Genomic DNA, 72089 nt, shown 5'->3' on the forward strand with positions numbered 1-72089 from the left:
ACATTTAACTTTTTATTTGATTGAATCAAACTGTTCAAATATTTTACCAGAAAAAGCCTTTCTGTAAAAAAAAAAAATATGTGTGCCAAAAAATATACAAGCAATTTTAAGTGGTCTTTTAATGAATCGATTTACATAAAAGAATCAATTTAATTAAAATCAAAAATGTTTTTTAAGAAATATAAATCATGATTTTTTTCCACCGTACTATGAAGACAATGGAGTAGGGAATGATGGGAGGAAAAAATAGTTCAAATTTTCACTACCAGATGGCACAGAGGCTCTGAAGTAACAACCAGTAATTAGTGTGTCAGTATGGCAGTGTTCAATATGTATTTCATCAATGTGAATGGTGTTTGATTGTGCACCAGATTTCAGTGCCACATTTCAACCTGGTGGTGAAAATTTGAACTATTTTTTTTCGATAGCATTTGCTTCCCAGTGATCTCCATAGGCCCTATACCGAAGTTTCACTGCAATCCGATGATTTGAATGGGCTCCAGATGGTTAAGAGTACGGCAACCTGATAGAAAATGTTTTTGCAGATATCATAAGAAGGCATATTCATGTAAACATTATTATATATTTTTAATGCAGCAAAACTTGTTGAAAGTTAGACCAAAAGTAATTGCAGAATTGACAGAATGTGCATATTGCTTAACAATGCGGATACACCAAAAGTAATTTAAAAGTACTTAGACTGAAGCTTCTTCACTAAATGATTGCCCGTGTTTCTAGAAATCACACATTATCTTTTGCAAACCACACTGAATATAACTTTTTAACATGACCATACACCATTCATTGCATAGCAGTAACGTCATTGCTTTGTAATCAGGGAGTCCCAGGTTCAATACATTGTGGAGGCACATTGCACAGTGGTTTGGATCCCACTTAAACTGTATGTCCAGTCCCAATTACCCTATCTGCATAACAGTGGACTTAAAACACCAATTCAAACTCGTAGACCATTCAGTGTGCCTTGAAAAAGAAAACTTACTTTTTTGAAATGCTGTAAGGATGGAAAAGATAGGATTGCCCCGGATAGGAACACATGGAAGGCTTATGTTGCTGCAGCCATAAACCTTTGGGTTTGAGAAGACTAGAGAGTTAGTTTGAAATGCTGGCAACCATCTAGTGAAGAAACCCTAGACTGTAAATACTTTTGTTATGTATTAAAGAAATTTAAATTGCTCTTGCTTCAGATGAAAGGATTTTCCTTGGCATTTTTCTTAACGATTCTGGTATGCTCTAATTCTGCCATGTGAAGAAATTTTATAGAATATTACAGATACAATTCAACCCAATTTTCTTAGCATCTTCCGTAGCAGAGCCAATCAGCTGTAAGTCACAAGTGCAGATGTAATAGCAGCTGCGTGTAATGTGAGTCAATCAGCTGTAAGTCACAAGTGCAGATGTAATAGCAGCTGCATGCGATGTGAGTCGATCAGCTGTAAGTCATAAGTGCAGATGTAATAGCAGCTGCATGCGATGTGAGTCGATCAGCTGTAAGTCACAAGTGCAGATGTAATAGCAGCTGCATGCGATGTGAGTCAATCAGCTGTAAGTCACAAGTGCAGATGTAATAGCAGCTGCATGCGATGTGAGTCGATCAGCTGTAAGTCATAAGTGCAGATGTAATAGCAGCTGCGTGCGATGTGAGTCAATCAGCTGTAAGTCATAAGTGCAGATGTAATAGCAGCTGCGTGCGATGTGAGTCAATCAGCTGTAAGTCACAAGTGCAGATGTAATAGCAGCTGCGTGCCATGTGAAAATGTATCACTTTACATTTTAGAAGCCGATAACTATTCAACCAAGAGGAAAACTGTTTCCTATGAAATTTTATTTACAAATAAATAGAGCTGCTTAAATACATACGTACTTTAAAGTGCATACAGTACTTCTGCAGCAGCATGCATAAAAATCAATCACTTAAAAACACACAGGATGTAAGAGAAAATTAATGAAAATAGCCATGGACAATTTGCATGGTAATACTCTCCTCAATTAGTACTCTGGCAGTTTGTTTCTTTATACAGCATATTTGCAGAAGACACAATTCAATCTTCATGTGTATTAATATTCACTGTATAAAACACAGCTTATTACTAACTTTGTTGACCCTGTACATATAATTTTGACATACAGCATATCACAGAAATTGGAACATTTTGTTTGTAATATTTCAAACTTCATGTTTCTATCATCAGAGATTGAAGGAATCACAAGCAGTTGATCAACAAATTCATTAACCTTCCGTAACCTGCACGGCGGCACTGTGTGTTGCCTTTTTTGAAATTGTGATTTATTTTCCTTACCGGCGCAATAATGGTCGTGAAAGCACAAGGTAACTTATCTTCACTATTCCCCCAAACATTGATGCCTTTTTTCTATCGTTCTTTGAGTTGCTTACATGCCTCTGAACTGACCCGTCCCTTTGGTGGCACTCAATACCATGCACGGTAACGTTTCGTATCTTAAATCACGGCACGCCAACTATAAATTTGGGGCAAATAAGAACAACAAAACCATGGTACGTTGTTCGGAATAAAAAATAATTGTATGCATAAACCATTGCAGTACCCATATGAAATGTCGGAGTTGTCAAAATAACGATATTGACACCATTCGGTTCCTTATATTTGAGTTGGATGTCTTTTCTTACATAACCTCATAAGGGTACGAGAAACAGATTGAGATTTGAACATTTTAAAAATATTTTGTAAGTTACTTCAAGGTGTGTGTTCTATATTTGTTTGATTTTTCTGCGAGTAAGTAAGATTTTGACAGTTTTGGAACAAATAGTTCCTTTCTATAAATTAATTTGAAAAATACGTTGAAAATTTTGGAAAAAATAATTTTCATTTTTTTAAAAAACATTATTTTTGAAAAAAATTTGATTTTGTGTGTTGAGTTAATTTTTTAGTGCTTTCATTATATGGCAAAGTATTAATTACTTTTAGAATAATATTTTGGTGCATTTGCTTCAAGAGTCTTAGCTTGTAATTCTGACACTCATTTTTTTTTTTACTTTTCTTTTAATACCTGATAAAAATGTCCGAAATGGACATGTTTGCGTTCATGATTTCCAGTAAGTGCTAGTGTAATTCAACCCAATTTGAATCAAATAATTGACGTAAATAACGCCTGATTTGACGCGGGATATCTGTGCTACTAGAGGATGCGAATGACTGAGGGTTAAGTAAATAGGAAGTGAAAATTTGAAGAGAACAATTGTTGCCGAGTCATGTCTTCAAATTTACACTTCCTATTTAATTGACTAAAGATATGCATATTTAGTTTTTGACAGAAATAACATTGCTGTGATGTTAATTTTTCTACCAATTTCTCTCCCAGAATACTGCAAAATTTGAATATTTACAAGCACAACACTTTCTGAAGTCTGAATTGTCCTGTGCAGTATGCAAAAATTGACACACTACGCAGGACAAACTTAATCCATAAATCTACTATTGCTATGAGTAAATACTGTAGTTTTAAAATAATTTTATCACCTACATGCCATTTTACATACTGCTTTTGATCCTGAAATGTGCAGTTTTTTTGTTTTTTTTTTACCAAAATCTTGATCTTTTATTCGCCATAAATATGTGGCTCTAAAAATTACAATTTCTCAAGAAAGACATTCTATCAGCTTCTTCAGGCCCTATTGATGCAAAAATGAAAAATGAACTTGTCTGAATTCAGCCAGGCTACCTATTTTGAGAATAGTAATACCTTAACACATTGGATTCATTGCTGATCTCGCATGTAAATGAATGTTACCATAGTATAGTTCAAAGTGAAGTGCAAAACATCATTATTCTGGACAATGTAGCACTAAATAAAACTATTAAATTAATATACTGCTTCAAAGAATCGCACGGTGCTATGGAGCCCCTGCAAAGATTTACATGCAACTTGTCGGGCACTCTTCAAATATGCTTTATATACTACTGTAAAAGTCAGCAGTGCATAAGGGCTAAGTCCATTAAACATCTTAAAAAGGAACTTGATAACATACCAAATATTCATAAGAAAAAGGTATTAGTTTGTGGAGATTTCAATCAGGCATGTATCTACAGCTTGACCACAAGGAAAAAAACCTTCCGTCAAAAGTGTTCGTGCATCTTCCCTGCCATTATTAGTGCTCGGGGTAATGTTGCCAGGTCAGACTTGAATTAATCGGGATATTATTCCTTGGGAAACCAGAAGATCTGCTACAAAATCCGATGATCTAATAGCAGGGGATGAATGACGTTCTCAGGGGGGGGGGAGCAAGGGGACGTCCACAGATTTTCCAGCGAGGGGAAAACAATGTATTTTTATCAGGTGCATAAATAATGTTGCCCCCTCAGAAAATACCACTTGAGATAAAATTATCACGTTCCTACATGCCTATTATAATAATGGATGTAAATTACTGTGACTGAAATCAACTCATACGTGTGAAATAATAGGTACTTTTATGGCAACATTCATTTTCCACAATCTTTCAAGTCAAATGCTAATAACAAATTAATTTGCCTTCTGCTGGTGTTCGGTGTACAGCTATCGTTAGGGGTGGGCACGCATCCTGCACCATAATGAGAAAATGCATTACGTATGTGAAATATATTTGGTGAATTAGACAGCATCTCTTCCTCAATAATTCAAGATAGCAACGCTTATGCTAGGGTGCCACCTATCTTCCCCATCTGATAGAAATACACACAACACCCACACACATATATATACATACATGTATAAAATAATTTGCCCACCCTACGAAGTCAGTGTTTCTACCTAGTAAGGCAAGGACGTTTCACTGTGTCTGTGTCACTTCATCCATTTAATCAATTTTCCATTCATCCATATTGTCGTACTTACCCGAAAAGGCACAAAAGCGACATAAAATAACTAAAATAAAAATAGATTTTCGGGTGGGATAAAATACAACCATCTAAAAATAGTAATGTAGTAATAAAATAATAATAATGTCCTAGCACAATTGAGTATAGTTTGGCATAATTTCATAGTTCAAAGAGCACTTTTCATGGCTGAGTGGAGTTCCACTCAACCTCTCCCCGCCATGTTCAAGTAAGATGAGAGCAGGAAATGTGTTTTTGAGCAGGCCGATGGAGGTTCCATGGCAATAGTTTATTAAGGAATTCTCCCGAGAAATCAATAGGTCTGGCAACACTGATGTGAGCTGCATTGAAGGCTCCTTCCCCCATCCTTTCCCCCCACCTGCCAGTGCAGTGAGGTTCTATTATTATTAATAAGATTGTTTATATTAAAATAATTATAAATTAAATTAATACTAATTAGAATACATAAATTCATATATTATTATTACACGATTAGGTAAAAAGACTGTATAAGAATAGAGATGTAAACAGTGCATATTCATTACGTAGCTAACCTGTAGTTAAGATCGGAATAATTTACATAGAAACAAGTGCCCTGTCAAATGAAATTATGTCAAATAGATGAATAATTGAATATTGATCGAGTAACAAAAATGATGTTACATGTAGTTGGTAAAAGGTAAAGTGCTCCCCTGTGCATAGCACCACGCCATGAAGGCGTATAGGGGGTGTGGGGGTAACGCCCCACACTTTCTTGATCCGGTCGTGAGTGGGGGTGATGTGATCAGCATCACGCCCCTGACCGCCTTTACCCCCCAGGGTTTCCCCCAGGTACCCATGTTATTCGACGCTGGGTGGGCGCCGGGGCCGCTTCCAACGTTAGAAAAGTTCCCGGATTTGAACCGGCCGGGGATCGAACCCGGAACCTTTAGCATGGTAGTCAGACGCGTTACAGACTGAGCCACCGCGAGAAAAGTTAATTTCTGATTAAAATTTTATTTTGAGTAGGCAAATGATCCAAATATAATTCTTGCCCTGTAAAACGTTCAGAGGAAATTAATAACCATCAATTATGCAACAAATGCTAATATTTTCATTACTTCATTTTAGTACTTGGCGAGTCTTTCGGGAGGTCCGGATGCCTGGACCTCCCCTTAACCTTTAGACGGCCGAGCAGGTTTACGAAAGTAACCCTTTTCTGGCCCAGGCTTCTCAGCAGGAATTTTAAATTTGAACACTCTTTGGAGGAAAATTGTTATAACTCGGGCAATATGGGAGGAATCTACTTCGGATAACTTTTGTTTTGCAGCTAAAACATCAGCGCATGCAACAGTGTACAATTCAGAACAACGAGGAGAGGGTGAGGTCAAGAGGGGGTGCTTGCGTTAATTTTCTTCTGCACCCCCTATCCAAAGCTATATTCTACCAAAAACATTACCTCTTCCAGTGTCATATTATGGCATGTCATCTTAAATTGAGGGCCAAATGTTAGGTACTGAAGTGAGACGGCTGTTATTATTTACAACAGGCAAGCATGGATCTTACTCGAAGAGATTTGCCATTTATTTTCCTCTACTGTCGGCATTCTATAAAGATCAGCGGCTCTTGTCTTTATTTCTTCAGAATTGTTGTTAAGAATGATTTCTTCTTGTATTTCAAGTAGTCTGTGTTTTTCGATATATGTATATAGCTCAGTGTCAGTTGTTGAATGTTTTTCTTTGCACTGCTGATACATGGTTTTATTGTCCGCCTACTTGTTCTTCCTCTTTTCAAGTTGCATTGGAACAAAAATTTCAGTTGCTTTCAAGTGTCATCAGGTCATTCCTGGGAAATTATTTCTTGACAGTAGTCTCGTTGTTAATTGGTTCTATTTGTTCTAGTAAACATACTAGTCAAGGAGCTAACATCTGTAGGGTCTCTAAAATCGAAATTGGCACAACCCACACTACATCTAAGGTTTGACACCACAGTTTGGTAGAATGGGTTATATATGAACACCCTAGGTAGTATGTCACGTCAAATTGTGGTATCATTAGTTTTATGGATGCCATTTTGTGTTGTGATTATGTGACTTCTGTCACGTTCGGGAGTCGTTTGCTTAAAATGTGCATAACTCCGGTTAGAATGGAGCGATTTAAATAATATTGACACCAAATGAAAGATAATGAAATGCTCTACAGAAAAGGTTTGATTCACATTCTATGTAGATGCGTTGGTTTTGTTGTAAATATAGATTTTAGCAACATATTCAATAATAAGTATTACAGTTCTATGACTTTCTAACCTCAGCCTTTTGTTTTCAGCATTCCTGAATTGTTGAAGTGACAGCTATCCAAATCAAAATGGTCACGTTACGAATAGGTGAGCCAACTGCAAGTCTTGTACCATCCCCTGCAAAACGGAAGAAATATACAAATTTTGATCAGTGCATCATATGCCGGATGAATAGTGATGAACGTTTACGAAAACCACGAGACAGTTCTTTGAAAATTCCGAAGTCTGCTTTGGAATTATGTCACCATGAAGCTTATCAGCACTTAAAACCACACCTACACCAACTCTCTGACCTTAACATTCAGTGGCATTTAACATGCTACGAATCATGCATTAGCAAACATAACCTAAGTTTGGTTACATGACGACAATCATCTGCTACATGACAGGTAGATGCAGATGATGCTAGTATTAGTGGATATAGTCATTCATCGATGGTCTCCCGATCTGAAGTAACAGGCATCGACTGGCCAAAGTGTTTGTTTTGCAAGATTAAGGAATTGGTAATTGCTAGTACATTTGAAGCTGGCAATGCAATCTACCATGCTGCTGATCAACAAGGAGATGAAGAGATGTTGGTACTGTTTCATGGAGTTAACAAAGATATAGTAGCTGCAGAAGCGAAGTATCACAAAGCATGCTATTCTTCATATGTCAGCAAGACAAATCTTCAGTTTACTGGATTCAAAGAGGGATCACTGGAATCGACGTATGCTTCAGCCTTTAAGAACTTATCTGCTCAGAAAACAATGGATATTTTAGCCAGAAAGGCCTTCAATTTGGACGTGTTACTAAGAATGTACAAGGAACGTTTAGAACAAAACGGTGTGGACTCTCAATCATACACGAGGCCAAAGCTGATACTTCGACTGAACAAGCATTTTGGTGAGGGAATTGTTTGGCATCAACCATATGACAGCTCACAAAAAGGTATCAAAGACAAATACAGAAAGGTCCATTTACCAACCTGAAGAAGTAGCAATCCAACACAGAGACGAGCGTAAGAGACTACTGCATCTAACAGTTACAATGATAAGAGCGGATATTGATGCTAGCAAAGGCATAAGTATTAAGCCCCCGGATGTTACTGAGCTGACACTGGCAACTTCAAAGTCTCTCATATGGAATAGCTGGTACTGGTTGTTGCGCTTGATAGTTTGTAACCCTCAGAGTGAAGATGACGAGGCTTCTCCACAATGTAGAAACAAGGCCGACGAAATGTGAATTCTCATGTTAGACCAGGATGTTGTTCATTGCGCCTCTCGTGGTCGCATTAAAATGCCTAAACATGTAAGTTTGGCAATGTTAGTTCGCCATCTAACAGGTTCAAAACAGCTTGTAACTATGTTGAATAGAATGGGTCACTGCTTCTCATATGATGAAGTGCAAGTTATAGATACCAGCCTTACAAAGGAAATCCTAGCTAAATCTGAGCAAACAGGTGTGGTTGTTCCAAGTAGCATCTGCTCAGGTTCCTTTGTACAAGTAGCTGACAATAATGACATCAATGAGGAAACTATACGGAATGAACACAACTCATGCCACCACGTTAGTAGTGTACCAGAGAGGTAATTCGGTCCAGTACCACAGCAAACAGTTCATGCTGATCACACAAAGAGACAACGATCTGTTGAGTCAAGAGGTCGTTGCCAAGGCCTCTCTGAACTTTAGTTCTTCTGGGAGGCGACCCACTACTCGAAAGTATGAGGGCAAAATCTTGGATGAATGGTTTTTTCCTAGGGACGAACAACATTCATATCCTTCACAGATGAACCTCGCATGGGCACTGGTTCGTCTATGTCCAACTACATTATTCGAGGTTGAAATAACTCCCCCAAGTCCAAGTGCACAAATAACGCCAAGTTGGAGTGGCTTTAACGCTATTGTTCATACCTCCACACCCGAACCCACCAAGGTTGGTTTCTGCCCATGTTACAAGGATCGCCAACGGAATACAGTACAGTTTATACTGTCATGAAGAATGTTGAAGCTATGATGAGCAGTCTAGGGCAGAAGGATAGTGTTATAACTTTTGAACTTGCTATCTACGTGAAGCCCAAAGAAATTCAATGGCGACGACCGGAAGAATTTGAAAGTTTTGTGATTCGCTTGGGTGGTTTTCACATAGCTGTAAATTACCTATCACTAATGGGAAAGAAGTATAGTGGCTCAGGGTTGGAAGATCTACTAATTGAATCTGGAGTTTATGGTAGCAGTACAGCTTCCTTGCTTCTACAAGGAAAAGTCCTACAATCGCGTAGTGAGGGCACACAAACTAATTGTGGAGGCTTTCTTTCGCCACCAGTGGGCGGAGTTTGCGGATTGGTTCATAACAGATGAAAGTAATGTTCTAGGTTCAAAAATTGTTCCAGAGTCATAGACCATCTCTACCAGCAAAGCATAAGAAAAGGGAGAGATGTTCAGCATGTTCAATAATGTAGCTTCGGATGGCCCCACCTTATCTCCATCTTTCAAAATATGGACATCACTAATAATTTCAATTGTTCCCTTCGAGATCTTGGTTGGAATTTACAAGGCCTGGAAAAACAGCGTGTAGAGAAGCACTACAGGCAGGTGGAAATGTTATGGAGACATTTGAGAGGCTAATGGTGAAGATACTGGAATTAGGAGTTAAGTTTACAACTTTCAAAGACGAGGCACGTGCGAAATCTGAACTATTTACCTTTTGGGATGACTACATTAGTATGCTTCAGCTGCTACTCCAATTCATCAGAGCGGAAAGGACAGGTGATTGGAAACTCCATCTTCTTGTAACTGCTGCTATGACACCACACTTCATCGCAATGGACAGGCAAAACTACTCCCGGTGGCTACCAGTCTACATAGCCGACATGAATCTGTTATCTGAAACTCACCCAGCTGTTCATAGGGAGTTCATCTACCTGTGATGTAGCAGGTGATTGTTGTCATGTAACCAAACTTAGGTTATGTTTGCTAGTGCATGATTCATAGCATTGATGAATGCCACTGACTGTTAAGGTGAGAGAGTTGGTGTAGGTGCGGTTTTAAGCGCTGATAAGCTTCATCGTGACGTAATTCCAAAGAAGACTTCAGAATTTTCAAAGAACTGTCTCGTGGTTTTCGTAAACGTTCATCACTATTCGTCTGGCATATGATGCACTGATCAAAATTTGTATATTTCTTCCGTTTTGCAGGGGATGGTACAAGACTTACAGTTGGCTCATCTATTTGTAACGTGTCCATTTTGATATGGATAGCTGTCACTCAACAATTCAGAAACGCTGAAAACAAAAGGCTGAGGTTAGAAAGTCATATAACTGTAATTCTTATTATTGAATATGTTGCTAAAATCTATATTTACAACAAAACCAACGCATCTACATAGAATGTGAATCAAATCTTTTCTGTAGAACATTTCATTATCTTTCATTTGGTGTCAATATTATTTAAATCGCTCCATTCTAACCAGAGTTATGCATATTTTAAGCCAACGACTCCTGAACGTGACCGAAGTCACGTGATCACAACACAAAATGGCATCCATAAAATTAATGATACCACAATTTGACGTGACATACTACCTAGGGTGTTCATATATAACCCATTCAACCAAACTGTGGTGTCAAACCTTAGATGTAGCGCCGGTTGAGCGAAACATTTTTTTAGACATTAGCTCCTTGACTATACATTTCAGACTTTTACGAAGGGGCAACAAATTCGCGAAGAAATGTTATACTCGTAATTCGTTGTTGGGGACTACGGTCCTAGGGATTTTAACTAAGAAGTTGCTGCGTACTTAGCATTTTGTCCTGACAGCACAGCATCTGGCCAGATGGAAGATCATGTAAAAGGAACACATATGAAAAGAGGGGTAACAAAGCAACAGAACATTTTCGCAGTCCAAAAAGAGTGAATTGATAATTGCATGAAAGTGACTGTATAATTTTATATTTTGCCGGCCCCCATGGCAGAGTGGTTATCACATCGGGCTATGATGCCAGGAGTCCCGGGTTTGAATCCAGACCTAGACATGGATGTTTGCGAGTGTTCATTCATCAATTTCATCATATCATCATCACACATTTCCATCTTCGCAAATTAGCCAAAAGTGGCACAAGACGCGAAATAAAATAAAGCAATTTCATATTTATTGTGTTATTTTCTTTTTCAAATTGCAGAACTTTAGGTTGTGTAATAGCGATTTCTTTCAATGCACACCAACTGAACACTCACCAGTTGTTGTCTGTCACCTATACAACGTATTTGACATTTGATTAATAACTGAATTTTGTACCTCAATTGGTTGTGCCTTGTACGTAATACCCGGTGGAGGCACATAGTGGTTTGGATCTCACTTTAAACTGTAAGGCTAGACCCAATGTGCCTATATGTGCATAAAGTGAACTTAAAACAGTGGATGTCAATTATAAATTGTACATTTCAGTCACAGTCATTTATATTAATTATTACAAGAACGTTGCACGAACATGGTAACTTCAAACTTTAGCGAGGGTAAGCAACACTATTAGTGGGGAAATATACCTCGACCCCTCTCTGTGAAAAAATGCCTTGCCTCTCCATGGAAAAAATCCTGCAGTTGTCCATATATGTCATTGGCCTCCCTGGAACAAGTTGTTCTTTCCAAATTTCCAAAGGTGCTAAAATCAGGAAAAAATGAAGGAAGTCTGTAGTATTCTTCAGTTTTATTAATTAGCATATTACCCGCTGCTGGGCACGACCCCCCGAAATATCTGGAGTTTGCCCCCTCTTTCCTGCTATTTTGGGGAGAGGGTGCAAACTTTAGTATTCTTTTCAAAGAATGGACGTTTCCAAAGAGAATTAAACATGTTTCATGTTCCTGGGTGCCATACAAGTTGAATAATAAGCCAAAATGTGAAACTGTTTTTTACGAAAAATAGGTAATTTGCATATTGCTCAGAAAATTGTTATAACTCTGACACTATAGGAGCAATCTACTTCGGATAAGTCTTGTTTTACAGCTAAAACATCAGAGCATTCAACCGTGTACAATTAAGAACGCCGAACCGAGGGGGGTTAGGGGGGTGCCCCCCGAATTTCAATGAAAAAAAATATCTGGAGTTTGCCCCCTCTTCTCCTGCTATTTTGGAGAGAAGGTGCAAACCTTAGTATTATTTTCAAAGAATGGACGTTTCTCAAGAGAATGAAGCATGTTTCATGTTCCTGGGTGCGATACAAGTTGAATAATGAGCCAAAATGTAAAAAACTGTTTGGAAATATGGCATGGATATGTTCAGAGAGGGGGAGGGGTCATCAATGTGAATTTCCCAGGCTTGCTCCAGACCTGTGTCAAGAGTTTCGACTCAAACATAAGAGTATGAAGGTGCAAAAAGCACATCCATCTCCTAATCAACCATATGGTATCATCGAGCCAGTATACGTCCTTCCTGTCCTTCAAAGCCATATGATTGAATTATAATCCTTGTCTTCCAATAAGTTCAGAGGAAATTAAAACAAGGGCTAAACAAAAATATTTTTTTTCATTATTTAATTTTAGTACTTGATAAATCTTTCGGGGGGGGGGGGGGAATTATGCAAATAAATAATACTGTACACCCAACGGCGAAAGAAACAGTAGGCGAATTGTCCATCACCATTTTCATTCGGTCTGAATTACACAATGTGATGACAATGAATTGAAATAAAGATGTAAATAAGCAGAGAACAATGCCTGCTTTGAACCAACATAGTTTCATTTCTTAAAACAACACAGGATGTAGAATAAAAAAAGCAGTGAAAATAGCGGTGAACAATTTGCCGTTCACTGTACAACCAATAAACAATGAAGTGACGTGTTGTACCTTGTCACCAGAACCATGGACAATACATCACAGTCTGAGCAAATGAATGGCCCTTGATCATCCTTAATGACTCCCAGACACACTACCTGAACGAGTAACAAATGTCACATTTGCAAATGTCCTTCAAGATATATTCCTACGTAGGCCATATTGAGTCTACCTTACATAATGTTCGTTTTTCCTTTGTTATAAACAGGACTTTAGATTAAAACCTAAACTAAGTACGTTGTTGTAAAGCACAAATTATGAGCTATCATAATGTGTACTTGAGATATAAACACCTATCACTTGAAAGATATAATAAATAATAACTTACAAAAAATTAGATAACATAGAACACAATCACGAGGTCCAGCTATTTCACTTCTTTGTCTTGAAGTTATAGCAGTATAGGTACAAGCAACAGGTTCAGTCATGTCATTCAGACAGTCTAAATGAAATACTAATGTTATGTGTTGAATTCACTTCGTAACTACTTGAAAACAGCAATTAGGCCATATTGGGTTCACATACCTTACTTTAATTTACTTCAATTTTTGTGCCACTGTTGGAATATGGCCTAATTGCTGTTTCAAAGTAGTTACGAAGTGAATTCAACACATAACATTAGTATGTCATTTACACTGATAGAATGACATGATTGAACCTGTTGGTTGTACCTATAGTGTTGTAACTTGAGGACAATGAAGTGAAATATCTGTACCTCATGATAGTGTTCTATGTGATCTAATATTGCATAGGTAAGTTATTACTTAATAGGCTACATCTTCCAAGTGATAGGTGCTTATATCTCTAGTACATATTATGATAGCTCATGATTTGTACTTTACAACAATGCACTTAGTTTAGACTTTAATCTAAAGAAAAAACGGACATTATTTAAGGCAGACTCAATATGGCCTACATAGAAATATATCATAAAGGAAATGTGCAAATGTGGCATTTGTTACTCTTATGTTCAGGTAGTGTGTCTGGTAGTCACTAAATGTAACTTTTTAACAAAATATTCACTGTACCCATGTTAGTATTATTTGGAACCGAGTCCAATTATCAGTAAATGTCCAGAAATGTTCCCTCTTTGTAATCTTATTAGATTTACCTTCCAAATTTTGTACACCATTAGAAACAATCTCAAACCTTAGGTAGGCCATATTGAGTTCAGGCACCTTAAATCAATAATATTGATAGAACAAGGAATCTGGTTTCCTTGAATGATTTTAATTCCTGAAGGTCCTGCATAGAGAAACTTCCACATACGTCACCACTATTAATAGAATAATCTTTGTATATATGGTTTATATGGAGTTATAAAATTCCAGGTAAGTTCCTTTTTATTGGGTAATGTGAGACTGAAATACAGTACTATCACGGTTGTAGTCTGGTTTTCGCTTTCTAGACCTGATAATTCTAAAATGTATTAAGGTCTTAAAACTGTTGAAGTTGTATTAACTAAATAATAACAGAGAACTAAATAATTCACCTTTAATATAATTAATTGTACTATGCAACATTAAAAAAGCATGATGGTTGTCTATTTGTACCCTAATCTAGCCAATGACTTAAAAATCACCAAAATATGCAAAATAAAATATGCTCTTATGACCTAAAATTGTACAAAATATGCACCATAATTTGAAAAATATGCCCTTAGAACTGGACGATTTCAAACATCAATATCTTTTTTTTTTATTACTAAAGTTCGTGTTTTAAGTCCACTTTATGCACAGTAAGGCAAATCGGGACTGGTGGACCTACAGTTTAAAGTGGGATCCAAACCACAATGTGCCTCCACCGGGCATCGAACCTGGGATCCCTTGATTACAAGGCGATGATGCAACCACTATGCCATCGGGGAGGCCACGAACATCAATATCTAAATGTCTAAATGCAGATATATATTTTCAAACTATTTTTAGCCTGAGTTGCAATGCACAATGGATACTCGAGTGAACATGGGATTAAGAACGAATCCACTTCGAAAATGGCTATATTTCTTGAAAAATATGCTTAATATGACCGAAAATCCATCAAAATATGCTGTATCAAGTAAAAATGGCCAAATATACCATTAAAAAGCACCTTAATTTATTTTCTTCATAATATGAATTTCTATATGTTTAGGGAACACATCACCACTACCAAAAAAAAAAATGCTAAGTCATGAAAATTCTAGCCTGAGTAATTACATATTAAATTCCTTTCTAGATACATACCTTGAACATGGAAATGTCAACAAATTTTGTAACTGACATCACTTTGTACAAGTTTTATGTTACATATTTTTACATATTTGCAGGATATTACATTTTTTTCATATTTGCTAATTTACTTTACAAAAAACAAAATATTTTGCCAATTTTTTCCTATGTACATCCTTTTTCCTATATTTTCGATATCTGAAACATCAAGAAAATTTGTATCTCATGTGATGTCATATTTTCTAATCAATGAGATGCATAGTGCTTACGGTCACCTAAAATTGACTGCCATGTCGAAAGACAGGCTGAAGAAAAAATAATACTCGAACTGTTATTTATGGAAAAACCCTGGAGTTTCTCCTGCCCCCCTTTCTGGTTACATATTTTCGTTTCGCTTTTAGGTTTAGGCAAAGCACCTAGAAACTTAGCATCGGTGGACATCCTGTACTTAGCGAGTTACACAAAGTACAAAAGTAGCTATGAATTTTCAATCGATTGTTCTTTCTGTAGACACCTTTTTTTACAATTTGTTTCAAAAGTTACTCGTACATATTTACATATTCTACAATAATTTGCGACGTGAAAAGTAATTAATAGTTAACAAAATTGGTTTCTTAAATATGTGCACATTGCTGTGCTTTTCTTGAGTTTATAAATTTGATACAAATTTTAATTTGAACAACTTGTCTTTAAAATTACGTTGTATATGTTCACATAAAATAAATATCTAGCAGAATTCTTTGACTCGATTGTTATTAATATTACATTCTCTGATACTACCAGTGACGTGCGGTGATGTCGACACTTGGGGTAGCAATCAGTGGTGTGCCCAAGGGAGGTTGGTGTGGGTCATAATACCCCTCCCCCTTTAGGGCCCAGTATTCCTAAAAATAGAACGTCAAAGAAAGGAAAGGATTGCAAAATGAGGAAGGACTACTGAAAAGAAGCCCGTGTAAATCCCACCCACTTTCGAAAATCCAAAACATGTTGATTTGACTATTAAGCCAGAGATCCCAGGTTCGAACCCCAACCGGGGCATGGGTGTTATTTGTGTTTGTCCCTTCATCAAATTTATCATACCATCTTGATGATTAGCCAAAAGTGTAGGAAAAGCGAAGTAAAATCAAATGAAACAATCAATCAATGATTTGATTTATGCTACTTAGTGTCGCTGTCACATTTGGTTAATTGCAAAGATGGTACAATACAACTAATGAAAAGAGAAACACAAAAACACCCATACCGAGGTCGGGTGTAGGGATGTGAAGTTTTCGTTTTAAAGATAACACCAAAAAGTTGAGGAAAGTGAAATAAATTGTTTAAAATGTATTTGGGTAGGTTAAGGAGGCAAGTTTTCAGTTGTAATATAATTAAGCCTTGTTTCCATGTTAAAAAAACACTAAGAGTGCTGACCAAGGCAGTTTATTAAGATATAAAAACACTTCACATGCAACGTTTCAACCCTGTGTCAAGGCCTTCCTCAGGCAAAGAACTAAACTAAAATGACGAAATACACACAGCAGTTTTCGGTGTTTTGGAATCATGAAATAATGCGAATTATGCCATTTTTCAGAATAACACCGAATTTTATACTTTAACGCGATTAACGCCAGCGAAATATGCAGTATTAACTGGGGATAACACTTCTTCTGTTCAAAAAGAACTACCTGAACCCAGTGGTGGCTTGTGGTTCAGAATGATGGTGGTTGCAGCAAATATATATATAAAAAAGGTAAAGTGTTGCCCTGTGCTTAGCACCACGCCATGATGGCATATAGGGGGTGTGGGGGTAACACCCCACACTTTCTTGATCCGGTCGTGAGTGGGGGTGATGTGATCAGCATCACGCCCCTGACCACCTTTACCCCCTAGGGTTTCCCCCAGGTACCCATGTTATTCGACGCTGCAGCAAATATATATACGTATATATAATATATTTATATAACTTTAATTTGTATACATTTATAATGTAATTATATGTATTTATAATTTTCTATGTGAGTGATATGTGGCACTTTCAAGGAGTACAATTAAACTTAACATCATACAAAATTTGAAGTTTCCATTTATTTGGCAGCAATATTATACAGAATTGTGTTTTCTGTGATTACATAAGAAGTACTTTAATGTTTGGATCCCACTTTAAACTGCAGGTCCAGTCCCGATTAGTCTTTCTGTGCATAAAGTGGATTTAAAAAACAACAAATCAAATCAAATTGTTACAAGTTTCAAGCTTAATTTAAATTAGGTTAAGATTCTCCCCAAAATAAAATATTTATCTTTGCTTAACATGGACATTTTGTCTGTTGCTCTACGACACATGACACTGAGAACTTGGCTGCTGTTCGATCGCTGCTGCTCTCTAATGTTGGATGAAAGAATCAAGCGTTTGATGTTCGTCCGTCCTCTTATTCCCTCACCCGCTGGGGAATCCGAAACGGGTTGCCTGACTTTGCTGTGTTGTAAATCCATTGCAACGACCAAGCCTACTGAAGCAGGGAAATAGGAAGAACAGTGTTGAACTTCACTCCAACACTCCTCACTGTAGAGATCAGGCCGTTGCTCCAGCTTTGCAACACGTACACTGTGAAATCTCGCACGTTGCCTCCTTTTTGTAACAGATCCTAATGGAATTTGCTTTATGAAGCAATGAAGGGCAAAATTGTTTGTTTATGTTCAATATATTTAATATGAAAACAAATGAAAAAATATACTAACAAAAAGTATGAAATTTTGTTGTAAAATATCAGGTCGTTGTGCAACACTGCTTTGTAGTCTAGCTGGTGATATTTAGTTCGATTTATTTTTTGCAGTTTGGCGCAGACATACTGACAGTGTTTAACCTCGTCCTGAAATAGAATTCGGTCAGGGGGATCTCCCCAGAAGGAAAATTTCTAAGGAACGGGAACACTTTTCAGGGAGAAGCACCTGTTGTATTTCAGAAGGGGGAGGGGGTAGGGGTGTATGTGTGTGTAAACAAAACGGTATTTTGAGGTCGCAGTGGGATTTTTTGGCATTGTTAGGAAAATGTGATGTGTATGATTGTGTTCAAAGACTTGGGTGTTATCATTCAATAAACATTTCATATTTAGTGTCTGATGAGAAGAAATAGTTTTCCAAATGGAAGAAGTTTGCTAAGTTCTCACAAAGGTAAGCCGTAATTTATTTTTGTCATTAAAACTAAAATTTGTCTAAATTTTCCAGAACCAACACGATGTGAAACTCTTATGCATAGAAGAAACAGTAAAAATGTATGTGAAAATAACAGATTTTAAATTAATAACACCAAATTTTGCCCTAAACCACGAAAAAATAACAAATTTGCAGTAAAAAATACCATCGAAATTTAGGGGAAAATAAAACGAATACTTCATGTCCCTACGTATAAGATAAAAAATATATACAATAAATAAGAATTGTTGTAGTAAACCAGAATACGCCACTGTGAACAATGTTTCACTGAGAATGCAAACTTGATTGGAATAAAGGTATTTGTAAGAATATCGAAATAATAATTTAAAAAAACAATAAAGAAATAACAATCATAATTAGAAATACAATGGATAACTTTTGTGCAAAGCAATTATTTGCAGCTATGTATCAAACTGATACATTGCGAAGAAACCATTACTATTTTTCACATGCTTGTCAAAGGTCTCCGAAACAAAATTATAGATAATGAAATGGAAACAAGCTAATAGCATAAAAATTAATTCACATGCAGGAAGTAACAAACAGGCGCTGAAATATACGTGGGCGTACCCAAAAGAAACAACTAATTTTGTGGTGGGCAGAGCTTTTGTAGTACCGCATTTTGCCGCTACAAGTGCATAGAGCGAACCTTTCTGAGTCCGTAAGCCGAGTGCCGTCGTTGAAGCAGGTCAGAACACGTTTCGGCGGAGTTTAGAGTGACAGCTGTTTTGTGTGATCGTAGTTTTTGCAAAGGCTGATTTTCGGGAACAGCGTGTGGCGGTAAAATTCTGCTTTTTGCTCAGAAAGAGTGGAACAGAAATGAAATGTTAAAAACGGCGTACAAGGACGATGTTATGGGGAAAACTCAAGTGTTTGAGTGGTTTTCCAGTTTCAAAAATGGTGAAATGTCAATTGATGACAAACCTCGTTCTGGTCGTCCTTCCACAGCCCGAACACATGACAATGTTCAAAAATTCGTGAAATCATAAAAAAGAAGAACGATGACGGACCATTCAAAGTTTGTTCCGCAGCGTCAGACAGTTAACCAGGCTTTCTACTTGGAAGTTTTAAAACTATTGCGCAACAGTGTGAGGCGGAAGTGGCCCGATTTGTGGCAGTCGAGTGACTGGTTTTTCCATCATGACAATGCCCCGGCTCACACAGCCCTGTCTCTACGACAATTCTTGACCAAAAATGGTATGACCCCTGTTCCTCACCCCCATACTCACCCAACCTTACCCCGTGCGACTTTTTTTTGTTTCCTAGAATGAAAGGAGACGTGAAAGGAAAGTGTTTTGCTGATGTTGCTGAGGTGAGGAAAAAAACGACGGAGGCGCTCTCACGCATCACAAAAGATGACTTTAAAAAATGTTTTGAAAAATGGAATCAAATATTGGACACGTGTCTTAATGCAAGTGGAGAGTACTTTGAAGGGGATTAAAGGTTTGTACTTAAATTGTGAATAAATAAGTTCACAAAAAAATGAGTTCGGTTTCTTTTGGGTACGCCCACGTATAATACTTTGCACGTGAAATAATATAATATGGTTATTTTTAGTAGCTTTTATAACGTTACATCCTGGTTTACCAGAACTCTTTCAAGCTTTACAACAAGATAAACTCTCACACAACCATAGGACTAGTTTTTTTTGCACTCCATTAAAAATACTATTCTAAATGAAAGTAAAAAAGAAAAAAAAAGTGCTCCCCTGTGTTTAGCACCACGCCATGAAGGCATATAGGGGGTGTGGGGTAACGCCCCCACACTTTCTTGATCCGGTCGTGAGTGTACTGTTTGGTTTTACCGCAATCACAGCTTTAAAACATTTAATAGGCTCCCTAACATCATCTGAAAATACTGCCTTGTACTCAGACAACAAATTATTCATCAGTACTTCCTTATTATAACAACTCTGAACTCCTATCTGCTGTAACATAAAATTTTGCCTCCAGTTAGGCCATAAAATGTCCAGCCAAGTTCTTCCTACAATCGGTTGTGGCAGATTTTGCTTACAAACAAAAACATTCATATTATATTTGTTATCTCTCCACAATACATCCAACATAACCTGACCTTCTAATGCAAAGTGCATTATATATTACCTACTGTGAAAATGAGGTCATGACCTCGAAATATAAAACATTTCTTCAATTGTGGTAAGTATTTACTGTCTCCTATGCCATTTTTGTATATATATATATATATATATATATATATATATATATATATATATATATAAAGGGTAACATTAAATTTCATATTAATGTATCCCTTTTTATATGTGAATGGTATATATTGTGCTTTCATTTAAAATATTTTTAGTGTAGTTGTAAAATAAACTATAGTCCTTTTTTTAAAGGTGAAGTACAGTGAATAATCTTACCACCAGTTTCCATAAAATCTTCCTTTAAACAGCCAAATAAATAAATTGTTGAATGTTTTGTTTATGGAAAATACAGTTGTACAAAATATTTGATATCTTGTCAATGAAGGGACCAAGGAAGATGTTTTTTAAAAAGAGGGGAAAAAAGGGAAGTCAAAACCATGTAATACATGTTGAAAAATACGGAAAGGACTTCCCTTTAAAATCCAGTCTCTAGTTATCATACCGGTTAAACTTCAACTGACCATCACTTCTAGTTAAATATCAAGTACTTCTGTTTGAAGAGTACTGCAAGTTCTTTTAAAAAAATAAAGTAACATCTCTGTGCACATAATTAAGGATTATGGTTACACGTTTTTGTAGTAGTAAACATTTTTAAAACTGTATTATAGGGCACACAAAATTTCAAACACATCATATATAAACAAATACTTTTACACTTTTGGCAAGTGTGAAAGTAATCTGTAATGCAAATGAACATATATCTAAAGCCTATGTAAAGATGTTACTGATGATGTAATTATTATTATTATTATAAACAGGCAGTCTAGTTTTTCAGATGTACTTCATTGGAACTCATTAATCAATTAGATGATTTTAAGGAGTATATTGGGGAAGACTGGAAGGGATAGAATAAGGAATGAGGAGATACGACAGACAGTGGGTGTGGTGAAGCTTCAGGACAGAATAGATCAGGCACAGATGAGATAGTTCGGACACATGACGAGGATGGATGCAGAAAGACTACCAGTAAGAGCTTACCATGCACAAGAAGCGGAAATTAGACCAAGGGCAGACTAAGATGTTGGTGGAAAGAGCAGACAGTTGAGTGTGTAAGGAGAAGAGAACAAGATTAGAACTCCGTGGAAAGAGAGGAGTGGTGGAAGACCAAAAAAAATGGAGAGGCTTGACATCTATGCTGACCCAGCTAGAGGCAGGAAACGGGGAAGGACAACAATGATAATTTTCTCTTAGATTTTTTTCTTTTCAAATCTCCAGAGATTTCCAGTCTAAGTTGGTACAGAATGATTCCACAGGATGCTGTGTCAAGTTGAAACCCCCAACAAGGGATGGTGGATAAAAAAAAGTAAAAAAAGTAGTGCTCCCCTGTGCATAGCACCACGCCATGAAGGCGTATAGGGGGTGTGGGGGTAACGCCCCACACTTTCTTGATACAATTTCAATTTACATTAAATTATCAATTAGTTCATTAAAAAAAAAGTACCATATTGATGAGTCTACAGTCACACAGATATCTCTGAATTAGAATGTTCTAAACATATGGTAGGTGGCTATTATGTAAATAAAAAAACATCCTCTTTCAATTATTACAATGAATCTTATATTTTGCTTTGTCACACAAGCCATTGTACTTTTTGTTGCAGCCTACCTGACAAACATTTTACACTTATCTTAAAAGTTGCAACACTAAAAAAAATCATCCCTCTTTTTAAAAAGCAATTTTTTAACACATAATTCTTAAAACAGAAGACAATCTCAGTAGAGTACCAAAAAATGTCTGAACACTCCACAAAAAAATTAAAACTTTAATGAATTTATTTCATGATTCTGTTCAAAATGAATTAATAATGCCAGAAGTTTATTTGCTACTTGTTATATAAATTCACATCAAAAGTTTTAAAGATCCACATTTCGACATCACTCACCGTTCATATTTTCATTTCAGATATAAATGAAAATATTTGGAGAAATCTCTCCTGCATCACCCAACACGCACACAAAACACAAATTATTTGCAATGTACAATTTTTTATACCACAGTCTTGCAATAAAAAAATAGCTTTCTAACTTTCATTCCTCTAATATGGCTGTTTCTACACAAACTTACTAAGTATCACAGAACCATTCATCTTTTTGAATCATCTTCTTCAAAATCTCGTATGCGATAAAAATTCCTTTCCCTTCTAATTTATTTGTTTCAGACGAATCATAAATGATTCTAACAACCTATCAAGTCAGAAATAATATCACATTTGAATATCCACATTGAGTGGTTAAAGAGAAAATCTGGTACTAGAGCCACAGACTTTTGCAGGTTTTTGTAAGTTGAATGCCTACCTGCCTACTAAAACATAATTCTGTGAATCTGGCAAGTGGTGTATATGAAAGCACACTCAGTTTTCAGCCCTATGAAAATCTTCTCGAGGACTACGTTCAAAAAATGTTATAAAATTTCATTCACTGCTTCTAGAGATGATTATATAATGTGGGAGTAAACTTGGAAACGGAGGAGTTTGTTTGTTAAAATGTTATACTGGTGCAGCAGCATGGAGGTTATTTGCACCCATCTCACAGCGTGGGGAAACAGGCCTGAACTAAAATCTATGCCACGTGTTCAACATATGAAAATATCCTTAAGGAATTGAAACTATAGGAACCAAATGACGCAGTCTGGAACCCTCCCCCACCCCTTATCTCTTACTCCGATTGTTGTTCAATAATGTTAAAAATTTCAATTCGTGCAATTCCAAGAAAGTTTGAAAACCTTTATACTTTACACCCTACTGCTCCCCCTCTTTTTAAACTTTCATCAGTTCAAAGTACATATTAATATTTCAAGATCCTTACTGCATAATCTTGTGGGACAAAAGGAAAATTTACTAAAAAAAAAAATCCTGATTCCGTCGCTCTCAATGCGCAGCAGCAATTCTGCAAATATGAAAACTTTCTTCGTTGATTTGTTTCTTAATATTTCATGTGCAACGGGATTCATTTACACTTGTGTGAGCAAGATAAGAAATGCGTAAACAAAAGAAGGAAAACAGAGTAAAGAATGTCACGTAAGCACTTAAACAAACAAGAAGCTAGCAACTTCTCCACATGCACATCCTTGCCTGTGAAAAACAATGTTCTATTCTCTCTCTTTTTATCCTACTTGTACACATGGCAATGATTCCCATGTAAGAAACTGTGTAATGAAACAGTAAATATGATGAACACAATATTAATAACATGGAGGCATCAGTGGTTGAAAAGTTCTTTCGTTGACTAGCAACATATCTTTCACAACTATGTTAGTTCTCAGAACAAATCTGTTTGTACTCCTTGTGATGATCACAAATTACATCTGTTCGCTTAGTAATCATAAAAAGACAAAAATCATTCATTTTTAAGAACTGTGTGTTATATTAACCCCAGGAGTATCTTTATTTTGTTTCATTAACTTTTTTTTCCATTTTTTGAGTAACTATAACGTTAATTACTAAATAGGCAAAAAACTGAAAAAGAGAATAGTCCTATTCATTTCCTATGCACACTTTCCATCATGTCTGGCCACTCGCAAAGCTGGACTGCATCCTTTTGTCTCCTTCGAAGGCATGGTGAGTCTGATGTGCTGCAAATAGAAGATTGTAAATCACAATATACCCAATGAATTAATTCTACGAGGTACAATCCAAAAGTTTGGGGATTCGGGTCATAATACCAGGGGTGGTAAAGCTGTTCTGGAAGTCCTGTTTTGCAACCTTCCATAATGCCTCTCACGATGCTGCTTTCAAGTCAGTTTTAGACTCGAAACAATGCCCCTTTAGAAGGGTTTTCATGAGGGGGGTACAAAGTCCCAGAGGGCTAAGTCTGGTAATAGGCAGGATCTTCCAGCACAACCGTTCCATTCTTAGCCATAAACTCAGCAATGAGTATGGACTGGAGGACACGTGCATTATCATGCCATGCCTCAGGCTGCTTACGGCGGATGGACTCCTACAAATGACGTAAAACTTCCACATAGAGCTCCTTCTTTACTGGTCTGCCCTTTGGAATGAATTCCGAACAAAATTCTTAGAGAAGCAAGAAAATCACGAGCATGACTTTTCCTTTGCTTCGATCCTGCACTATTTTCTTTGACCTCTGTGAAGATGGATCTTCCATGTTGAAGAAGCATGCTTTGAACTGAATATCAAATAAGTAACATCAAGTTTCATCAACTGTGATTTTATTCAATGTCCATATGCTGCTCTTGAAAATCCAAGTTTCTTACTTTGTAGCAGCACTGTAACTAACAATAGACTGTCTGCACTCACTAATGGGAGAATCCATGATGATTACAGAGGGGAAGGATGGTAGAATGCATTTCAGTTACTTTCCCTGGATGCAATCCCCAAATTTATGGATTTTATCTCGTATAACTGTTGCAATGCAAGGAGACTGAGGGGGCTGATATTACCTTTGATAGGGCTGAGCCGATACTGATGTTGTATCGTCTCATGCCCGTGGTATCAGTATTGGAAATTATTTGTTGTATTTTATGTACCAATAACAGCTGATTACTTTTCCGAATTTTTTATTATTTGCAGCATCTGGAAAAATTCCACGCAACACTTTTGCAGTCTAATTACCTGCAAATTATGCAAAATTCAAAGTTTTAATTGATTTTGTACCAATATTTTTTTTTCACATGCTGATGTAATTTTTGAATATTTTGAGGCAAAACTGTTACAAATTGATGCTTATAATTTTAATCAATATTTTGATCAACTTTTAAATGTTTCATTTTTTTCAAGCATCGGCCAGCAAAGCCATAATCAAGTACATGACATGGTCATAATGATTACACTGGTCGACATGGGTTTGGATGTCTTGCAGATGACTGTTGTGTCTGAATTATTTCAGCATGCTGATTACAAAAATGATATCCATTTTTACACATCACGTCTAGTTTTGTCAGAAAACAGCAATATATTAACTGCCTTTATTTCACAATAAAATTTGTAGTTCCATTATTTCCCCAATAGATGGCTCTGTTAAGATGATGGTGAAAAATTGATTTTCTACAATACAAATCCTTCAATTTTGATCTGTAAATGATATAGAATTGTAAACATTTAATCCATCTACCACCTTCCCATAAGAAATTGATATAAAAATTGAAATGACTTTTGTTAAAGGGGAGAGGGACAATTTCCCATAGGCCCTCCTCTCTCGGGCAGCTGGGGAGCACTGTTGCCAACTTGGCTCTTTTATGCACTCGTTTGGCTGTGAACTTTGAAACCTACCCCACTATGATACCATCATTAGCCCTGGCTTACATGGATCAAATTTTGTCACGAGTATAAATTTTGCACGTGACGTGATATTGTTATATTGGCTGAGTTGCCCCACCCCTTCTTACCTCCCCAGCTACTTTTATATAGCAGCGCCCCCCTCCCAGCCCCTTGACAACTAAAATTATCATGGGAGGCACTTTATCCAGCCTTCGTAAATCTAGCTCCTTGAAAGTCAACTTTAGCTCAATTTAAGGTGAAATTTAGCTCTTTTATGCACATCAGGTTTGGCAACACTGCCAGAATGGGCCTAGGAGGCAAGGAGAAATGCATTACGCTTAAGGGAGAATTATTTTATTAGTTTTCTTGGGAATATCAAACTTCCGATGACGGAAAAAAAACAAATGATTGGGTAGAGGATTCATTGAAGATGATATTTTCGTTTTTCTTGTATGTACGCATTGCTTGCATGATACAATTATTTTCCTGTAGTTTACGGTTATTACAAGCATAAGAAAACAGTTTTTTCTTTGTGACGTTTCAGGAGAACACACGCTCCTTTCATCAGACATTTATTTTCATTTTGACTAAAAATACAGTTATAACAATGGTTAGTAATTTTTAAACAAAAAGAATCTGTTATATAATGGATGTTGTCAATGGTACATTGTTGTAATATAGCAACTTAACTGTGAAAAAAGCAGTCTATTTTTTTTTTTTTTTTTTTTTTAAATTATGAATGCCAAATATCATCAGGTAATTCAAATTCATCATTGTTTTTGAATTACCTGATGATATTTGGCATTCATAATTTTTAAAAAAAAAAAAAAAAAAAAAAGACTGCTTTTTTCACAGTTAAGTTGCTATATTACAACAATGTACCATTGACAACATCCATTATATAACAGATTCTTTTTGTTTAAAAATTACTAACCATTGTTATAACTGTATTTTTAGTCAAAATGAAAATAAATGTCTGATGAAAGGAGCGTGTGTTCTCCTGAAACGTCACAAAGAAAAAACTGTTTTCTTATGCTTGTAATAACCGTAAACTACAGGAAAATGATGATATTTTCGCTAGAAAGAGTCGAAACTCCCATTTGTTTAGCCGCAACTTGAATTTGAAGTTGTTTCTCCATAAGGAATACATGGGATTCTGTAAATTCTTATTTATTAAATTTTTCAAACACAGTATCTAGCTTAATAATCAACTTTAAAAACCGCTTCCACTTGCAACATGGGGAGAAATCCATAGTTTCAAATTATGCATGGGTTTTCTTCAAAAGCAGTGCCCATTCCGACGATACAGAAATAAATGCATGCCTGGTGCAAAATTGCCACACCTCACCTTAAATAAGATTTCTTTTCGAAATCCTTCATAAAAATTTTCATCACAAAATGTCCAGAACTCTATGTTACGAAATATCTTGACCAAGGGAAAATCCTGAAGTGATGGAAAGAAATGAACGTCATTTTCATGACCAACATTCAAAATACTTTCAGAAACACCTATTGGCTTGGAAATAACCAAAATTTCCCTTGCATAATTTTTTTCATTTTTTTTTTAAATTTTCATTGTTAAATTGTAAATGGGTGTAATTTCCGTAGTCAACAATAAAAATTCTTCCAAAATCACCATTTGGTTTGGAAACATCAGAATTTTTCTTTCAAAATGTCGACCACTCTTATTTTCTCTCATATTTTATCCTCTACTGGACAGGCTGGTTTTGTACATCCCACATAGGTATTTACTTTCACGACAGGTGGGAGGCTGCCGCAACAATTAACACACCATTTCTTGAAAACTAAGGGGTGTCTCAGAAATATTTTCATTTTTAAAACTATTAAAATAAATACTTAAATTTTTTGTATAAAGAAACTTTCTCACCCAATAGTAAATTAAATTTGCACTTGGGACATCTCTCATTCCTGCCAGGTTATAATGATGCCGGTACAAACGACGCACAACAACATAAGAATTATTATTTTTATAAAACGCACAAACACAAAAAGCACGTTGCTGCCCTGTAAAGTGCTCCATGGCAACTAAATATTAACAATGTTGCCAAGCATTTGAGATATCTCATTTCTCAGTTATGTGTGAATTACCCCAGAGGGCGGATTAAAAAACGAAAATATTTCTGAGACACCCTCTACATGCAATCTTTCAGTTCTCTTTGATTCATTAGTATACTTATGAAGTGTATGACAATCAAATTATAAAACACACTGAGCTACCACCGGTAACTGAACCCAGAACACACTAACTGCAACTGCAGGTCCTAAATCTGGGATGCTATGATTTTTTGATTATTAAATTCCCTAACATTTCCAGATTTTCCAGTCCAAAAATTATTTTTTCCAGACACGTTTATTACCATGATTTCTGGTTTCGAACCTTGTGCTTTTCAATTAAATATAATTGTTAATTTTTATATTTACTTTTGCTACTTTTTTTAGAGCAAATTTCATTCTACACACACAAAAACATAAAAATTCAAAGAATAACGTAAAATTACAAGTGGCATCAAACATGTTTGGTGCTATAATCACTTGTGTCTAGCCTTCAGGCTACGGTAACAGAGGTATATTATTCAGCGTAATGCATTTCAGCAATCTAAAAACAACAGAAAAATCTCCAATTTCAGTGACATGACACTTCCGCAAAAGAATTTAGATTCTGTAATAAAGTGGTATGAATTACGGAACTTAAAACTCAACCCTCAAAAATGTACCATGATGACCTTCTCCTTAAAGAAATATGCATTAAATACAAAATACTCCATAAAAAATAATCGTGTTCAAGGAGTTGCCGCACAAAAGGACCTGGGCCTCATATTTGACGAGAAACTTTTCTTTTCTGAGCACATCTCTGCAGTCACAAAGGGTTCAATGTATATGCTGGGTCTTCCTCATCGTTTCACCAAAATAAACAACTTGTCTGCCCTCAGCACCTTTTACAATTTTTTTGTGTTACCTAAAATTGAATACTGTTCCCCGATCTGGTCTATGGCATGCCTCTCAAATTCAGATAGACTAAATTCTGTCCTAAATTTCTTCCTGGCCATTGTTTGACACCGAATTCCACCCACAAAACACTTGCAAAAGTCCATCCTTCTGCAAATGTTAAATATCCAAACTCCTCAAGAGAGACATAGACAGGCTGACCATATATTTCTACATACAATAGTGAATGGCAACATCAGAAGTTACCGCCTTCTTCAGAAAATTCATTTTCGTGTGCCTGCCCGCTCAACAAGAAGCACTCAACTTTTCGCTTCTCAGAAGCCGAGATTGTGCCTCATCCAACGTTCTCTGTTCCATAGACTGCCCAGCGAATAATGTAAGAAGCCAAATAGACATTTTTGAAAATCTGGAGAAATTTTATTCTATGTTATTATTTTTGCCCTTATGTTTTGTTAATTCGTTAGAATGTAAAATGGCTAACGCTGTATTTGGAATCTTCTATTAAATAAATAAAATAAATAAAAAATGTTCAGAAATAGCATAATAAATCATACAATTCCTAGCACATTTGCTATGCAAATTAATACGCAACAAAAAATTCTCCAGATTCTGTGAGCTTATAAACGTAAAGAAAAAAAAAATGCAGCATTTTCACAACACTATATTTGCTTTCTGTACTATTCATAAACTTGCTACTATTGTGTACAATCAACAGATAACGATCAGTGTAGTGTAATAGACAATATCCTCTTCTTCACCCACCTTTCCCATAATTGTCATCATGAAATAATTCTTGAAGCTTTCCTGGCAGCAAAAGACAAAGAGGGATTCTTGAAGAGGGTTGCAGAAATCATGTGGTTCATATCCCGAGAAAACCTCTTCACAATTATGATCATATCGTCAACCTACTTTAGTTATCAGTCAGTATCCCCGGACTACAACTTTTACTTTTGATATTCTTTCTAAAACCTAATATAAAAAGTGAAAATTAAATATATGAGGGCCACTATTTATATTTTGAGCCTTGGCAACACTGATTGAAGTTAGGCACGATTTGACGTTTGCACGGAATCGTCTGGCATTATTGACCGTAACGTACTTCAAATGTTTTGTCAATAGCTTCATTTGTGTTGTTTATGTTGCCTTGGAGATTGCGCGACAACAATAAAATGGAATTAAATCGTGAACATTTTCGTGCGATGATTTATTACGATTTTCGAAATGGACTATCAAGACAAGAGTGCATCGATCAACTTACTTCCACATTTGGCGATGAAGCCCCATCCTTTGCCACTGTGAAACGCTGGTATAACGAATTTAATCATGGCCGCCATTCGCTCACCGACGAGATTCGCGAAGGTCGTCCAAAATCAGTTGTTGTTCAAGAAAACATTGATGCTGTGCAAAACCTAATACTGTAAGATCGCCATGTCACATACTGTGAGATTGAGGCAACCATAGGCATTAGTTCCTCCAGCATATATAAAATATTACATGATCATTTAGCTGTGAGAAAGGTATGTTCTCGTTGGATCCCACACAATTTTACAAAAACTCAAAAAGACGCTCGCGTCAATTGGTGCAAACAAATGCTCAATAAATACAATCGTGGTGCTTCAAGAGACGTATATAAGATTGTAACAGGTGACGAATCATGAATATATGCATATGAGCCGGAACGTAAACAGCAGTCGACTGTATGGTTGTTTCAAGATGAACCCAATCCAACAAAAGTTGTTCACACTCGAAGCACATCGAAACAAATGGTCGCCTGTTTTTTCGGGAAAACTGGTCATGTGGCAACTGTGCCTTTAGAGGAACGTAGAACGGTCAACTCTGAATGGTACACAACAATTTGTTTGCCAGAGGTCTTCGGTCAAATACGGAAAACAAACAAACGCCGTCGGATCATTCTTCATCAAGACAATGCCAGCTGTCACACATCTCGTCTAACAACCAACTTTATGAACATTCAAAAAATCGAATTGATGGGTCATCTGCCGTACAGTCCTGATTTGGCACCCAATGACTTCTTCTTGTTCCCGAACGTCAAGAATAAATTGTGTGGACAACGATTTTCGTCGGCGGAAGATGCCGTTGATGCGTTCAAAAACCATATTATGGAGGTGTCTCAAGAAGATTGGAAAAACTGCTTTGACAAATGGTTCGAACGAATGCAAAAGTGTATTGACCATAAAGGAGAATACTTCGAAAAACAATAAAGCAGTTTTCAATGCCAAATACCTGTTTTTTCATTGTTAGGCTCAAAATATAAATAGTGACCCTCATACTATCTACATGTCTATGTAGAACCAAAATTTAATCGATCCATAATTTTCTACCACACTGAGAATCGTTAAGGACGAGAGGCAGAGGTTTCTGAACTGAATCTCTTTGGGGGGTGGAATCACAAGAACCGAGTCCGGAAGTGGAAATGAACCACTTGTTCATTTTACAACTTTTTCTCTTGCAGACTCCACACATAAATTCGACATTTCCCTGTTTTCCAGATGCATAGCAGCCCTATAAATGTAGAAAAAATACTACAGCATACTATAGTAAAAAAAACAGTCAACTTACGTTTGTAGAATTCTGCCTGGAAGTTCACATCTGGAAGGAGCTTGTGAACCCTATCAAGCACAGTCGCCAGGGAGGCCTTGGTAGCATCTCTATTCCAAACCTGCACCAAATCGTCCCTGTCCCTCACAGACACAGAGATTCCGCATATCTCGTCCCCTGCCACCACACTTTCAGATAGCTGCTCGCCTATGGCTGCCAGTAACAGCTCCCTCCAGACCATTGGCTGAAAATGCATGGGCACATTAGTAAACATTATCCAGGGTGGCTATTGTAGGACCATAATAAAATTCAAGTACAGGGTGACACAGAAAAATGGGAACTTTTGAAAAACCCACCAGACACCAGAGAAATCAGATAAAAAACATATATTGACTAATTGAACTGTTACAACTTGCCATTTAAGATACAGTAATCCACAGTATCACTTTTTGAAAATTACGTCTCCTTGAGATGGAGTCCTTCGCTAGCTCTACATTCTTGCAATCTGTCATTGAGATCCCTCATTGATCGCTGCAACATGTCAGGTGGGATGGCACGAATTTCATTTATAATTAGTTGCTTCATTTCATTCCTTGTTCTTGAGCAAGATGTGTACACCTGACTCTTAAGTTGGCCTCACAAGAAGAAATCACATACGGACAAATCTGGGGATCTTTGTGGCCAGGGAATGTCACCAAATCAAGAGATAACATTTTTATGACGAAAGCACAATGTTGACCGTTCCACTGATCCATGATTACTAAATGGCAAGGTTGTCTGTTGCTCAAGATACCGTTATGCAGTGCTAGCCCCATTCGGCGAGCCAGACAACCGCACGATACATCTGAGAGGAAACACGTGACTACCAAGTTCCGGCTTAAGATCATCTTAGCTGAATCGAAGGACGGTCGTCCGCGGTCTGTGGATGAAACTAGTCAATGCAACAACTAGCATACAAGCTGTAAAGGGGAACATTACGGAGAATAAATATATTTAGGAAAAATGTAGCTACTATTCTCGGGAAGTGGATAATATGGTATATCCATATCTTCTTTGGTCACACGTTTAATTGAATTTAAATAATTAAAATCAATTTTGAGTTCATTTTCACATTCAGCTTCATAATATTCCGAGATCAATCAAAATATTTATTCTGAATAGAAAAAAATGTTACCACGTTAGGTCTCATTATGGATATATACTTGGCATTAATTAAAGTAGGTTGTATCGTTCAAATCTTGCGCTCTTCGTTCTCTGAAGCAGACGAGATATTCAGTGAACGTGGTCTTCATATAACAATCAATTTCTCTCTTCTTACACTTCAGACCAATATTTAAACTTTTTGAAATTATCATTTATTTATCTGCAATACAAAGAATGTTTTCAGACATCGCCAAATATAACTATAATCATCCCAGCAATAACATTATCCCAAACCGCATATATATCCACGAACGCCGCCATCTTGCAGGTTCTTGTGCAGACGAAACGAGTCAACTTTTCCTTGGCTTCCTCCGGCTGCAAGTCGTCTAAATGGCCGGACGCTTTCACTCAATAAGGTGTGATGTCAACTTCCACCCGCGAAACGCTAAATGTGCAAGATCTTGAAGCTGACTTAAAGTTGTCTGGCCCGACGAACAGGGCTGCTGCCAGCTACGCTTTTCAAAAGTTCCCATTTTTCTGTGTCACCTTTATAATACTCGGTTTTCACAGCGAACTTTCCAAAATTCAAGGGTGCAAGCAGATGTTTTCTCTATTTCACACACACACACGCATGCACACGAACACTTATATTAACAATATAAATGGTCTGTGCGATTATTCCAATGTATCCAAAAATTCTAATTCAATTCAATTGAACAGTGTATTTGCCCTTTTGCATATTCAGAAATGTTATGGGATACAGTAATCTACAAAAAATTGTTAATTGAGAAGAATTTCAAATTTACCTAATTACCTTTAAGATATCTTTATCTTGCAATAATCTTTTATCTGTCAGATTGATTGTTCTGCAAAGGACACTAACAAAGTTAACGGATTGATGCCCGGTTTGCTCAACCATCTTTAAAACGTTCTTAACGAGTTGATAGTTAATGCATCACTAAAATCTTAGCAGCCTGTTAAACTTTTAGTGTTCGCACAAGTGATTTTATAGGCCCGTTAACTAACGACATGTTAGAGACGTTTTGCTTTGATGCCTTGCTATTTTCATACTTTGATACGAGAAATGCAACGTTTTCATTGGTTACACCGTGGACAGTAGACTGTGCGAGAGCGGATTTGGGCTTTTTTGTATGAAATCCCAAGAACAAAAATAAATAATGTGTAACACATAAATATATGTTTAAGAAATGAATGTTAGTTAGGTATTTACGTCTGCACACTGAAAATGTTATGTATTAGGATTAACAGTTGCATTGTAATTTCGTAAGTTAGATTTAAATGAGTGACTACCGAATGCCAATACAAGATCATAAATATATAAATAAAAACTGCTGTTCTAGGTTAGGGTAATCTGTTTGAAGTTTGATAAATTTAATTATATGAAAATGGCATTGCAAAAGAGGCCTAAAGGTGGAAATGAACGTGTGTTTGCTATAATAATTTTCCTCAACAAAAGAGAACATTTCACGAAATGTACACCATGCATAACTTAAAACTTACTGTGCCATGGCAATTAAATAATATGTAAATATTGCAAGTCACTTCTATTGATATTGATGTGAATGTGGCATTGCAAACAAGAAATCTACTGTTTCCAAATAATCACTGACAAAAAAAGAAGGCACGTAAAATGTTTACCAGTGTGATTACCGTTCATGCATATGTACAAGGGACGTTTCTGAATGGTTGTGTTTTTGTTTCGTACAAATATTTTTCAAAGAAAATATATATATAATACAATCCGATATTTTATATTTGATTTATCATAAATGGTAAAAAGGACAAGTACACTGTTAGACAGTATCCTCACCACTTGTACGAACGTACCATGCAAATAATAATTTCCGAATGCGTGGTAGTGTGTTTTACAAACAAATATGCATACTTTTACAATGTCCATGCACGAAACTACATTACCAGAAACAGCTTAGGATTAAGCTGTTTTCTTAATGAAACATACATGTGTAGTACGGTACTTTACAATATGTTTGGTTATTCATTATGTGATGAAATTGTAGTCATTCAGAAAATGTACCTTGTACATGGAACGGTTGATTAATATGATATTTTACATTTAATTTATCGTAAGTGGTAAAAAATATAACAAGTGCACTCAGACAATATCATTACCACTTGTATGTATGTACAAGGAATAATTTCCGAACGGATGGGTAGTGTCTTTTTTGTCACTGCAGAATGTCAAAATGTTACAATGTCCATGCACGAAACTATATACCTGAAACTGCTTAGGACCTCAAGCTTTTTTTCTTATTGAAACAACATATGTAAGCTATATTACGTGATGAGATGGTAGTCGTTCGTAAATGTACCTTGTACATGTAACGGTTGATTATTTTTTTCAATTTTTAAGTGCTCTTTCAGTTTGTTATGAATACGATTTAATTTCCATTTGCACCGTTATATGTCAGCCCATTTTCAATATACTGCATAATAATTGATTTGATTTTGTGATTATATTAAGACTCACGTTATATTAAACAACAAGTTTTATTCTACAGTACTTACATACAGCTACGAGCTAAATAAGTAAATAGGTTAGGCAGGTTTTCTTTATTTCTGTACTTGGTTAGGTTAGGCAGGTCAGGTTTGGTGCTTTTAGCATCTCCAGGTTGCTACAGCTGTCCCTAGATGCTTGTGATTCAGAATATAGAATGATGAACATTTGTGTCGAGCATTCTCGTCACTGCAAAATCATTTTTTTCCATTATGTTAATTGGAGTAGGTGGATAATAATTTGAAAAGTTCGAAAGAACAATTCCCTACTAATTTGAAAGATTGCACGCTACATTGTGTAATGTCACAAATTTATTTTACATTAAATGAGAGTACAGAACATGTATTGCCTATTTCTAGGACAGTTGCTTCATTTTAATTTTATCTCTTACGTTTTCTGACATTTTTCAGTTTAAAAAACAACATAAAATTGGAATGGTAGTATTAAGGAGACATAAGCATAAACACAAGAAACCACGACTTTCTCCAGTTTTTATGTGATCCACTGGAAAACGGCATGGACGACGACACTGAATATTTTGGTGAATAACTTCACCTTATACAAATTGAAATATGTAAAAGGAGGTTACATTATTTTAAAAAGTCATGCGGTATTTTGTGTTTATGGTTACAGTGCATTGAAGGTGGAAGCCCAATATGCATTTTAAAAACACCAAGTTCGTATAATTAACTATAAGCAAATATTTTTGGCTCGACAGGCAAAATTAATAAAATTTGAATAATGTGTGATGATCACGATGCCATTATTGACAAAACTTTAAAAAGTACATTGATACAATATTTCTCATTTAACTTACATGTGATTTCTGATTTGCAGTAAAGTGTTCCCCTGTGCATAGCACCACGCCATGAAGGCGTATAGGGGGTGTGGGGGTAACGCCCCACACTTTCTTGATCCGGTCGTGAGTGAGGGGATGTGATCAGCATCACACCCCTGACTGCCTTTACCCCCCAGGGTTTCCCCCAGGTACCCATGTTATTCGATGCTGGGTTGGTGCCGGGGCCGCTTCCACCGTTAGAAAAGTTCCCGGATTTGAACCAGCCGGGGATCGAACCCGGGACCTTGAGAATGGTAGTCAGACGCGTTACCGACTGAGCCACCGCGGCCACTGATTTGCAGTATGAATTTATAATATGAAATACGAAATGGGAAAATTATTTTTGCGGTAGAAAGAAATCGAACTAGTGTATGTTTTGCGATGGTATGCAAATGTGTTCAAATCGGTTTGGGATAACCTTTCAACACAACAGCTGGCATACGCAATTTCGCCATCTTATTTCCGACACAACACAACGCGCTGTTAAGCACTTTAATGAAGCAAAAGAGTGCCTTTAGATTTAACGACGACATTAGAGGTCTGTTAGCCTTAACGAGGGTTGGAGAAATGCCTCAATGTGCTAATGTAGCGTTAACTTGATTTAACGCTTCTTTAAAATTTAACGTGCGTTGAGCGAACCGGGCATGAGACTATTATGTTTTATTTTCCACGCAGCTTTTTCTTTTCCTTAAAGCAGAACTGTGAAAAACTTGCCTCAGGGCATTAATAGATATGTATAAATTCAATGGGATTTGCATGAATAAAAATTTCATGTCTACGGAGAAAAATTCAAGCAGAATTTACGCATAATTCCCGGAGACAATAATTCACGCATAATACCCAGAATTCTTGGTGAATAGCCACCTTGTTATTCTCAACTTTATTATGATTCAACTAAACTGGAAATAAAACAAGCAAATGTGGCAAATATTGGCAGCATTTCATCTCCACTCAAAATCTTCATCAGTCAGCCTCCATGGTTGAGTGCTTAGCACAGCATGCTATGACACCATAGTCCCCGTTTCAATTCCTGCTCCGGACATGGGTGTTCGTTGTGAATGTTCCTTCATTAATTTCATCATATCATCTCTCATCCTCATCTTCATAATTATCCAAAAGAGGCAGTAACAAATGCAAAGTAAAATAAATCAAATCAATCAGAATGTTCATGATGGTCTTGAACCAGTGGTGTGCCCAGAGGGGGGTTGGTGGGGGTCAAAACCCACCTTTGCCCCAGTATTCCTAAAAAAAGAACGTCAAAGGTAGGAAAAGATGGCAAAATTACAGCTGACTACCAGAAAAAGTGTACAAAACCCCTACCTTTCGGAAATCCTGGGCACACCACTGTTTTGAACAAAACTATAAAGCGAGAACAAACAAAAGAACATTTGACGAAAAGTCTCCGTGCAACTTACCCTTCCTCCATTCAGCTCTGGACATAAGAAAGCATGTTCCACTCTGCCCCTTCCCGCGGGAGGACAGTGCACAGGAGTCACGGGTCTGCGGAGGTTTTGTTGCTTGTGGTTTCACTATAAAATTTTGTCACTTAACCCTTAAATGATGAGTCCCCCCAGGTATAGGTATAGCAACCGTAAAGCTGTGTTCTACTAAGATAATCTTTCTCGATTTTACACTGCATGTCGATTATATACCATTATTGTTAATGCCAAGCTCGGACATATTATGTCCCAAACAGCATATTTATGTAGCAGGCTTCTGGTTTTGATTTCTTATTTGAAGGGCTCGGGGGTAAAACATGGTGAGTGAAATGTTGGTCATTACTGAGGTACAAAGTAAAGAGTCACCCTTCAATTTTCGCATTGGACCCACAGAACCTTTATGAAATTACTAAACACAACGCCAAAAACAATATATCTACGCTAAAGCTTCTAATAACCTTTCTGCTTAAGAAATGCAATAACAACCAAAATGTCATTTACCATGTTTTACCCCAGAGCCCTTTTCAGCATTGCTTTTCTGTCACTTTTGGCTAATTGCGGCGATGAAGATGAGTGATGAAGGAACACTCACAAAGATCACCAATGCTCAGGCTGGGATTTGAACCTGAGACCCTTGACACTGCAGTACACTGTACTAAACACTACGCCATGGAAGTCGGCTTTTAGAGTGAGCCAAATGACTAACGGGAGGTGATGGCTGAGCTGTGCTATTTGTGGTACCTAGTCTGTACTGAACAACAAGGTATGACACATTACCAGGGCCCGGAATTTGATGACATGACATTTCTTTTTCCTTATGTAGAATGCATTGCTCTGAAGTATTAAAATCCTGAATATGAACCTCTAGTTATAAAAATAAGAATTTTATTGTTAAATTTTTAGTCATATTTTCTATTTTTTAAGTTTTAGGTCATTTTTTTTGTTTTACTTTAATTTTTGGTATTTCTTTTGACACAAACCTTATTAATCCGGGCCCCGATAAGCCTGACTTCACTTAAGGTTTTAAATGTGGCTAGAAGTCAAAAAGAGAACTTTCCAAAGAAAAGACAGACAACCACTGATGAAATTCTATTTCCCACAGACTTTGTACTCTACTGTATAGTGTATTTAGGCCTATGCCCTTTAAATACGTGCTTTGTTGTTATAAACTGAGTTTTAATACACTTTCTACTGTTCTTTTACGTTATTTCAGTTAATCCAGACTTTCGTTAAACTGGTCAACTTATCCTACCCATTAGTCAGGATTAACGAGGTTTTACTGTAATTACAAAAAAAAAGTAATGTAATTGCATTACGTTTCACTCACTCCTTTTTAGCCAGGAATTGACATTTATCACCTTGATGTCTGTGAAAATGAAAACAAAAATTCTATTGCCACGTTATTGTAGGAACAAAGCAACATGCCGCTCGACATCAACTACTGCAATAATTTTGAATAAAATCTGCAATGAAAACTATGAGTAGATTTTCTTAAAAAAAGAAGTAAGTAAAAATGCTACTCACCATGTCCTTTTTAAAACATTTCATTCTCCAGGTCCCACCATTCATGTTGTACGGTTCTTCCCACAACGGCCTCCTTTCTTCTCGCATAAGGTGATAACTGTACCTCAACTGCAAATCTGAGATGCTAGGAATGTTGTGGTACACACTCCAGAAGCTCTGCACAGTGGATACTGTGTATATTTTTTTTAGACTGGCCTTGTACTCTGCGGCAGTTGTTCCACGCATTGCTCTGTGAATGAATTACAATTATAAATTTGATTCCATACACCACATGCCGTGAAAAAGGCAAAATAAAAATACCATATTGGCCAGGGCATGAAATTTCTAGTTTGAAATCAGTCGCCGGACTAAAATCTTTGGTCGCCACTATTTTATATTGATAAATAATAAAAATATGAGCAATTATTAAAAAGTTAGGAATTATTGTTTGTGTAGCGCTGTCGTTCTGCTCTGAAGTATTTTTACCACTTATCAATCGCAGCTGCTGGGTCAAACAATGACAGTGAAGGGCGAGGGGGGGGGGGGGGTCCGTTTACGGAAACTCTGAGCAAATCATCCAGTGTCTCAGTCTTCAGAGTAGTGTTGCCCACGAGACGAGACTTTGGCCTGTCTCGTCTAGTGGAAATGCTGTGAAATGCTGTCTCGTCTCGAATTTTAAAAAGCCTGTCCCGTGGGCAACACTACTTCAGAGAGTTCCTGTAAGTAGTCTTGAGTCTGTTGTGACAGCTGAAACCTCTCTCACATGAAGCTGTGCTCACTGGTAGAACAGCACAAAATGTCAAAATCTGGAGCAAATTGGGGAATCTTGCCGAACACTGCACACTGTGGATCTTCTCCAGCGTCTGATTCAAAGCTGGAGAAGAAAACAAAAGTTTGTATTCTGTCCACTCTGCTGACAGAACATCCATTTTCTCATTATAAAGGCTCGGGTTCAAGTATATGTAGAGCTTCTTTATTTCTTCTATCCCAAACTGAAGAATATTTTCTTTGGGAGGCCAACGCAAGGTGTCGAAAACATGCAGAGATGCAATCGCATCTGTTGATATAGATGGCAATCTTTCTGTGATGTACACCTTCGCATTGTTAATTACGTTTCCTCTAACAGTCAAACTCTCGCTCTCCGTTTTGAATGTTTGTGAGCTGCACATCCCTGATCTTCCCTGAAATGGATACATGATCCAAGAAATCTTGTTCGCTTGGTTCAACATTAGATTCCAGGTCAGCCAAAACTGAAATACAGTGTTCAATTCTTATTTTCAGAGACGAAATCAAAAGATTCTTATTTTGTAGTGCCAGGCTTAAAGGGTTCAATTTCCCGTAGAAATCCAAAAGGAAGTACAGAAGCTTAACAAATTTAAATTGCTTCAAACTTTTCAGCAAATCCTTAGCTTTAGCGCATCGTTGTATTTTCCATGGGCCATCTGTTCAAGATGGGTCACAACAGCTTTCCATGATTGCAAGAGAGCTCTTACTGCACGTTCTTTGCTGGCTAATCACCTAATAGTGTGGATTTCGCTGAGTTTTAGAATTTCTTCTATAACTTCTGCCGTTTCTCTCAAGAGGTGAAGTCTTGAGGCGTTTTTGACACACATTTGAAACAACGAAATTTTAGTCGCCAACACAAAACTTTTGGTCGCCAATGGCGACCTGGCGACCGGAAATTTCGCGCCCTGATATTGGCCCAAATATAAGCCGCACATTTTATCCAAATTTCAATTGTGAAAAATTAGGATGCATCTTATATTCGCGACCATAAAAAAATTCTGACATTTCGTCAAATCATATGCTGTTAAAAAAGTGCTGATTTCTCATTTTGAAATAAAGATAATGCAACAATAGCATTGTAGAAACTGTTACATTGTACATACCATAAAGTTATCCAACAATAGCATTGTTGTTTCTAACTGGAACAATAGCACTGTACTGTATTTATGATAAAATAAAATATGTACTTACCTAATTATATTTTCTTGAATCTGCTGGTAAATGGTTACTGGTATTTTCTTTTCTTCCCTCGGCATATATTTGGGTATAATCTTTTTTTTATTTTTTATTTTGCCCCTTCAAATTTTAGGGTGCGGCTTATATGCAGGGACAGCTTATATTCTGGTCAATACAGTATTTATGAATATTACTGACAACAGTGCATAATTAGCATACAATCTTAACTGGACATAATCCACTCACTATAGGCTATACGATCGGTAATGGCCTAAACATATTTAGCTCATACATAAACGATCAAACAAAAACGAAAATCTGCCGGTAATAGTCCCAAACATTCGATGATTTTTCGCAAGTTTTATAGGAGTACTTTGGAATACTGGAAATGACTTTGGAAGTAAGTTCAAAGCTTGCAGAAACTAATTAGCACTATTAAAAGCTTTACTAAGTGTTATTTACAGCAGAAATTAACATTTGAAAATTAGCTTACGTCGGCTTTGAAGCAAGCACCTGTTCCTTGTTACCGGTTGACTAAGACATGGAGTATTGGCAGATTTTCATGCGAGACTCAAAGGGGATTTGTGCTTGAGACAAGATGTTATATGACCAGGTGTTGGAAGCATTTAGGGACATTATGTTAATGCTACGAGCCCTAAACATATCCTACCTACCCTAACAATGAAGGCATTTAGCAGCGTAATAGCTCTTCACACCCCACACAGTTTAAGTAAGATGACAGCTGCAGTCCGTATCCAAAAAAGTAAGCGAATGGCTGCTCTCAACTAAAGGACAATCGGAACTTGGGTTGATAAAATTGATGAACACAAAGGCCCATGACCAGGTCACGATTGGAACCTGACACTGTCCGAGGAGAGATCATAAGTCATATACACAACGTGCCTAACCATGAAGATGCTCTCCCAAAATAAAGTGATGATATACTTCAACAAAAGATGTAAGAATAAAACTGCAGCATTTCTTATTGTGCATGGGAGTTAAGAAATAGTGAAGTTGTTTATACTGTCATCTTCTAAAATGGAAGACGTAGCAATGTTCCAAGTGCTTTAAATTTTTTGTGCGGTAACGGTTCCGATTGTTTTATGATTTCTCCTAGCACAAAGACTAATTATCGTAGAATTTTGGAAATCATTGTCACACGAAATTGGAACCTTCCTTAAAGTAATGAGCACTGTTTGGACTAAAAAAAAAAGTTATTTATGTTGAAAAAAAACTTGCAAATTACCTTACGCAAGCATTTGCACTTCTCATGGACACGATATTCTTCGTTGACAAGCGACAGTAAATATCGTAGAAGCATGGGAATGAATGTAGAAGTAAATCGGAACCTTAGTAGCATTTAGGAACTTTATTTTAAAAACACTAAGTTGCTGACCAAGGCAGTTTATTAAGATAAAAACACTTAACAGGTAACGTTTCGACCCTGTATCAGGGTCTTCCTCAGACGAAGAACTAAACTAAAATGATGAAATATACTACACACAGAAAGATTACATACACATAGTAGGGTCACTAGCCACACAACAACAAATCAAGTTGACAGTCCTTCCTTATTTTAATGCTAATGGAACCAAACCTAATCTAACCACGAAAGCATATATTGACCAAAATCTTAAGTAATCGCTAAAACTCCGCAGTATGTGTTAACAGACATACATCAAAATCGAACCATGTAAAAATTGCATTCGTAGAATGATGAAATCACAATAAAACAAAAGGAACTTGGGCCGTTGATTATTCTTGTTATACCTTCTATATGATTAAATGGGTTCTAAAACCACTGTCATCAGAAGTTAATGAAATTTTATTCTCTCTTTTGGTGCTTGTGGGTATATGATTCTACGATGAATAGCTAGTGCAAGGGTAAAATTAAGCATGCAAGCAGTGAAATAACGATAAAACTATCAAAGCCGGGAATCGGATTTACAGGAGAAAGTACTTACGGAATTGAGTTTCTGTGTAATTTCGGAAGGTCGTAGAAGTGTTTTCTCGCATTTTTCAATGTATTTGGCTGCTAATTCATGTATTTTTCTATAATAATGTCCGTCCGATGCACGAAAGCTGTTGCTTGCATTTCCATCCATGTACTTGAACCGGATGTTGCGAGCATCTGATGACGTAATCCCCGGTAAGTGTTTCGGTAAGAGTTTCATACATCGGAGACACATTTCTTCATTTTTACAGAAGAAACTACTTACGGAAATGAGTTTTTCTAAGGTTTCGAACGTTAGTCGAGGTATTTTCTTTCATCGTGAAAATCATGTCAGTGTTTCCAACACTCTTTTTTTAACTATGCTTGCCTAACCTAACCTTATCGGAATGGTTCGTGGGGCTTTCCGTCAGCTACCCGTGCATAATGTACAATTTGCACACGTGACGAACACGATAGTACGTATCTTTCTGTGAAGAAGGTTGGAAACACTGATATTCGAAAACAAAAGAAGCGATATTTCGCAAAGTAAGCAATATCGCACCGTTACTTGAGTTTGGTAGCACTTAGAAAAATGGATTGTTTTCGTGTAAAAAGCATAATGGCACCTTGAACCATGTTCCGCAATACACAATTCGTAAGTACAAACCATGCGAAACACAAAATATCCGATTTTAATGTGTCTCCGATCTATGAAACTGGTACCAGTGTTTCCAAACACACAGGTTTTTCACTATATTGCCCAACCTAAAGCAACCTAACCTTACCATGATGGTGCATGGGGCTATAGTGAATGGTTTTTGGGGCTATTCGTGGATGATTATATGATCCAGAATGGTTTTTGGGGCTATTCGTGGATGGTCATACTATCCCGAATGGTTTTTGGGGCTATGCGGGAATTTTTGTGTTAAGAAGGTTGAAACACTGCTTTGCCGTTTGAAACACAACGCTAGTCAATATGTGGGTAAATATGCGATATTGCCCGGACGGATTTCTTCAAATTTACAGGAGAAAGTACTTACTGAAATTAGTTTCTTTAGCATTCTGGACATTCTTGGAGGTATTTTCTTTCACGGAGAGTAAAAACTTCGTAGTTTAATGCTGCCAAACAAGAATTAATCACTTTTTACGTAAGAAATTGGCATTCCTGCCACATTATGCCGTTGTTTCCATTGTGTGCGTGCAGACGACGAGAGCGTTGAAAGTCACGTGATCTCTGCAGTGTTTCCAAACGTGCCTTCTTTTTACGAAAATTTCTATTTTAAACTATGTTCACCGCGCTTTCTTTTTTCGATGAATTTAGGGGTGAAAGGTGTCCGGGCGTTATCGCATATTTATCAATATTTGCCCACCAGGAAGCGAGAAAAGAACGAACAATAATTACTCGATATGTCGACAATAGATACTAATTTCATTTAAAAAAAGCGAAATCCCTTGTTAAACAATCTTTTGCAATGCAGAATAAGTAAGTACGAATGTCAACAATTACAGAAGAAACGAGTTACAGCCGATTCCCGGCTTTGACAGTATAAGTAAGTACGAATATCAACAATTACAGAAAAAACGAGTTACCGCCGATTCCCGGCTTTGACAGTTTTACCAAAATAACAACTCACGTTCCTACTTAAATGTTCAAGGCTCAACTAGTCAATGACACACTAGCATAAACATAACCACAACGATAACATGCTTATATGTACTTGACTCCAGTCACTTCCATGTCGGTTCAACTAGTATATTATTTACGAAATGTTCGAGGCTGTCCTGTCATTTTCGATATGCAGATAAAATATCATTATTTTACGAATTAATTCGTATTTTGTAGGAAATGTCAATTTTTCAAATGCGGATTCGAGTTGCAAAGATATATTAGTAACTTTATACCCTTCCATACGATATGATTTCGTTGACATCAATAACAGAAATAAGATAAGAGTAATTAATATTATAAACAATTATCTTTTTTAAAAAATGACAAACAAAGTGATCTAATCTGCGATTCCAACAGCAAATCGTGTATTACTTAAAATGAAAATAATACATACTTATCTAGCCAAAATGTCCAAGATGTATTAAGAGGCACTCCTGTATCTTCTTGAGCTTGCAAATTGTCGATTGCCATGCTCGAAAACACTGGAGACTTGGATAAATCACATAAACCATCATCATCTCCGGAGTGACTTTCTAGAGAGGCCATGTTTGTTTGTATAAAAGCATGAACCTCAATTTTTTGAATGGACTCATGGACTCAGCTGATCACATGTTTTTATGCTCATTGCCTTAGAAATAGCGCCAGTTAGTTTCTGTACGCATTTTACCACACTCATAAAAATTGAAAGCACACATCAGCTTACAATTATTAATTTGATTTATCCAATTCCCTAACCTCTCACCATACTAATGGCGGATTAAAGGGAGGGGCGGAGGGGGCAAACGCCCGCCCCTCAATTCTTCGTGGGTACAGGGTCAACGAAGTTTGTAATAGGTTGTGTTTTATACAGCGTATATTGATAAAGTTGTAATCCTATTCTCTTTGCTTGTACAGTGGGATCCATGAGTATTATCGTGCAAATTGTCCATTACTATTTTCATTAATTTTTCTCTTACATCCTGTGTGTATTTAAGCGATGGATTTTATGTATGATGTTGCAGAAGTTGTCAACAGCTTGTTTTGAGTTTTCTTTTAATTCTTGAAGCTTATTAGGTCAAATAAAGTGCGTGAACATAGTGATGGACAATTTGCAGGGTAATACTCATGGATCCCACTGTACGTACGGTACATATGTTCTGCAAATATGCTGTATAAAGAAACAAACTTACGGAATACTAATTGGGTGACTTTCGCCTAGTCTCTTTTATTTTATCTTTTCTATTTAACGATCAATAATTTGCATAACTGGAATGAAATGAATCAAACATTGTGGCATTCTATGACACATACAAGGGCGGATTAAAAGCGGTAAAGGGTTGACTGGTGCAACCACCTCTAGCCACTGACGTACGCAAAGAAGTGTTGATGGTGCTACAGCGCCCTCCGAAATTTTGAGAAAATAACAATTCTAAAATAAAAGGCCGAGTCTGCTGCCACGCACGTGTCAGCAGTAAGAATAAGCGTCAAATTTGCTCCTGCCACGTAATTCGTCTGCTAAGAGGATGTTACAAATCTTAAGAACTGATTAAGACGAGAGAAATGCAAATTTATGATTAGTGGGAATGAATGTACAGGCAATTTAGAATCTTTTTCTTTAGAAAGCATTTAGCGATATTATTTTAATGCTAACAGAACCTAACCTAACTACGAGAGCATTTAGGTTTATTATTAGAAGAATGCTGAGGGACCTAATCTTAAAACATTTTTGTGAAAGTAATCGCTACAACTTCACATAATGTGTTACAGACGTAATTGCATACATAGCATGATGAAATCACGATAAAACGCGCATCTTTTTTGAGATTCCAGCAGAAAAAGAACGTGGCAGCAGACACTGCCAAAATAGAATCAGTGAAAAACTCGGTAAAAACCAAAGTGATAAATTTAAACCTCCTCTGGAAATGATCCCCAGTGGAAATTTATAAATATACGAAATATGTTATTTTGTATTTCGCCTCCGTAGAATTACTGTACTGTACTATCCACCTTTACAATTCCAGCCACTCCCGAAAAAAAAAATTGTGTATACCGCAGTGCCTCTAGCAGTGATTTATCCACACACCCAAATACCAATACGTCTCCCCTAACATCTCCCCCATTTTTTTTCATAGAGGCCCAATTTATGCTCATTTTAGCTCTAAATCTGCTATTACACAACCTTAGATTGAAAATACTGGATAAACCCCTGCCCTCAAGGCAGGTCTGTACCAAGGGGTACCATGGCTCCCCTCGAGCTCTGAAATATTTTAAAGTGAACCTACGTATATAAAACTACGAAAAAAAAGTTGATGATTTTTCAAAGTTTGCAAAACTTGCAATTTGGTCATTTAAATTTTATAAGCATTGATACAAAGGCTACCAGATGTCCCAATTCGTCTCGACTCGGGCACTTCGTATAAACAAAGACTTTTGCACCACTACAGACATTGTACTGGTTTTGTACAACATTCTGTAGAATATTGCATACATTGTTAAAATTGTTTTGGATTTTTTACGAGTCAAAAACGGTTCTTTGACACTCAACAAAGAGAAACCCATTGATCATTGAATGGTTCCTTTGATTTTTTTTGTAAAAAAATTGCCTGATGTACTTTTAACAGATACTATTATTTCTCTAAAGCTCCAGAAATTAAGTGCAATATAATTTGCGATAATCTGTCAATCGGAATTTATTTTACTGCAACATTTCTTCTTTTCTAATTGTAATTGTCTTTGAACATTGAGCCATTGAAAATGGCATTTTCTATCCTGTGTGTATGCAACCCCACTTATCCAAGTAAAGAACCATTGGGCCCATCTGGAGATTTTATGTGGAATAGATTGGTTTTAGATTGATTGGTAAATTGAAGTTGGTCTTACCTTGGGCCAACGGATGTTGCCAATTCTTACCCAACCATGGAAACGTGAGTCAAAATCAGTTTTAAAAACTACTTTCTCTTGTTAAGACAACTTTCAAGAGTATGCTGTAAATTCAGAACGAACCAGGGACGTAGCTAGGTTGATCAGTTCGGGGGGGCCCAAAATTTAAGATATTTTTTCTATCAAACCATTAAAAACTAACAAACTATTAATATACCATATAGGCCTTCATAAGTATATGTACAGTATGTGTGTGTATACACACACACACACACACACACACACACACACACACACACACACACATATATATATAATCTTGTAGCCTCCAAAAATGTACGGATATAGACTCGCGAAATCCACGGCCATTATTCGGGAATCTAAATGCAGAATGAACATAATGGGATCTAGACAGTCTTTAAAAATCCATGTATTTTCTCTTATGTTAGATTTTTGAGACACCAAGAACAATGTCATTAGTCCTTACTCCTTAGATTTGTAAATTTGCTTGAAGAAAATTGAGAAGTAGAGAAACCCCTCTTCCGTGGGTTTAGATATAAAAGGGTGCTGGTATTAGGTGTACGTACAAGTATGACAACGGTGCGAAAATGAAATGTTTGTGTAATGAGTTCGAGATAGGCATCCCATGTATATTGTTTAAACCAGAATCGAATCCGGCGGCCTTTAGTGCAAGGCGACACCCTTAACCACTATTCTATGGGACATGCACGAGTCTTTTGTGGCGTCGTACTGTACACATTGGAGAATGATGACGATATATATGAAATTTTATGCACACATTTAGTTTCTTAAAAGTAATCTTCTTTGCGCATGCAAAACTGAATATACGATGGCAATAGAAACAACAAAATTCCCGCGCGCTCAAATTATTGCGCTCTAGTCTTTCAAGGTTCGATCCCTGGTAGGAACTCCAAAATTTCTGTGATGGTCTAACATCGTGAGGACAATTGAGAAGCTACTTGAAATCAATGTGTATGCGAATTCCACTCTCAAAACTAGATGGGACTCGATGTGATGACCACGCGTCACCGAATGGAAAAACACTTCGGAGGCTTTGTCCTTCAAAATTAATTTTACTGAATAACTGTACCTTTCTTTAGAGGACCTAAACATGGCTTTTTTGCACAGTACAATGTTGTTTTCTTTCACCCTACTTCTATAGTTTTTCATTCAAAGGATTCCACTCCCGATGCATGAGCATGAAGCACTACGAAACCAGAGGTCCAAGGTTCGGACCTTGGACAGGTGTGGTTGCATCATGTCTCGCATCGCTATTCCTTCGGATCATCATTCAATCTCATCGTCGCATTTAACACAAGACGTAGAAAAGCGGCTTAAAATAACGAAATAGAAATTATTGATTGACTTGGTTCATTTTACTTCACTTTTCTGACACTTTTTGGCTATTCGTGAAGATGAGAATGAGTTAAGATTAACTTGATGAAAGGACCATCACAAAGAAGACACATTCTCAGGCCGGGATTCGAACACGGGACATTCTGCTTCGTAGCGTAACCTGCTAACCACTCCACCACGGAGTTGTCGGCCCAAATAGAAATGAAAATTAGAAAATGCCGTCTTGAATTTGCAGGAACCGAGTTCACCAGCAAGGGAAAAAGATTTTCGGTCCCACTAAGATAGACAAATGACAGAAAATGCTTGATAAGTAATTTGGCTATCCATATTTCATGATATTATTATGTAAGTAACTATTATTCGCTATATAACTTTGGATTAATTTTATTTGTATGTCTAGTCAACTTTGCCACCTAAGCAGCAGCCACAGCGTCTGCATTTGCGGGTGGAGGCCAGGGTTGTTAAAGGTCCAGGAATTTTAAATAAATTCAATTCCGGTCCAGGAGAGAAAATTAGCAAGCGAAAATGGGTTCTGGACCGTAAGGAACCTCTTCATCTGTAACGTTTTCAATTCGGTCCATGAATTTTTTTCCAGATGAATTTAATTTCGGTCCAGGAACCTTACTTCCTGATGAATTTAAATACGGTCAAGGAACATTTTTTTCTGGATCAGTTTAAATAGGGTCGAAGTTCCGTATTGAAATGAAACAATTCACAACTTGGTACGTATGTAGATTGTGCGAGAGAAAAGGTTCCGGTCCTATAACGGAATCCTATAGACCAAATTAGAATGTATGCGTTCCCTAATCTTTAACAATCCCAGGGTTGTTAATGGTCCAGGTATTGTACATAAATTCATTTCCCATCCGGGAGAGAAAATCAGCAAGTGTAAATGGGTTCTAGGCCTCAATTCGGTCCAGGAACATTTTTTCCGTATGAATTTAAATACGGTGCAGGAACTCTTATTTCGGTAAAATTTAAATACGGTCCAGGAACCTTGTTTTGCGGCTGAATTTAAACACTGTCCAATAACCTTTTTTCCAGGATCAATTAAAATTCGGTGCAGGAAAATTTTCCGGATCAATTTAAATACGATCGAGTAACCTTTTTTTAATGGATCAATACACTACTAGGACCGAATTTAAATTGTGCGAGAAGACAGGTTCCGGTCCTGCAACGGAACCCAATAAAATCCATAGAAGTTATGGATAGATGGACCTTTGACAACCCTGGTGGAGGCTAAATGAAGAAAAATCACAAAATATGCAGAATTTTGAAACGTATTATTTCTAGAGCATGCACACTACTATAAAATGTTGACTATATACCTCGTTTCCTTATTCTTCATCACATGTGAGATCAACCGCCCTGGGAGTCAAACCCGGTCTCCTCTGTGGTAGTTGGACACCAATTTAGAAAGTCAATGTGTTGGACATTTGGTCGATCAGTCGATTCTACTTCAAGTTTTTCGAGAGGAAAACAAGCTGGCAGCTTCACACTCGAAATTTCACTTCGCCTACCCCCGTGGCGGAGAGGTTAGCACATCGTGCTACGATGTCAGGTGTGCCGGGTTCGAATTCCGGACTGAGCATGGGTGTTTGTGAGTGTCCATTGATCAATTTAATCATATCATCACTCATCCCCATCTTCGTAATTAGCCAAATGTGGCAGAAGAGCAAAGCAAAATGAACCAAATCGATCGAAATTTCACTCGCAATGCATGAAAATGAGATCTCAAGCACTCCGTGATCCTACCGGAATCTCACGTTTACAGAAGCTAACTATGAAACCACTTATTGAATCAAACTGTTCTTCGAACTAGCTGACAGTCATCAATTGTCGACCAATCAACACAGTAGGGCAAAAAGAAGCAGATGTTTCTTGAAAATGAGTGGAAAGTTACCAAGGAAGAATATAAAGTTGGTACATTACAAAGGCTTATTATGGCCTTTCCCTGCAGGTTATGAGCACAAGGGTTGAGTGTGGGAACCTGAAGGAACCGCGACATCTTTGTCATTCATCTCCCGCTAGAAAAAGGACAAACAGTAGAATTTTGTCTCTTGCAATTTGAAAAGCCTATGTCCATGCTGAACCATAAAGTAATTAACCCAGAAAGTCCTAGCTACCTGCAGTGCGTTTTGGTGCGGCCGATAACCAGAGCCAGATGAAGAGGAGATTTTGTGGGAGGGGGTGACCTGGCTTAGGCCCCCTGGTGTGCATGAAGGGAAAGTGTGTTTTCAAAAGGTCCCCGACTTCCCAGAAAGGGACGGCCCATAAAATTACTGCATTTCCTACCAATGCATCCGTTTGTGTTCAACCAAAGTGTATGACACCGTAGGATCCGAGCGCTTCAAGTTCTGTTGGTTGCGGGACTTCTTGAGTCTTTTGTCAACATCGTGCCAATCAGAGTTTATTTCTGCCAAGGTCGTTGCACCTATGAATCGGCTCTTCAGCTTGAGTGGCAAAAGACATGTGCGGAGGAAAGTTGCACCGGAAAAATTACCTTCTTAAATACGATGAAACCTGTAAAACATCCACAGATATTTATTCGGGGGTGGTCCCTTTGACAAAACATCAATATTCTCAAAATTCTTCGAACGGACTGTGTAAAACATTGCAATACTCCAAAAACTGAACCTGCTCTGCAACACAAGGAAAATGCCTCATTTAGCAATCAATGTGCCTTTGTTAAGTTGGTAAGTTCAGTATGGCACTACATTTTAAATAATGCTGATGGAATAAATCAATAAAGTTTGTTAAATGACAACGACTCCTTACCACAAGAATATAATTATTCTTTACGGATATCCCCTATAACGGTTGGGGGTTCGACGTGCTGACCCCCACGTCATCCCATTACTGGTTAAAGATCTCCACAACTCTAAAATTTTAGGTAGGATTGTGGGAGGGATTGGCAGTCGGGAGATAGACCAAGGCCCTTCCAGGGCTGTCGAACCACGGGTTATAGATACCTAAATATATGTGCAACCCATGTCTTTCCAGTGACTTATTGCAAGAGTTAGTTATTGTACTTGACTCAACAAAATAAGCTTACTGCGTGAGGCAGATTCATACGAACCAAAAATACCCAAAATAATAACAATAATAATAATTTACTTCAAAATTACAAAAATGTATTTACTTGTTCTTGTTTAAATTTTTGATTCTTCGAAAAGTTAGTTAAGGAGTTTAGTTGAGTTGGTGTTTTCAAGTCCACTTTATGCACAGTAAGGCTAATCGGGACTGGACCTACAGTTTAAAGTGAGATCCGGACCACTGTGTACCTCCACCCATGTATCGAACCCGGGACCCCTCGATTATAAGGCAACAACGCTATCACTGCGCAATCGGGGAGGCATCGTTTGTTAAGGAGGATTCTCAAAATCTGTCTTCACGATATCGAGAAAAATATGCGACTCGAGAAATCGTACAGTTTGTGAAGATAATTACTTTTAACACGTTGCGTGTTTTAGACTGTTTCAATAGAAGAATAGATATTTGGTGCGAATAATACTACTTACCCGGAAATATGAGGCATCCTGCCACCATTATACTTATTTAGCGTCTATTACGCTCTGATTCGGGACCAGTTGTAACTGTTTGCATATATGTGGTTTCAGTAGCGAAGCGTAGTCTTACGAAGAAGGCAAGCAATGTTTCAGTACAACAAAACATGTAGTACAACGACATGCCGAGGGAAAAGATTCAAGGTTTATAGCCTCATTTACCCAGTCGCTGGATTTGTCAAAATATCGTAATAAAGTGACTGTACTAAAAATAAACCATATGATCCGCAAACGTCACATTTACTTTTTAAAAAAAATCCAGGTAACGTTATTCATATGATATTAAACGTTTTGCATATGCGAACTTTCCGCATACGACTAAAGGGAGACGGAATTTCTTACTTACTTATTAGTACCTTTATTTGTTCATTATTATTTAATATGGTCAAACGGTGACCAAACCGATTTAGATAAAAAAAAATGGGAATCATTTGTTTATTTTACGCTGCATGATGTAATTTAGTATTTGGGCACCCTAAAAACCGCATTGGAGTAACTTAAACACTAAATAAAAAGTTAAACACAAACAATAAAAAATTCATTTCAAAGCAAAGAAACACATGCATAGACGATGTACTCACCACAATAAATTTAAAACTCTTGGTCCATTGGATGCCACCCTTAGTGACGATATTCATACTCCATTCTTCTTTTCTTCTCTAGAAAATGTTTAAGCACACAATCGTAAAATTTAGTTTCATCCATTTTGAGTTCCTTTTCTGAATGGACAAATGAGCAAGGGCTGACAACCTTTCCTGACCCATGCTGTTCCTGGCGAATGTCTTGATACGTTTCAGCGTTGAAAACGATCTTTCAACTGACGCTGTTGTGGCTGGTATAGTCAGTACTAGCAGACACAGTTTGTGGAGTTCGGGCATCACTTGTTGTAATTCGTTGTTTACAATGTACTTCAAGATGTCCTTTACACTCTTATTGCGGAAACAATCCCGAGAATTGGCAATACTGAGCTCGGTGTGCAACAAGGTTTTGTCAAAATGCTGGATGTACAGTTGCATAAGCGATGAGAAGGCAGTTTCTTGAAATGTAGGAGCATACATGCGAAATTTCCCGCTATCGAGCAATTCAACAAATCGTAGGGCCTCAAGGTTTTCAAAACGTGAAGACAGTTGGCTTATGATGTTGTCTATAACTTCACAATATATACGTTGGTGCTGAGATTTTGTGTCGCCTACATTGTTCCTCTTCCTTCTCGGCTGTGGTACTCCTGCAATATCTATTGTCCTTGTATAAATTATGTCAAATTGTTCTCGTTTCTTGGTAATGTCACTTTTGACACTTTCAATTTCTTTGAGGCAAAATCCAATATCCATAGTTTTTGTTTGCAGCACATTAAATAAATATCCCGTCAAGGAAAATATTTCCCCAAACAAGAGAAGAAAAAAATTGGTTTCGAAACTATCCAGGAATGCCAAGAAACCACCCGCAGAAGAAATTGTTTCACTGTCCCAGTCTTGTGCATTGCCAATAATGTCCTCAAACATTTCAATTATCTTCACTCTATTTTCGGACGTTTTTTGTACAAGCCGTTCACTGTAGTTCCACCTGGTCTGAACCACTTCAGGTAACCTTGCTTTAACTATATCGTCGAGAGCAGCATTTCTTTTTGTCGAATGCGAAAAGAAAGAAGCAAGGCCACTTAGCGTCGAGAAAAACACTTTGCATTCACTAATGTTGCTCACTGTTTGAGAAAGTACTAAATTTTAGCAATGTGCAAAACAGTGAACAAATATTGTACTAGGGAAAATCTGTCTGACTCGTGCTTGTGTCCCCGAGAGATCCCCTGCCATTACGGCTGCCCCGTCGTATGTTTGACACACCAATTTTGATTCCCAGCCTAGTTTTCGAATTGTTTCAACAACGTGGGCAGCAATTACAGCTGCAGTTCGGTTCCTGCTGACATCCTCAAACCCCCAGAAACGCTCAACAATTTTTCCTGACTTCGTCACGTAACGAAACATCGTCGAAAGTTGCGATTTCCGTGATACGTCCGAGGATTCATCGATCATAATAGCTACGAACTTGGTTTCACTTACCTCGGCCTTAATTGCGTCCGTTATGACACCACTCGTGCTTTTAATAAGGTCATTCTGAATCTCACTTGACAAGCCAGTAAATGTTGTAGAATTCTCCAAATGACTTGCCAGCAAAGTATCAAATTCTGCCAACATATTTACAAGTTCTACATAATTTCCACGGTTCAATGATGCCTCCTCACTTTCATTGTGTCCCCGGAATGATAATTCTTGACTACCAAGAAAGGTTGTTACACTTGCAAGACGCTTTAAAATATCGCGATTTTGACGAACAACTTTGTTATGGCGCTCGATTGTTACTAGTCTGTGGTGATCCAGAGATTTTCCGAATTCCTTCAGAGTTAAAAATGCCCTTATGTGAGATTCTGCTTTTTCATGTCTCTGTAATGCATTGTGCACGTTATTCAGATCACAGTATCCCTCACTTGACCACACGGAGTTCGTCTTGTGCAAGGCGAACAATACGCATGGCCAACAGTACAACCTACTGAGTGCTTCACAACCTGCTAGCCAAATAAACTTGTGGTACAAATTGCTTTGGAAATGTTGCAAAAAGCCCCTTGGGCTAACTTGTTTTAAGTCCGGTAAATGCGGTGTTGGTCGACCCCCTTCCACGATTTTCATTTTAACACTTATCTCTCTCGAGCTAAACGAAGCAATTTTCAATTGCTCAATAATACACCCGCGCTTCACATCAACCGTTCCTAAATATGCGTTCATTCCGATAAATTCACAGCACAAAACACGAAGCAACAAACACTCACACTATCCCACGCGCTTTCCACAACTGCAAATGCAAGCATCCACACAAGATCACTTTGAAAATCTCTGAAACAACAGAAAGTGATACCAACCTATTTCCTTAATTTTATCCGTCACAAAGGAAAGATATATCAGTTTGGAGATAAAAATTACGCGGAGGAATCAGAATCATTTGAGCAGAACGAGTATGTACATTAATATTTAAGTAATAAAGTGTCATGTGTCATTCAATGGCGTGCCCGGGGCGAAGGGGGGGGGGTGGATGGTAGACATAACCCCCTTTTGGCCCAGTATATCTAAGAAAAAACGTCAAAGGAAGGAAAGTATGACAAAATGGGGACCGTAAAAAGACCCTGGGAACACCACTTGCGTCATAATAATAGAACTTAAAACATATTCGGGCCTCCCCGATGGCGCAGTGGTAGTGTCGTCGCCTTGTAATCAAGGGGTTCCGGGTTCGATACCCGATTAGCCTTACTGTGCATAAAGTGGACTTAAAACAACAAATCAATCAATCAATCATTAAAACATATTCTTGTGCTCATAATATGCAGAATGTATACGATTTACTTCTATGCCATGTACAAATATCAGTAGATAGTTCTTTCTCAGATAGCTTTATTTTCACCCCAAGTTTTATTCAAAAGCAGTCAATTTATTGATTGTAAAATTTGTGAAAGAGCTCACTTGAATTACTGCGTAAATAATTTGGCAGTTGCAAACACTGGTAGCGGTCAACACTTCTGGCGTAATTTGAGCTGGACCGACCAGGAAGCAGGGTGCAGGACCAAGATCCGTCCAATCTTCCCTCCCTCCCTGAGAAAACTCTTCACGGGGGTGCAGAAATTCCACTGCCCCAACTCTCAATGTCAACTTTTTTTACGCGTTTTACATTTCGCGAAATCTAAAATAATTTGTAATATAATATGATATATATGGAATTTAGAACAGTGATAATAACTTCTTTTAGTTATTTTATGACTAACAATTATTATTATATTTGCGATCTTGTTTACGTGTTCATGAAGACAAATATTCGTTACTAGTTTTTGCTGGCAACGTACCCATAGATGAATCCTTCTGCTTTCGGTTGAACTCGGCTATTTTCGGGAATCACGCAAGCTCGGAAAGCACAGCTTTTTGTAGAAGCTTTGTGGACGGGTTCCACCAGAATTTCACGCTTCGCCATGTGACTCCTTCGGAGGCCTTATTTTCCCGCAGAACGGCTGCAAGCATTGAGGCTGGTGCTTGCTACAGAGCTGCTGAGGGAGTTTGCGGCCGCATTTTTTCGCGAAATCGAGTGCGATGGAAACTAAATACGGTTAGAACATTAAGTACATTAAATGATATTCGAATTATGCAAGCAGTGCTTGCATTGCTTGTACTATATCTTCGCCTCTGTGTGGTTTACCTCTGCACAAGCGGTCGTTCTTCAATCTACTCAAGCTCAAAATATTGTTTGGACGCAACAGCAACACTCAACGCCCAACCCTGCCTGTTGTTGACCTGCGACTGCTAGGGGTGGAAAGACCGCTCCCTCAAAATTTCGAGAAACAACGAAGTTCTAGGTTCCTACACTGACATCCACTATAGCTAGAACCAGGAAAACGAGAAAGAAATGTGGTTCTGGGTTCGTGCCACTCAAATTAAGAACAGTGTTTCTAACTGAAAGGAAAAATTACTGCAAAACTATTTTGCAATATTTGTCATGAAAGTAAAATTTTCAGCAAATGTAGAACAGTTTGCCGGGGCCACGTGAACGTTTCGGGGGGCCAGTGCCCCCCCGGGCCCCCCCTAACGACGTCCCTGGAACGAACTATGCATATCCTGAGAAAATGTGGACACACCTGAGCACCAAGTATTCCACTGTCCCTCAACCAATTCCCGAATTCTAGAACTCAGAGATAACTTACCAAACCTCGACATGCTTGCCATCTTATCCATTCTAAACAACACTTTGAAATCCTAAATTTCATGGCAGATCTCATCTCAAATGAAGAATACTGCAAATTGAAAACCAGAAACCACACGCAACCACATATTCAACCCCTCCCCCCCCAATTAATCAAGAACTTGCCAGAATGAGATCATGGAGGATACTTCAAAGGCCCAACCCATTAGATGGACACCAAAACTAAGACTAAGACTAAGAACCAGAGAAGGATTCTCTAGAAGAATTGATAACTTAGTGTCGACTGAACGGTGAGCTGAAAGATGGAGGATAAGGCCACCCACTTACCCAGAATTTGCAAAGAGACTATCTAGAATGAATTTGACCCAGGAATTAGCTACTATATAACGACTTTCAATTTACCATGTCATGTATTCTAACTCACACATAATCTCTTCTATTACTAACCCCCTTCCTCTTCCCTCACCTTCCCAGCCCTAACCTTACTGAAGTATCCTGGAAACCTTATACCCTCCTGATATTTTCAGGAAAACCACCTCCCATACTGACAGTGGCATGCCCAGGATTTTCGAAAGGGAGGGGTTATATATACACACTTTTTCTTGGTAGTCAGCCCTCATTTTGTCATATTTTCCTACCTTTGATGTTCTTTTTTTTAGGAATACTGGCTGAAAGGGGGGTTATAACAACCCCCATCAACCCCTCCTTGAGCACGCCACTGCATACTGACGTCCTTTCCATTATGACCAACTACTTATTGCTGGTGTCCTAGTAAGATCATCTCTCTCTTCATATCATCATCTTACTTCACCCTTTGATATACGTGTGTATATATATATATATATATATTTGTATATTCTTTCTTCTTATTTTTACTCTATTTAATGCTATATTTGTCTTCTCTTTTCACGTTAACCTTCTTTTAGTACAATTTATATTTTAGAGATTTCAACTCATTTAATAACCTTCATGAAATAACACCCTCCCCCCCCCCCAGTCTAACATATTGCAACCTTCGTTTTATTACTAACATACAGATGCCATTACTTCTATTCAATTACTAGCAAGATTCAACAGAAAACTACTCATATTCATCTGTACCTGCACATAGTGACTACAAGCAAATTTACGATTTCAGTTCTGGAGGTTGAACTTGACTCCAGATTGTTTGTATTGACCAGTATTACAAGGTCAATTGGAATACTGAATACTAAAAAGACACTCAAATGTTCGTTGCCACATGGATATGGAATTTACCTTTAATGTTAATGACTAACTCAGTCTCTAGTCTTCTTAAACCCAAAGGTTCATGGCTGCAGCAACACAGGCCTTCCATCTGTCCCTATCCTGAGCAAGATCTATATACTATATATATATTTTGTTTGTTATAACAAAAAATCCTCCCCCATGGAAATTTTTGGTTGGGGGCATTTTTGAGGCCAAGATTGTTGGTGGGAGGGAAATCCCCTCCCCCCCAGGATCTCACACCGTGGCATAGAAGCTATTTTTGCTTGTGATGCAATACGGGGATAAGCAAAATTGGAGACAGAGCCTAAGAAGAAAATAAAATTACTTATAAAGAACTAAAACTGTACCTTCTCTGAGGACTAACATATCCTTACTTAGATCAAAAGCTGAGACTGTAAAGGGACACTCAGCACACATGACGACAAACACAGGAATACATACCCCACATAGAATTATCTTGGCTTTGGATCCAGTGGTCTGAAGAAACTGTTACCTGGGTATTGTGTGTGGAACAGTAGCGGCTCGTGGGGTCTGCAAGGGGTCAGGCACATTCAAAATATAGGTTATATCTTAGAACTAACGGAAGTCATACCAGCGGCATGTAATATATGTCAAATTAAAAATATGTAATACTTTAGAAAAATTCACCTTGTTATTTCATTTCTTGTATATCATAAAAAAGGGGGGAATTAGCTATATTTTGTTGTATGTTCTGCTCTGTTTTTATCTTTGAACACTTGATTTAGGCAAAGCTGTGGTTTTGGTGGACCTAATTCTTGGGTCAACAATCGGTCTTGGTGATTTAAAATTTGACTTTGTACTATCTCACCTGATTCATTTCGCTTTATTTTCACGCGCACGGTAGCACGTCAGTAAAGAACTCATAACACCAGTTTATGAAAACTTTTCAAAGCACATCGAACGTCGACAAGACTTCCCTGCCTCCTTCTTCCAAAGTTCCTTTTGTTCGATAAGGTACGGTAAATGGACCCAGCCACCATCTAGCCGGAAACCTAAAAACAACCCCCCCCCCCAAGTGTGGGTCCTGGGTCTCAGCGATATTGTGACCATTCTCATGTGACCTCCCCCACAGCTCAGAATGTAGGGATGATGTTAAAGCAGTGAGGGGCAGGAAGTCCGCAGCCAAATGTGACCCTTGCTATGTTGCCAAGTTTTGTCCAACCCACTGTAGCCATCTTCGCTCCGATAAAGAGTGCATGCGGCAAAGCAAATAAGATACAAGCGTTGCAAACAAGCGTAAATTGTTATAGTTGTAGACATAAAGGATGGAGGGGCATGTGACCTAAGGGTAGAACTATGCCTGGTGTGAAAGTGAGTTTAACTTTTGGGTGCCTTACCAGAAAGTCACTTTTTGCAGCCGCTACTAGCACTGTGTACCTGTTTATAAGATTGGTGTTTTTCAACAAAGAGCAAAGGCAAATACTGGGATTTGCTAAGTATCCATGGTGGAGATTTTGCTCACTAATATGATGCCAACCATCACTGATGATGGTGCGTGTGTTTTGTCCCTGGGAGCACACACCTGTCATGGTACAGTCATGTTCAAAAAATCTGTCGCATGGATTTTTTCTAAGTCCAACGTCTTACGAAATTATGTTGGTAGCTCTGAAACAAGGAAGTGTTGTGAAATATACGATCCTCCAATCAGAGTGAATTTCGATTCGGATGAGCAGGAGGCGTGACTCACGGTCTTGTCCACAGGAAATTCAACCAATGCAGCATTTCCAAATATGAGATAACGTCCCCATTGGTTAAATATTGTTTCAATAATGCGAATCGGAAGAAAGATTGCGCAAAAGTTTACTTTGTGGTTTTAATGCCTTTAATCGTTTCAAATTAGTATTAAATTGTTCCAATTATAGTTCATGAGCTTAATATAATGTATTCATGTATGTGTTTGACAATCATATATCACTCATTAGAACAATTTTCACATTGTTTTCACTACGTGAGATGACATTTCATTTACATTTACGATAAAATAGTGGTTTGGGTGTAATAACAGTTTTCATTAATTAATTTAGAGATGCATTTTTATTTGTTGAGTTAATGATTAGGTTAATTCGTTATTTCTCGCTGAAAAGAGGGAACCACAGCTGAAAGAAAATACACAACTTGTATTATTGAGGTCAACATCACTTTTTGCACACATAGGCTAATCCCGACTCGGGATACATTTAAATTGGAATCTGAAACATTATGCGACCTGACTGGAACTCGGAAAAGGACACACTGATTACAAGACGTCGATACATTACCACTTGGTCTGGCGAACGCCAATAATAATGAGGGGTTGTGGGAGTGGGAGAGGGGTGACTGAAAATAGAAAATAAATAGTATTTTTGGGGGTATTTAATGTTATATTTATACACACACAAACCTAAGAAAATATTTATTTTGATACATGTGTGTGGGGGGTGGGGAAGGGGGAAAAGAGAGGGACAGAAAGATATTGGGAGAGATGGGACGAAGAGGTGATTGTGAAAATGTTGTATTTGACGTTGAGTAATAAAAACAATCAAATCAATGATGATTATCTTATAAATACCATATTTAAAGTAAATTTGTTTTAAAAATGGGGGCGGGGAGCTGTTTGTTTTACGTTCAGTGCAGGATAACAAGTAGAGACACATAGTGGTTCGTATCTCACTTTGAACTGTAGGTCCAGGCCCCATTAGCCTATCTGTGTATAACGTGGATTTAGAATTCAGTAGGAAATAACGTCGATCTAGTATTTTGGATTTTAGATGCGTTGAGACCACTAAAATTTCCAATTCTTATAATAAGAAACCTGTCCTCATATTACCATTTTGAAAGAGAGAGAGTTAATTGTATAGTCTTTCGTTGTTAGTTTCAAAGAAGACTAATTCAAATAGTAACAATGGGAACGAATAAAGCTTACGAAAAGTTTTTGCCACCGTGGCGATTTGAACCTACGACCATTAGAGTGACAACCCAGTGCGATAACCACTACCCCACGAGTTCGTTCCTTCTTACGGCATGGTTATGAGTTAAGACCAATTCGTTCAATATGCATTAGAAATATAATCTCCACCCGCCTCTTTATAAACAACACACCCAAACGCTCCTTTGTAGCAAATGAAATAAAGGTGGTATGAATGTCACAAAACATTTAAGCAAAATCTACTATATTTACGACGCAATCGTTTTACATGGAGAGGCTACAGCTTCGAGAATTGATTTTGTGGTTTGACTGAAATTGTAGGATACCCCATAGGTATCGATAAGTCAAGGCTCTAGTGTGCACTAGATTGGTTCATTTGTAGTGACGTGCTCAGGAATTTGTAAAGAGGTATGTGAATATAAAAATGTGTTAATGCTTATTTTTTAAACAGTGAACTCATAATTTAATATATCTCTGTCCATCTCATTATCCTACTTAGGAACTAATTAGTATTGCAGGATTCATACTGAAAAGAAATCTCACGTGACAATGACGAGAAATTAGATTTCGGAAGGAATAGTTTTCATATTTTAAAACCTCGAAGGGCCATGGGCTATCTCCCGACTGTCAGTCTCCCTTCCACAATCCTACCTAGAGTTATCTTCAACTGGCAACGAGGTGACGTTGGTCAGCACGTCGAACCCTCACCCGTTATAGAAGATATCTGAAACCAGGTTACACCAGTCACTCGTAGCTCCCCAATTTCCTCACGATGGTGGGTTGCCACCGGTCCTATACAGATAACTGGCCGAGAACCCAGGAAGACTCGAATCCATGCCGTCCCGCTGCAGTCGGAGTCCAAAGCACAGAGTCTTAGACGCACGGTTACGGAAGAGGAAAGTTTTCATATTTTGTTTCTTATAAATGTCGACAATGCATTAAATATATTATGCACCAAAAATTAGTGTCAAAAAATAGCCGGTTCTATAAGAGATTCGAACCTTCGACCTTCACTCAACTAGGCCGCTATTTTTAACAATTTCCCATTTTCTCACTCAATAACCTTCGTTGAACGTTTGTCTTAAGAGTCGTTAGCAATCTTGTAAACCTTATTAACCTATCTGCTGTCTATCACAAATGTATTTTACAACCTGGAGTAGATTTTGATGTCTGCAATTTAGAACTTGGCTTTCGTGGTAAGTAATTCTCTACCGTCTACTATAATAAATAAATCAAAGTCTACATATCTCATATTTTGTAAATGCGAAATGTCATTGTTAAATGTTACAAACTATTTCTTATTCCACCGTTAGTTCCAGATTTAGCCACAGCATTCTAGAAACCAGCGTGAAACGTGTTTCCCACACTTCCAAGGTCAGGTGAACCCTTATCAGTTGTATTGGATGCCTGTGAACATGTCACTTCATACGTCATGGTACTGTGGTGGATTTCTTCCCCTTCCCCTTTTACCTTGAACGGAAGTAATCCCCGACTGGGCACGACGAAACAATCACAGAAAAGCAGACTGTCTAGTATATCGCACGCCATGTATTATTGCGAGCTCCTAGGTTTTGGAAAGTGAAATAAAAGAAAGTATGTAACATTAATTCATAATGGTTGACTTCTTTGGGTATTATTTCATGACTCTTTTCTACTTACTCCAATGAAACTTTTGTCTACTGTTTTCAATAGATCAATAGGTGTTTTGAAACATCTACTGTGTTCACATTTTCAAAAAGATATAAATACAAAAAATAATAAGGGGGTATGAAATTAATATTTACAGCAAAAATATTAACTTAACATATTATACACTATACTGAATAAATTAATTTCACTTGCAGTTTCTCTACTGTACTGGTTTCAGTAGATCAATAGGTGTTTTGAAACATCTATGTTAAGATTTTTTAAATTTGAATTACAATTTGTGTGCCTGAAAACTTAGGGTATTTTACACCCGTCACGCTATACGGGGTCCAGCCCCTTATCATGACAAAAATAAAAGCGTGTCTGAAAACTAAAATAAATCCTTACCTGGGTTAATAGCTGAGGCTGTAAAGCGACAGACAGTCAGCACAAACAAGGACAACACACTCGCAGTCCTACAAAGATTATACTAACTGTAGGTCCAGTCACCAGAGCCTCGTTAGTCTGCAAAATGCAGTTCAGGGTGTACTACATGGAAGTGAGGTTGGTTTAAATTTTAAATAGATATAAAATCAAATTGTTAGTGAGGAGGAATAAAAAGTTATATTTACAGCTAACATGCTGAGCTAAACACCCTACAAGGGTGTAAGGGATGACCTTCCACGAAGTATGTACACCCAATTATTGCTTCCACATAGTACACCCTGGACTTCAGTTTGCAGACGAACAAGGTTCTGGCGACTGGCCCCATGGCCAGTATAATTTTATGTGTTGTCTTGTGTTTGGTCCTTGTGGGTGCTGAGTGCCCCTTTACAGCCTCAGCTTTTAACCGAATTCAGAATATTTTAATATGTTAGTTACAACACGACGTTACAGTTATGTTATTTTAGTTCTGGTAAGGGGCTGGACCCCGTATAAAGTGACAGGTGCAAAATAGCCTAAGTGCTGACGCACACAAAATTTTGAATTCAAATTCAAACACACTACATGCAATATTACATGTAGTACTGAAGAGAATATTTCACTTGTAGTTCCTCAACTGTAATTACACATTAGGCTTACTGAAAGTGTTCAGTAGGAAATCATTGATTTTGAGTAGATTTCCGAGAGACACAGTAGAGTACTACAATTGATAACAGTAGATTCTGTCTACTGTAAGCAGTAGAAATTACGTAGGTTTATAACGACGATGAGAATGAAACAGAGGTAAAAACAATGATAATGAAATGCAGAAGCGACCTGGAGCAAACAGGAACGTAGAATGTCTGGCAGCGAGACGCAAGAGTTGATCAAGCGATTGTAGCGTCAAATTTAGCTTAGAGATCATAATTGATATTTCTACATGAGCTCAACATACAAGTTACATACAATGGGTGCGTTCCGAAAGTCTTAACGAAACGAACGCATTCAACGAAAATAACTGGGCTCGTGAATCTGGTGAAACCAGTTATTTTACGGACTTATGGGACACACTAGGCGAAAGCGCAGGCGCAGCGTTTTGTTTAGAGAAAGTTTCCGCATGGCGTCAGCGGAAGGAATGTCCTTATGGCAAAAATAAACTCTATTATGGCCACTGTTACTCATTTTAATCACATTCTAAGAACGGTCAAGGCATACTTATCTTGTGCATGTTGCTTCATATTGCTATCTGTTAAAATTATAATACATATTCCGAACTAGTGCAGTTTGAATCCATCAGCACGCGCTTTGTCTGCAAGGAGCAGACGATTTTCACGGAACAAACCAGCATCCTGGCCCGTGCGTTTGGTGAATCTCGTTCTTGCACGAAACGCACGGAATTCGACTTTTGGGACAGCATAATGAAACTCACGAAACGCACGGAAGCACTTATGGAACGGCCAGTTACCATAACTCGTTTAACGCGTTAAACTCGTGCGACTTTCGGAACGCACCCAATGAGAGAATTGAATTGAGTTTACATCTCACGTGATATGAGTCGAAACTATTGTTGCACATTGAACTGTTAAGTGAATCAATATTCAATTCGATTAACTAGTGAATGGTGATGTGCTGAGATTTTGTAACGAGATGTGCCAAATGGCTGACAGTATAAAAACTTATGGACACATTGATTTAATATATTTGAACAATCTTATAACGTGCGATTTTGCATGAAATTTTATTACTTGAATCTACATCACTTCATTGCAAAGGCTACAAGGCATTTTATGGGTTGTAAAATTATGTGTTCGATTCACCGTTCGGTTAACTCTGCGATTTTTATTTCTTATTAAACCGAAAAATTATTTATTGCATTTTACTTATTACGAAAATTCGTATATTATTTGCTTTGCGAAATGTAGAGAATATATTGTTTTTCATGATTTTTACAAGAATACAACTATGCATGGCGAACAAAAAATAATGTAAAATAAATACTATTCACAAAAGGATGTCAATAGTATTTATTTGTTTCTTGATAATTTTCCCTAAAATAAAAATGTATAACTTTCGCTGTACATGACATTTCGTCGAATATGACACATGGATCATTTTTATGCAAATCCTAGTAAAATGATGAGAAATTCAAAAACATATTCTGAAAAATTATTTTCAAAAATAACATTGAAAAATCATTAGAAAGGAGTGTTATTTTTTAAAAAAATATATATAACATTTTTATTTCTTTCAATTATTAATTAAACACAATACTTAGTTGCTATATAAAATAAATAATAATAGGGGTAATCGAACAGAAGTCAAACCTATAATCTTCGGCGTGTAATACTGATCACCGAACCAATTTACCATCATAAAAAAAAATCGAAGTTTTTTTTTCTCGGAAATTACTGGCTAGTGCACGCTGGAACCTTGTCATACGAATATCTACCCTACCACTACAAGAAGCCACGTCACAACCTCAATTTTCGAACCTGTAGCCTCTCCATGTAAAACGATTGCGTCGTAAATATAGTAGATTTTGCTTAAATGTTTTGTGACATTCATACCACCTTTATTTCATTTGCTACAAAGGAGCGTTTGGGTGTGTTGTTTATAAAGAGGCGGGTGGGGATTATATTTCTAATGCATATTGAACGAATTGGTCTTAACTGATAATCATGCCGTAAGAAGGAACGAACTCGTGGGGTAGTGGTTATCGCACTGGGTTGTCACTCTAATGGTCGTAGGTTCAAATCGCCACGGTGGCAAAAACTTTTCGTAAGCTTTATTCGTTCCCATTGTTACTATTTGAATTAGTCTTCTTTGAAACTAACAACGAAAGACTATACAATTAACTCTCTCTCTTTCAAAATGGTAATATGAGGACAGGTTTCTTATTATAAGAATTGGAAATTTTAGTGGTCTCAACGCATCTAAAATCCAAAATACTAGATCGACGTTATTTCCTACTGAATTCTAAATCCACGTTATACACAGATAGGCTAATGGGGCCTGGACCTACAGTTCAAAGTGAGATACGAACCACTATGTGTCTCTACTTGTTATCCTGCACTGAACGTAAAACAAACAGCTCCCCGCCCCCATTTTTAAAACAAATTTACTTTAAATATGGTATTTATAAGATAATCATCATTGATTTGATTGTTTTTATTACTCAACGTCAAATACAACATTTTCACAATCACCTCTTCGTCCCATCTCTCCCAATATCTTTCTGTCCCTCTCTTTTCCCCCTTCCCCACCCCCCACACACATGTATCAAAATAAATATTTTCTTAGGTTTGTGTGTGTATAAATATAACATTAAATACCCCCAAAAATACTATTTATTTTCTATTTTCAGTCACCCCTCTCCCACTCCCACAACCCCTCATTATTATTGGCGTTCGCCAGACCAAGTGGTAATGTATCGACGTCTTGTAATCAGTGTGTCCTTTTCCGAGTTCCAGTCAGGTCGCATAATGTTTCAGATTCCAATTTAAATGTATCCCGAGTCGGGATTAGCCTATGTGTGCAAAAAGTGATGTTGACCTCAATAATACAAGTTGTGTATTTTCTTTCAGCTGTGGTTCCCTCTTTTCAGCGAGAAATAACGAATTAACCTAATCATTAACTCAACAAATAAAAATGCATCTCTAAATTAATTAATGAAAACTGTTATTACACCCAAACCACTATTTTATCGTAAATGTAAATGAAATGTCATCTCACGTAGTGAAAACAATGTGAAAATTGTTCTAATGAGTGATATATGATTGTCAAACACATACATGAATACATTATATTAAGCTCATGAACTATAATTGGAACAATTTAATACTAATTTGAAACGATTAAAGGCATTAAAACCACAAAGTAAACTTTTGCGCAATCTTTCTTCCGATTCGCATTATTGAAACAATATTTAACCAATGGGGACGTTATCTCATATTTGGAAATGCTGCATTGGTTGAATTTCCTGTGGACAAGACCGTGAGTCACGCCTCCTGCTCATCCGAATCGAAATTCACTCTGATTGGAGGATCGTATATTTCACAACACTTCCTTGTTTCAGAGCTACCAACATAATTTCGTAAGACGTTGGACTTAGAAAAAATCCATGCGACAGATTTTTTGAACATGACTGTACCTCATTCTCATGCAACTGGGACTCGCTCAACTTCTCGACAAAAGGTACCTGGGAAGTCAGCCTGTAACTGGAAAAAATAAACTTCTGATCCTTTAGGTCAGTTTGCTAGTGAACAGTGGAATGCCATACCAAGTATAGGTGAGACAACAGTCGTCCTTGAACTTAACATTTCTGGATTTTTGTGTTGGTCTCCCAGCAGATCTTTAATCAGATTCTGTACTACCTGCCTTCTATTTTCAAGTTGAGGGGTCCACATTTCATTAACACCACAAGGGGTCCATGCATACACACCATCTTCCCCCTGCTTAGGGTTACCAGATAACAAACTTTAAAAAAGAGGACATTTTTAGATTTGACAATTTTTTTTACAGAAGTGGTATAGTGGAGACCAGGGCAGCGTGTTCGGGGCAAAGTGATCCCTTTTCAAATTGTTATTATCAAATACGATTTTAAGTATAGAATTAATTAATTTTATTAATAAAAAGTAAATGTATTAATAGTAAGTAACTTACAAACACGAAGAAAACAGGTGTCATTCAGAGAAGAAAATATAAAACAGGTTTATATGAAGAAAATAAAAACAAAGAAAAATTGTTTTAACGAAATACAAGTTGGTAATTTGAAAGTGTACTTAGCCTAATTTTTAAGGCAAAAGTCACAAGTATAAGCACTATCATCTTCCTCCACACCAGCACATTTTTCGTGTGTCCATTGTTTGCATCCATTGCACTTGATCGATCCTTCCATTTCAGGGATTGCTTTGTCCCACACCAGTGTTGATATCAGCAGCCATTCTCACCATCAAAGAACACTCCGAGAACAGAAGTATTAATGTGTGTATAGCGTTCATCAGTGGAGTGCCCAAGAGGGGGGTTGATGGGGGTTATAACCCCTCCTTTCGCCCAGTATTCCTAAAAAAGAACATCAAAGATAGAAAAATATGACAAAATGAGGGCGGACTACCAAGAGAAAGTATACAAAACCCCTCCCTTTCGAAAATACTGGGCACGCCACTGTTGTTCATATTGTGCCCTCTCACAACAAGCTTCAACCAGCAGACTCGGTCAATAACGCAATTAACAATACATGATATTGTAAACTGCTTACCTTAGTTCATACGTGCCAAAAAACAAATATTTTATCGCCACTTGTTGTTCACAGCCCACTTTCCGCAACACTCATCAGCTACAGCATACTCAAGATGGCTGCTCTGCAGTTGACATGGTTTCCGCTTGGAAGCTGTACCGTACAGTGCATTTTCTTCGAGGGATTCCTTTGCACCAGGGGATCGCTATGCCCCAGTCTCCCCTACTACTCGACATCTCTCTTAATGGCATGGCAAGAAAATATAATTTATACAAAACTCTTACATTACCGATTACAAAATATTAGCACAGTGTTTCAGGTCAATATCTATTGTTTAATTTGCAATTAAAATGTATATATATGTAGTATTCCATCACCTTTTATTTAAATTCAATTAAAAAATTCAATAATTATCAAAGGAAGCTGCGGCGTGTCACATATTCTTACCTATTGTTAGAAACTTGTGGTTCACCGCGATAGATGTCACAAATGCTTTGAAATCAAAACCTCAGGCAGTGCAGCGGCGACAACAGAAGAGATGCAAACGTCCAACAATTTTTCTTTGTTGGAAGAAAAGTTTATTGCCTTTGCACTTGCAACTGAGGGTGTTGTATTTTCTTAATTTGACATTGAACACAGAAATAATATTAACAATTATACAAACATAAAATTTTGTTAACAATCTTGAAGTTGATGCAAAACAAGGACATCTTCCCATTTTCCTAAAAATCTGCCCGGACCATTCTTAGGACCCAAAAAGAGAACGTCTGGTAACCTTACCCCTGCTGAAGTCCTGTAAGAAAAAGCCTGACAATCATACTTAGGTTAAACTGCTACGTGATCTGTTTACAGCCTCCAATTGTCTTGTCAGATCTTTCTTGGATTCTATCGCCTTCTTCAATATTAGGAGGTAAAGATAAACTTGAAGAGGGCAGGGAGGGTTAATCACATCACCTCCACAAATGGCTGAGGTTGTGAGTGTGTGGACCCCTACCTCCACATGCTGCAATGTGTATAGTGCAAAGCATATTCAAAAAGAATAACAAGGTGAGTGTTTACAAACATAAACACAACATTTTTGATCTAAACTTTTATAAATATATTTTCATAAGTTACAGTGCGATATCAAATATTTTTATAATTCACCTTCTTTCCACTTGTATTTTGCTAACAAACTAAGTATAACAGTTAATCAACAATTAATGTTTTGTCACATGTTAATCTTCATACGACCCTCTCATTCTACCATATACAGTGGAACATATTTTGATGTGTTTGAGCTAACATCATCACCATGAGATGCCATGCTTTATTACGATTTAAATATATATAGAGGTATTGCATCAGGATAGGACAAGGGATAGAGGCATCTTAACATTAAAGACCAATACATTTACATGAAGAATTCCCATTCAATGCTCATTATTGGTGTATAATTTATCATAAGCTTATACCATCACAGCTGTAACATGCCCAGTATTTTTTTTTCAAAATTGTTGGACATGATTGTAAAAGTTTCTTCTCGATAGGTCATGGAAACAGATCCCGAAGCACAGGACGTGTGACTCAACTTCAAGACATCACAGACCGATCTTCATTAAAAAACCATACACTGACAGACACATGCATACTCTTATGCACCCGCATACACACACATCTATGTTACCTATTCCTTCATAAATGGTATATTTCTAGTTCTTGTTCATTGGCTTGTTAGTATAAATAACAACAATGATGACAAAATCAATATCTGAAATTCAGTATAACAAAACAGTGAACCATAGAATATATATATTTGATGTTTTCATTCTAAGAAATGTGTTATTGTGCAACACCCTTATTTCAATTCTTGAGACACAAGTTAAAAAATTACTATCACTAGTACATATTTACTATGATATTTCTAAAACATATTATTGTAGAATTTCTCTTTAATTTCCTTCTACATCACATTTGCACTATGTTAAAATATATTTTTCTATGCTGGAAATCTTTAAAGGAATATTGCAGATAATGTTTGATACAAAAATAGAAGTTATCTGGATTCAATACAAAAACAGACAACAGAATGTTCCATTCCTTAGTACTCCTTATTCTTTCCTGCAGATGATTAATAATATAAAATCAACATACCGGTACCTTGCAAAAATTTCAATAATGGATTGCTTATTCACAGATGATGTATCAAATTATGTATAGCATATGCACATAAATCATATACAATTATTGCATATTTTTAGTCTGGTTGATAAAAGAAATATGTATTTAAACCTCTGTTAGTCACGTGAAGTACCAGTGTCCCCACCTATATTCACTATGAGATTGCAACACTGTGAATTATGCTGTACACAATTGCTTTTGTGTAGCGAAACAATCTTTCTTTATCTTTGTTTTAAGCTTAGCTGTGTTTTTCTGTTGCACTTCTAAGCCACATAATATTATAAAGTTAAACATCAGTTGCATGTTTGGGGTACACTTGTCCCCCACGTTCCTAAATATGTAACAAGAAATATATCAAAGTGAGAATGATAGAGCACACAGCAAATTTTGATGTTATACGGAAGTAGGTTAGTGAGGAAGGGAAGGACATGCAGCTATGTATTATTGCTAGTGACCGAAAGTGAACATGGCACTGCTTCTGTTGTAACTTATTTATTAGTCACGTAGGGGACAACTGTACCCCAAGCATTTTACTAGTTATAACTTTACGTCATCTACAAAGTGTGGCAGAATATTGCAGCTGATCATGGAAGAATGACAAACAAAGAATGTTCAGCATGCATGTACAGTATAATTCACAGTGTATTTCATACCTTAAACATAGTTAAAAGGTTGGGGGACAGGTGTACTCCATGTTACAGAAAATGACGTGCCTAAGGAGGGTTAACCTAGTGTTACAATCCATTATCTTTTCATGTTTTTCCTTCACACAGCTAAATTCCTATCAATGTGTTTAATTTCCGTAATAAAAGCAATGAAAGATAACTCATGTGATTTACATCTATGAATTAATTTTAATCTTTGACAGAAATATGTCCAATATTCAGAAAATTCACTTAAATAGTGATAAAAATGTGAAATTTGGTTTGCACTTCTGTGAGGTATGAAAAATCAAGGTACTTAAATCTTTTTATCATAAAAATTCTCAAATGGCTTATGCAGAGCAGTGAGTCCAACCACAACTTCACTAGACTACCCCTCCCTGGAAAATGTATCCCAGATAAAATAAGTGTAATTTTTATCCCTGCAATTGTTGAATTTAACCTTTTCCCTTTCCTTTGAAAACATGCAACTAGACATTTGATATAGATTATAACCCGTAACTGGCATGGTGTGGTCCCTGGGACCTGTGGACTAGAACAATGCTTTCGCTCTCAGAAGCAATAACACACACTTCCCTCTCATTTTTGGCAGCTTCATATTTTGGAATATCACGTGACCTGCCGGTGCCACATTGCTAGCTGCGTTTTAGTTTCAGAGCAATAGACACTCGTGGGTCCCGCAGACCATGTGATGCCATTTGTGTAAGTTTTTCGGCAAGGAACCTGGTGCGAGAATCAGAGTTGACTATTAATTTTTTAGTGAAAATATCCTTGACACATTTGAATAAGTTGGAAGCGGAAGTGAATTATCAGATCTGGAGTCTGATAAAAGTGATAATGAAGTATTAATCTCCACTGACTATCACTACGATCAATGAGCTTCTCTCCCTCACTTTCACATTACATTGCGCTACAATGCCAGGGGTCCTGTGTTCGAATCCTAGCCTGGGCATGGATGTTTGTGAGTGTCCATTCATCAATTTCATCATATCACCATTCATCAATTTCAT

At 37.3% G+C, this 72089-nt stretch overlaps 1 protein-coding gene across 1 annotated transcript; it reads right to left on the bottom strand.

Annotated features, from left to right (window-relative positions):
* Positions 1–22038: 22038 nt before the first annotated feature.
* On the bottom strand, positions 22039–45018 carry LOC146002363 (eukaryotic translation initiation factor 4E type 3-like). Its single transcript, XM_083140084.1, has 4 exons — positions 44663–45018; positions 38726–38954; positions 31267–31489; positions 22039–24074 (listed from the first exon to the last, which is right to left on the bottom strand). Exons 1-4 carry the CDS (start codon positions 44812–44814, stop codon positions 24004–24006), a joined length of 675 nt encoding a protein of 224 aa, XP_082996210.1. The 5' UTR covers positions 44815–45018; the 3' UTR covers positions 22039–24003.
* Positions 45019–72089: the final 27071 nt, after the last annotated feature.

Source organism: Lepisma saccharinum, chromosome 18, assembly GCF_977018435.1.
Source record: "Lepisma saccharinum chromosome 18, izLepSacc3.1, whole genome shotgun sequence".
Classification (NCBI taxonomy): domain Eukaryota; kingdom Metazoa; phylum Arthropoda; class Insecta; order Zygentoma; family Lepismatidae; genus Lepisma; species Lepisma saccharinum.

Bases quoted from the DNA above. Each gene is read 5' to 3' on its own strand.
- LOC146002363 (XM_083140084.1), bottom strand. From the start codon at position 44,814: ATGGCCTCTCTAGAAAGTCACTCCGGAGATGATGATGGTTTATGTGAT. The intron at 31,490-38,725 runs GTGAGTAGCATT...ATGCATTTTCAG, and splicing joins AATGTTTTAAAAAGGACATG to CCAATGGTCTGGAGGGAGCT. The intron at 24,075-31,266 runs GTAAGTTGACTG...TTCTATTTGCAG, and splicing joins CCAGGCAGAATTCTACAAAC to CACATCAGACTCACCATGCC.